Source organism: Rhinichthys klamathensis, unplaced genomic scaffold, assembly GCF_029890125.1.
Source record: "Rhinichthys klamathensis goyatoka isolate OS25496 unplaced genomic scaffold, OSU_Roscu_1.1 h1tg000114l_1, whole genome shotgun sequence".
Taxonomy (NCBI): domain Eukaryota; kingdom Metazoa; phylum Chordata; class Actinopteri; order Cypriniformes; family Leuciscidae; genus Rhinichthys; species Rhinichthys klamathensis.
This window is the reverse complement of record NW_026606651.1, coordinates 535321-607409: the sequence shown is the minus strand read 5'-3', so window position 1 is coordinate 607409 and position 72089 is coordinate 535321. Positions and strand designations below refer to the sequence as shown.

Genomic DNA, 72089 nt, shown 5'->3' with positions numbered 1-72089 from the left:
GTGCGACCAACTTTCCTGGGCTGAGTACGCTCACAATTCGCTACCGTCGTCCGCCACGGGATTATCCCCATTCCACGCTTGCCTCGGTTACCAGCCCCCGTTATTCACTTCCCAGGAGACCGACTCCTCCGTGCCTTCAGTGCAAGCGTTCATTCAGAGGTGTAGACGCACCTGGAGGAGGGTGAGATCTGCTTTGTGTCGTACCAGACCGCGTACACGACGGGCCGCTAATCGACGCCGGGTTAGGGCTCCCAGATACGTTTGTGGTCAGAAAGTGTGGCTTTCCACTCGGAACTTGCCACTTAAGGTTAGTTCCCGCAAACTCATGCCCCGTTTCATTGGGCCTTTTTGTATTGTTAAAGTTCTCAGCCCGGTAGCTGTTAAGCTCAGATTGTCTCGCCAGTTGCGTCGGGTACATCCCGTATTTCATGTATCTTGTATCAAGCCAGTCATTCGCACTCCCACCCGTCCCACCCTTCCCCCTCCTCCCCTTGAAGAGGGGTCTTCCATTTACAGGGTACGAAGGTTGCTTGATGTTCGTCCTCGGGGGCGGGGCCACCAGTTTTTGGTAGATTGGGAGGGGTACGGTCCTGAGGAGAGGCGGTGGATCCCGGCCCGGGACGTCCTGGACCACTCGCTCATCGACGATTTCTACCGTTCTCGTCAGTCTCCTTCCTCGGGAGCGCCTGGAGGCGCTCGTTGAGGGAGGGGTACTGTCATGAGCTGGGTTTGTTCTCTCTCTCCTTCTCTCTCGCTTTGGCCCTGCCTGTCTTTTCCCACCTGTTCATTATTGTAATTAGCACTCGCGCTGCTTCTCTGTTACACCTGTTATCACTTTGTTCTCATTACCTTCTCTCTACTTCTAGCGTTTGTTCCCCTTGTTCTTTGTCGGATTATTTCGTGTGTACGTGAGTCTTGCCTGTGTGATATGTTGTCTCGATGAAGAATTACCTTTCATTGTCTTGTCTAGTCTAGAGGAGTTGTGCTCGTCTTGTGTGCTTTCTCTGCCTGTCATCCTGCTACTGGAGGTCTTCTCTCTGCGTCTTTGAGGCCACTTCAAGGACTGTGTTACTGCCACGTGAATCTCCAGCTCTACTCTCTTCTACTAAGACAGGAATCTTCTGTGTCTTGCTGACCATCTTTATTCTATTCAATTTGAGTTCATTCCAGTTCTGCGACATTGCTCGATAGACTGCCCATGTTATTTCTTCATTAAAGACTATTGCAAGAACTTGCCTTTGCACTTGGATCCTCTGTTTCTTCTAACAGACACAACGAACCGGCAGTGTTGTGCCTGAACGCGTTCATTGTACGATAGTTCATGAACTCGTTCATATTTTGGGCGAACGTGAACTGAACATACTGTATTACTGCCTGATGAATGTTACTGTGAACGCGTTCATTCTGGTGTCTGTGAACGCACGCTCTCTAAGTTTAACTTCGTTCAAAAGGGTGCCAGATTTCTATAGAGCCTTCCAGGCGAAAACCCGGCTAAAACACACGTAAACAGGCCTTAATATGTAGCGAAAAAAACAGTGTCGCACCGCGGCCGACGCATGCGTCATCAAGACAAGAAGCAGCATGTAGTCGACAAAGCATCGAGGAGGCGTCGCATCGTATGATCGGTTTTAAGACAAGGTCGGTGAGGATGGGCAAAATCTTACATTTCTGTGCAAACTTTGCCCGCCGATAATCTTACATTTCTGTGCAAACTTTGCCCCCCGATAAAATAATTGCTGTAGTGGTTGTATATGGGTTGTGGCAATAATAATAAAAAAAAAATTGCTCGCAGCAACATATGGAAAAAAAGAACTATGAACTAGTTCATTTTTTGGAACCGTGAACTTAGTTCAAAATTGTGAAGTATGAACTATGAACTGAACTAGTTCATTTTAAAATTTGTGAACTGAACTTTGAACTAGTTCATGTAGAAAGTGAACTTTCCCAACACTGCGAACCGGGCTTACAGTGAAACTGGCTTCATGTGAAGGGAGCCCACGGGAAGCAGCTGTTCTACTAAGGTGTCGCCCAGCCCTCAACTCTAGAATATCTGTCAGCGAAGGACTCTGTGTCAACGCCTATGCGGGAGCACACACTCATTTAAGAGGAGCTCACCACCTATGTGGACATGCCCCATGGAGCCTCTGAAATTTTCAGTGGGACCCTTTCTCACTTCTAGCACTAGCCTAACACACTCTTCTTGAAGAGAAGTGTTGGACCGAGTCCTTCTCCTGAACTGAAAAAGAGATACTCAGCCCGTGGGCGAGATTACTCTCTCCCAGTTGACCTGAAGACCCAACTGGCTATGGAGCACTCGAAGGGTAGGACTATGGCCAGGGAGAGTGGAGACTCCAATCCCCTGGCGGTCCAGCTGGGCAGGGACCACTTCGGGGCCGCACAGTTACATCTGTTGCCCCTCCGGACTCGTCCCTCTGCCAGTTGTGTTTCTGTCTGAGCGGACATCCCTTGGATAGACACTGGCTCTTAGCTGACCCCGGGCAGTGATAAATATCACTAATCTTAGGAGCATCTAAGCTCAACACCTAGGTATGATGAATATCACTGAGCCAGGGCGAAGCCAAGCAAAATGAATCGCAAGCCGAGTCTGCTGGTAGTTTCGGGGCCAGCTGGAGCGGTAGTCAAGTCAAGTCATCTTCATTTATATAGCGCTTTTAACAATGGATTGTTTCAAAGCAGCTTTACAGAGATAAACATATAATTTAAGGTAACAGATTGTTTTGGCGTTATAGCGGTTCTTGAATAATGTTACTTCCAGCTAAAGTTAACTTTGATTGATTCACCTCCGTCGAAATGATCAGACTTTAAACGCGAACCTGTGATTAACGCTGACGGCGTTCACATGCTCATTCAGAATTCTATAGTTATGTGCTTTTTAAAATATGTGCGCAGGTTTGTAATTCATACAACCCAGCCTAAACAAACTACTTTTCTTGCCTATAAATTTTGATACAGAATTTTGTTTTATTTTATCACTTCGGGGTACGCGAGCCGGAATTCACAACGCTTTATCTGTAGAGTGGGAAAGGGATCCTCCATAGGGAGAGGATAGTGGATACTTCAGCACTGCATTGTCATCGGGTCCAGGCAAAGCTCCCTCGTCAGATCTGGACATGGCCTGGATCCGGCAGGCTGCGGGAAAACCTCGGGATAAACAAAGACACTAATATTAGCGTAGATGCCATTCTTCTTATGATGTAGCGAGTACATCAAGATTTAAGGGAAGTGTTCCCAGTTCCGGCTCACCTAATCTATGCAGCCTAACATTGAATTTATAGAAGTCTATAATGTATTATGTGTATGCTAGGTCAAAGAGATGTGTTTTTAGTCTAGCTTTGAACTGACAGAGTGTGTCTGCTTCCCGGACAATGGTGGGAAGACTATTCCAAAGTTTTGGTGCTAAATAGGAAAAGGATCTCCCGCCTGCAGTCGATTTAGATATTCTAGGTATTATCAACTGGCCGGAATTTTCAGATCGCAATAGACGTGAAGGACTATAATGCGTTAAGAGCTCGCTCAAGTACTGCGGAGCTAAACCATTTAGTGCTTTGTAGGTAATCAACAATATTTTAAAATTTATACGATGTTTAATAGGGAGCCAATGCAGACCATATTAGCCCGGTTGACAGAACCGGGCTAATATGGTCATATTTCCTGGTTCTGGTAAGAACTCGAGCTGCGGCGTTTTGAACTAGCTGTAGTTTGTTTATTAAGCGTGCAGGGCAACCACCCAGTAGAGCATTACAATAATCTAGCCTTGAGGTCATGAACGCATGGACTAATTGTTCCGCATTTCCCAATGAGAGCATTTGGCGTATTTTAGATATATTTTTAAGATGGAAAAATGCAGTTTTACAGATACTAGACACGTGGCTTTCAAAAGAAAGGTTGGTATCAAATAGCACACCCAGGTTCCTAACCGACGACGAAGACTTGACAGAGCAGCCATTAAGTGTTAGACAGTATTCTAGGTTATTACGTGTGGAAGTTTTTTGTCCAATAATTAGAATCTCTGTCTTTTAAGAATTTAGTAGTAGGAAATTACTAGTCATCCAATTTTTTATATCAGCTATGCATTCCGTTAATTTTGTGAATTGGTAAGTTTCGTTGGGTTTTGAAGAAATATACAGCTGAGTATCATCGGCATAACAGTGAAAGCTAACTCCATGTTTCCTAATGATATCTCCTAATGGTAGCATGTACAGAGTGAACAGCAGCGGTCCTAGTACTGAGCCTTGTGGTACGCCATACTGAACTTGTGATCGATAAGACATCTCTTCATTTACTGCTACAAACTGATAACGGTCAGTTAAGTATGATTTAAACCATGCTAATGCAATTCCACTAATGCCAACATAGTTTTCTAGTCTATTTAAAAGAATGTTGTGGTCAATGGTGTCAAATGCAGCACTAAGATCGAGTAACACTAATAGAGAGATACAACCACGATCGGATGATAAGAGCAAATCATTTGTGACTAATGAGAGCGGTCTCAGTGCTATGGTACGGTCTAAATCCGGACTAAAAATCCTCGCAGATATCATTTCTTTCTAGAAAGGAACACAGTTGTGAAGATACTGCTTTTTCTAATATCTTTGACAGAAAAGGCAGATTCGAGATCGGCCTGTAATTGACTAATTCTGTAGGATCAAGTTGTGTTTTTTTAACAAGCGGTTTTATCATAGCCAGTTTAAAGGTTTTTGGTACGTATCCTAGAGACAAAGATGAATTAATGATATTAAGAAGAGGATCTATGACCTCTGGAAGCATCTCTTTCAGTAGTTTAGTCGGTATAGGATCTAACATACAAGTTGTCGATTTAGATGAATTAACGAGTTTGCAGAATTCTTCCTCTCCTATAGCAACAAATAAATCAAATTTTTCCTCAGGGAGACTACAATGCACTTCCTGATGCGATACTGTGGTAGACGGTTGCATAGTTATAATTTTGTCCCTGATATTATCGATCTTATAAGTGAAGAAGTTCATAAAGTCATCACTGCCGTGTTGCTTTGACACTTCTGAGCTTGAAGCTTTCTTTTTCGTTAGTTTAGCCACTGTTTCAAATAAATACCTAGGATTATGTTTATTTTCTTCTAATAGGTTTGAAAAATAAGCAGATCTAGCAGCTTTTAAAGCCTCTCTGTAAGCAATCAAGCTCTCTTTCCACGAAATCCGAAATACCTCTAGTTTAGTTTTCTTCCAGTTGCGCTCCATTTTTCTGGCTGCTCTCTTAAGGGCCTGAGTGTGCTCGCTGTACCACGGCGTAGGACTATTTTCTTTAATCTTCTTTAAGCGCAACGGAGCAACTGCGTCTAAAGTGCTGGAAAAGAGAGAGTTAAATGTTTCTGTTGCAATATCAAGTTCTTCTAAGCTATCCGGGATGCTGAGATGATGAAACTGATTAGGAAGATTATTGATAAAGCAATCTTTAGTGGCAGAAGTTATAGGTCTAACGTATTTATAACACGGAGTCGGCTTTGCAGCCTTGGCTAAATGTAATTTACATGAGACTAGATAATGATCTGAGATGTCATCACTCTGCTGCAGAATTTCAACAGCATCAACATCTATTCCATGTGATAATATTAGATCTAGAGTATGATTACGACAATGAGTAGGTCCTGACACGTGTTGTCTAACTCCAATTGAGTTTACAATGTCTTTAAATGCCAATCCCAAAGCATCTTTTTCATTATCTACATGTATATTAAAATCACCAACAATTAGTACTTTATCTGCAGCCAATACTAAATCTGATAGAAAGTCCGCAAATTCTTTGATAAAATCTTTATGGTGCCCTGGTGGCCGTATACAGTAGCCAGCATAATTCTCAAATGTGATTTATCGTTTACACTATATATTTTTACATTAAGCACCAATACTTCAAAAGAAGTATATTTAAAGCTACATTTAGTGGTTTTGAAAATATTACTATAAATTACAGCAACACCTCCCCCTTTGCCTTTCAGACGAGGTTCATTTTTATAACTGTAATCTTGTGGGGTTGACTCATTTAAAATAATGTAATCGTTTGGTTTTAGCCAGGTTTCTGTCAAACACAGCATATCAAGATTATAATCTGAAATCATATCATTAACTATGAGAGATTTTGAAGTAAGGGATCGAATATTCAGCAACCCAAGCTTTATCATTTGCTCATCTGTATTATATCTGTTTTTTATTTGTTGATCATCAATTAAATTTTTAACCTGACGTTTTTTGGATTTCCAAATTCGGGGAACAGACACAGTCTCTATATGATGATATCTAGGTGAAAGAGGCTCTATGTGATGGGATTTATCTGACCTTGGTGACGTGAGGCCGCTAGCAGACGGTCGGTTTAGCCAGTCTGTCTGCTTCCTGACCTGAGCCCCAGATTGTCATGTTTTATCTCTAAGGCTATGAGCCAAATTACTAGAGAGAAGAGTAGCACCAGCCCAGGAGGGATGGATACCATCTCTTTTCAACAGATCAGGCTTGCCCCAAAAACTTTTCCAATTGTCTATGAATTTTATATTATTCTGCGGACACCACTTCGACAGCCAACCATTCAGTGAGGCCAATCGGCTAACTATCTCATCACTCCTGCGTACAGGAAGGGGGCCAGAGCAAATTACAGTGCCTGACATCGTACTTGCGAGTTCACACACCTCTTTAATATTAATTTTGGTGATCTCCGACTGGCAGAGTCGAACATCATTAGTGCCGACATGAATAATGATCTTAGAGAATTTACGATTAGCATTAGCCAGCACTTTTAAATTTGCTTTGATGTCAGGCGCTCTGGCTCCCGGCAAACATGTGACTATGGTGGCTGGTGTCTTTATTTTCACGTTCCGTGTGATCGAATCACCAATTACCAGGGCACAATCAACAGAATTCTCAGTGGGTGTTTCACTGAGTGGGGCAAATCGATTTGTTATGGGAATCGGAATGGAAGAGTGGTTCTTTGATCCGCGACTAGAGCGGTGATCTCTCACAGTCACCCATCTGCCCTGCTGCACGGGCTCTACTTCAGCCGGAACCGAATCATGTAAAGAGTTCACTATGCTAGGCGCATCCAAAACACTATCTAAAGATCTAGCATTCTTACCATCCTCAATTAAAGTTTGGATGCGTGTCTCTAGTTCTGAAATCTTCTCCGTCAGCCTGACTGTCTCCTTGCATTTATCACATAAAAATCCTATATTGCCATCGGAGAAGGCTATACTAAACATATGACATGTGACACAGGTGACAATAACAGGACAAGAAGACATTACTCACCGTGTTTGTTGACTGATTTCTTACTTACCTGGACTTTATGAACTCAAAGGCGCGGGCGCGCGAGAGAAAATAAATATATAAATGAGCGCACGGGTGGCGCGTTAGCAGGCTAACGTTAGCGAGTTACTAGCGTGCTGTGTTAACAATAACGGAAGCTAGAGATGTAAGGTTAATCTGAGATGTTGGGTAAGCTGTATTTAGTAGTATAAACAACTAGATAGTAAATGATGGCTCAAAACATAAAGAAATACGAGGCTCAGGCGGAGCTTACAGCCTCGAAGCAAACAAACACACAGCAGGCAGCGAGGCAGACAGGAGCAATCGATCAGCGATCCAAGCTTGTGTCAGCTGTAACGTCGTCCAAAACGTCGCCGGTAGGAAGCATCTTCAGGCCTACACACACCGTGCCAGGGGCCAGGGAACCACAGACGTACCCGAGGTGGGGCAGCAAGGTGGAGGACAGGGACCCGGCTCGGAAGGCCCAGAGACGGCCCGAAGCAGGGTCTGAGTGTGGTGTACGACACTTACCTGTCTCCACGAGACGGCCAGGGATGCGTGAGAAGGCGGATGACCGGGCCCTCGAACTGCACCCAGCTGCCGTGCTGGCGAACAAGAGGGGGCTGAAGGGTGCAAGGCTTCAACTACTCTGTAATGCCGTGATATTTCACGTAGTGAAACTACGCTAAGCTTCTAGGTTGTACGTCACGCATCACACACATGACCAGCGTCGGCCAATAGTGAGCCTACGTGTGACGTGCAACCTAGAAGCTTTGCGTAGTTTCACTACGTGAAATATCACGGCCTTACAGAGTAGTTGAATAAAGTCGTTCTTTTTGTTTGTTTTTTTGCGCACAAAAAGTATTCTCGTCGCTTGATAAACTTAAGATTGAGCCACTGTAGTCACTCGGACTATTTTAACGATGTCTTTCATAACTTTTGGGCCGGCCAGTTTCGATCCCTTAAGAAGCCTATGGAGGAGTGATCCAGCTCTCAGATTTCATCAAAAATATCTTAATTTGTGTTCCGAAGATGAACGAAAGTCTTACGGGGTTGGAACAACATGAGGGTGAGTAATTACTGACAGGATTTTCATTTTTTGGTGAACTAACCCTTTAAACTCTATTGACTTTCATTGTATGGAGAGAAAAAAAAAATACTGAGACGCTCTTCAAAATATATTATGTTCCACAGAAGAAAGAAAGTAATATAGGTTGGGTGAGTAGGCTAAATGATGACAGCATTTCCATTTTTAGGTGAACTCTCCCTTTTTTACTGGTCTATGTTTGTGATCAAAGCAGGGATAATGCCTCAAATCAAGTGGCTTATTAAGAAGAAATGTGGCGTTACTTTTCTAATCTAGTTTTACCGGAGAGTATAGCGTCAGGAATGTGGGAGTAGAGGCAATGGTATAAGGACACGCTGTACCAAAACCTTTATTTCTGTGAGCTCTTGTGTCTCAAGCACATGCACTATTCATCATGTCACGCTTCTGACACATTAACGGTGACATCTGAGTGCTCTCGTAAATATGTTTTTCATTATCAATTTGTGCTGAACAGATGAATATGCAACATATAATGTGAAACATGCTTTCTGAATCCTGATGCTAATTATTGATCGTAACACAATGTTCCATATGAATAAAAGACTTGGCAAAGATGAAATGCTTTTCATCCTTTTCATTTCAGTTACTCTGAATACTAACAATAATGACACGTAGCATCTAGGTGTTTGTTATTTTATACATTGATTATGCTTTTTCTTGCTACTGTATACTGATAACAGAGCCTTCTTTGAAGGTAAAGTATCATTTGTCATCATTTGCTCAGCCAGTAGTTACACCCTTCATATTATTTTCATTCTTCTTTGAAATGCAAAAGGAGATTTTAGACAGAACGAGCTTCTGTTTTCCATATAAAAAGACAAATTATGGTGATTTATACGTTATACAAAAAAGCTGTAAACTTGTGCTATAGGCTGCTCCAAGCTTTCTGAAGTCATTTGATATATCGTAGATTTGTGTGAGGAACAGCCCGAAATTTAAGACATTGTTCGCAGATAATTTTCTGCGTAGCTCTACGTAATCTCATTTGTGGTGTGTTTTTCAAACTTTTGACTGATTTGTCAAGTGACACATGAAAACCCTCTGGCGTTTGACATCAAAGTTGTCAAACTTTGTCTGATGCATCTAAAGACACTTTTTTACTTTGGCCACAAGCAGGGACGTGCACAGGGGGGTTGCTCAGGTTGCCCGGGCAACTGCCCATATGCCCTTCTCACTCAAGTTGCCCTTCTCACTCAAGTTGCCCTTCCGAGAAAAAAATTAAATCGTACAATGGATGCAGAATTTCACGTAGGCCTAGATTAAAAAAAAAAAAAAAATCGCAAAGCCTCATTCACTTCCATTCGGGCACCGAAAGTGAAAGTCAGTATGAAGGGCAAACGCTGCACGCGACCATAGACTGCACGCGACCGGCGTAGGGCCACGCAAATTACTTAAGGCCACGCCTCCATCTCGTGTCATAGTCATAGCGCGCCGTCAAATGTGTAGCTACAACATCTACGACAAAATGAAGCGAAACTATCCTTCTGGTCACGAAAAGAGGAAGAAGAAAAAAACCATGAGAGTGAATTGCGGGAACAACAATCAGGTAAACTTGTGTTCTCTCCTCTCTAAGTTTGATGTTAGCAAAGTTTGATGTTTTTCGGTCTTGCTAACCTAGCTGGGCAGGCAGTGCATCTCTTGCATCACTTTTGTGGCTGACAAAAGTGAGAGTAAAATACAATTATTTATTACGTTTGATTTTGATAAACGACAAAGTGCAACGGTGTTTGTTTACTGCAGCTCGGAAAACATAACCGCGTCGCGTGTGTTATCGTGCGTTCATATGCGCGTTGCCTAAATGAAACTCGCATTTTTCAAGCAGAAATATGTGGAGACCAGACATACTGTACAATACATGCACGTGAATGATGCCACTCCCAATCAAAGTACACATTATACTTTCAAAACAAGACACTGATTATCTAGTCTCAGTGTAGTTAAAAACTCTAAACAACTGCACTAATAATGCAAGATAGAAAGCAATGTATTGACAATTTGACATTGATTGACTATTGATTTATAGGCTATATTGAATTAAAAATGTTGATTAGCTGGACATACTGGTCAAAATGGATGCACATCCCTCAGTAAATAATAACCATAAATCAAGAATTGCTTCAACATGCATAAAAAAAAAAAAAAAATCATACTGATGCTGAAAATGCCCAGGCTGTAGAAAGAACCAAAGTTAATCCCAAAAGCCAAAGCTCAGGGTTATTATTTATTATTTTCTTCTTATTTATGTTTACGTTAATATTCACTTACTTAATAATATTCACTTATTATCTTAACATTCTATAGAAAATACTCTATTCAATAAATATTGTGTGTTTGAACCTCATTCTGTTCTATATTGTTGTACTTATTATTTGACTGTTTTGTTTAATGGGAGGATGGGAGTGCTGAAGTGTCAGGTGTGACTGTGGCAATGGCAAATGGTTTACATAGCTCACGACATCAGAGGGCCCCTTAGCAGAATTTTGCTTAGGGCCCCAGGGAGGTCAGGATCGGCACTGGGTGTAGCAGTCGATTCTGTTCCTTACCGGAATTCCTGTTCCCTTTACGCAATCATACTACAAATCATGCGTAGTTGCCCAGATGAGCAAAAAGCACAATTGAATGTACGGGAAGCCAAAAGGTTAAAAAAGGATTGTATTTTTTCCGAAATCTAAGCGTTTTATTTTATTTTATTAGAAGCGAGTTTTTCCCCATCTGTCAATTCAATCCAGATTATTTATTTTAAAAAAAATAAATAATAATAATAATAATTAAAAAACAATAAACAATAATATGAGGAACTCTTTTTCTCATGTGTATTTTGGTGACATTTAACATATTGTTAATACATTTTGTATACTGTTTACAAAGTTGTATATCATAAACCTGTCATCTTTGACGTTTGCAATCTTTATAAATAATAATAAGACCATAATATGAGGCATTGCGTTTGGAAATAAACACGATCAGATAAGGCAATTTGTATGGGCAAAATTCAACTGAATATATTCCTTCATATAGCCCGTGAGTTTTGGGGGTAGTGCCCTTTTTTCAGGTCAGAGCAACTGCCCCACAAAATTCCTGTGCACGTCCCTGGCCACAAGCATGAATGAGATTTGGGAGTTTTGGCTCACACAAAGCTCTCTTCAAAAGACTTGCATGAGATTTATGGACTACTTTTATGATACTTTCATAGTGCCTGTTTTTGAAGCTTAGAAGGATTAATCATTCACTTTTGCTGTATGTCACGCTAGTCCCGAGGTAAATAGTGTTCGTCAGCTCCAGATTGTATCCAGCCTCTCATGGAGACTTCAGATGCCCCAACACCTGCGATGAGATGACTAAACGCCTGCACTCTAAAAAATGTTGGGTTGTTTCAACCCAAATTTGGGTCAAATATGGAAAAACCCAAATGTTGGGTTAAAAATGTAATTTAAAAAAAGTACAGTTGAAAGTGAAACTTGAAGTTGGGTTAAAATTTTAAATTACATTTTTAACCCAACATTTGGGTTTGTCCATATTTGACCCAAATTTGGGTTAAAACAACCCAGCGTTGTTTAGAGTGTGTGAAGAGACGACTCGACGCCGGCGATATGTTATGCCCTAAATTAATACATGATTAACTAACTGTATTTTTTCTATGTACATTTCTGAAATGCACTTTCTGTAAAGCTGCTTTGAAACAAGATGTATTGTGAAAAGCGCTATTCAAATAAATTTGAATTGAATTGAATTGAACTGTATGGAAAAGAGAAGCTTGGATATTCTGTCTAACGTCTAATTTTGTGACGACACGAATATGAGTGTAACGCTTAGATCCACAGAAGATGAAGACGATGGTTCAATAACATAAGATTTAATATAATACTTATAATAAACAGCCAACATACGAAACAGTGTGCTAACATAAAAAATACCAGACAACAACTGAATGAAAAGGAGGAACTTAAATACACAGTGGTGATGAGACAATGACAAACAGCTGTGGTAACTATGAAGGTGTCCATGATGACCGATCAGTGGTGGCAAATAGAACTAGGCACACATGTGACTAACGAAAACAAATATTTTGTCGATGAAAACTAAAACAAACAGAACATAATGGTACGTAATGTAACGCAGTAACAGAAGAAGTGAGGGAGGGATGGGGCTTTGGAGGTGGTCGAGGCAATGCCGCAGGAAAGGAGGCAGGAGATGGCGAAGCTTGGGAGGTTCAGGCAGAGGATGGCTGACCGGGAGGGGATGGAACTGAAAGGACCCTGATGGTGCAGATGGTGATGAGAGCCTGGGAGTAGCCTTGAGCAGGGGCGAGGTGGTAGATGCCCAGGCCACAGGCAGAACAGTGCTCCATGGTGGCGTCGATGTAAGCAGGAGCCATCGTGGTAAACGTCCTGACGTCACCATGGCGACGGCCGAAGGTGATGCCGCTGGAGCGAGAGCCCACCGCATTGCCGAAGGTCGGAGGTGAAGGAGTGACGACGGAGACCCTGGCGAAGACCTCACGCGAGGCTCGTGTGGGTCCAGAGGACGGAGGGCGAGCTGTGGTGACCGAGGGCGGTGGCAGAGCCTGATGAATGGCTGAGCGGGCCGCAGATGAAGGAGTGGAGGGCCGAAGCACAGCAGACGGCCCGTAAGTCCGCAGCGCAGGTGTGGCGAGGTCTGACCCAGGAGGAGCAGACTTGACCGATGGAGCGCGGTGAGGCCGAATGGGCGATGGTCCTCCCTGGAATCGTGGGCGGGAGGAGTGTGTGCGAAGAAGTCTGGGAGCCGGATCGAGAAGGAGTGATGTCCGCCGAGGCTGCAAGCGAAGTTGTGGGTTCCTCTTTCCCAGGCGGAGACGGCTCCCCTCTGGCCCGAGTAATCCACACCACTGAGAGGAGTGGTGGATTCAGAGGGACTGGTGGGAGACGGTGACGAGTAGGTAAGGGGAATGGCTGAGGACTGATGGGCTGATGGAAGATGGCTAAAATTAGTCCAATGCAAAGGGTCCACTCGTCTAATAGTGGTAGGGAGAGGGAGTTTGGATGGGTTTGATGTGGCTGAAGATGAATGATCATTAGCTTGAAGGGTTGAAAGTAGTGCTGCCAGTCTTACGCTCTCAGTGGCGGGAAGGTGGGCAGGACTCTCCTCCTTGCCCTCCAATTTCACAGAGGCTCCCTCGCTAGTGGGTGATGCACCCGGCACACAGTCTCGCGCATCTCAGGCTCCTCGGCGATGTCTTCGCGGTGAATGCGGATACTCAGGAAACCAGCACCCACTCCACATAATCGGCGAAGCTCCATCGAGGAGGTTCCCCGGACAACTGCTCTCAGGTGGTGATGTTAAGTCGTGCACGTAGAAATGTGCAGAGGCAGTCATCTGGGAAAGTTGTCTGAGGCACAAGATCCAGAAATTCGATTAAATGTTCCTCGAGGGAGCTATTTCCATGCTCAAGGCAGAGCAGCTTGACTGCAGGGAAGTCCATGATGACAAAAAAAAATAAAAAAAAATACCGAAACAAAACACAGATCGAAGGCGATTATAAATTCTTAGCTTCACTTTGGTCTGGTATTCGCGTCATAGCTCATTATCATAAAGTTGACCTGACTTTATGATAATGAGCTATGACGCGGTTCGGCGGCAACCAATAGGAATTTAGAAGTGTTCCGTTTGAGAGGATTCCAGGGAACGCAGTCCTGTAAACGTTGGTTCCGACCACATTAGTTCCCAAGCAAAATTGAGGAGAGTATGATCATTTGAATTTGATAAGAAGCCGCGCAACACTATTTATAGGCAAGATTTTCACGCTAGAACGCTTGTTTTTCAGTGGGAATGCAAATTAGATTAACACTTAACCATGAACACAAAAGCCACACCACACAAATGGTTTTTAATTGGTTTATTTCGTTAGCAAACGATGTCACTATAATTTTTAAGTTCTTTCCATCGATCAATTTCTTACTTTCACATTTAAAAGATTCCACGAGGTTAACTTATACCCCACTTGGTCAGTCTGAAAAAATAACGATTGACATGCTTGTTTGCTTTGTGGCCCCTTTAAATACAGTTTTAAAAAAGACCAAGCATTCGATCTACGTCAGAGTGTCCACGAATCTTTCCACGGCGTCGTTGGCAGGGCGGCGAGAGCGAATTTTGCCACTTTCGCCGGCGGCAGTGTGAACGCACGGTAAGCGTGACAATAAGTAAATGATGACAGGATTCTCTTCTTTTTTTTGGTGAAGTAATCCTTTAACTTCCTCTTTCCAGGCACTGCACATTCTGCTAGAGCATAAGAAAAATCAAACTCACTGACATTATTTTCCCTGTTACCACAGTGTCATACATAAAGGAAAAATGCTCAAGTGATGACAGAGAGCTGCGGTGAAAGACAAACAACCTCAGACGAATCAAAAAAAACTCGAGAGATTTTCTGAGTATATGATTCAATGGAAGAGCCTCCTTCCGTTATTAGGCAATCAGTCTGCGCTTGATTTGAGCAATCATTTTAATGGGCATATTTGTGTTGTTTCTGTAGGAGACTCTTTTGCTATCAAGTCCATTGTGATTGGAGCTGCTGTACTCTATAATCTAAAGGGGTCAGGGTGCTGTACAGGTATCAACAAAGGTGATGAGCTGAGGGTCTAACAGATGAGTCACTGCTGTGAGTGAGTGTCACAGCTATTGTCCTGGGGCGCACATGGGTTCACTTCTGTCCTTTCACTTTTCTTTAACCTTTAATAGGCTCACACGTTTCTCTCTCTCTCTCTCTCTCTCTCTCTCTCTCTCTCTCTCTCTCTCTCTCTCTCTCTCTCTCTCTCTCTCTCTCTCTCTCTCTCTCTCTCTCTCGTTTCCGGTGTGACTGTTGAGCGAGGGTGTGTGAGCGTGGTGCAGAGCGGTGTGAGTTTTCTGCTTATCTGTTTTCTTGTTTTTTGTTGTCTGTTTGTTATTTGTTTAGTTATTTGGAGGGTCGGGTGCTGTCCGTCAGTCGGAGGCATGGCGGCCCTACAAACACAGGGGTTGAATAAACTCACGAGACGCCACGCAATTAAGGTAGCATCAGCTGTGAGCATTGAGGCATGTTGTTTGGCCGTTGGAGGTTTAGTTGGACATTCTAGCGTCTTATCCGCGTCTAGAATGAACAATGCGACAGTAGTTTTTCTAGATTGTGTAGACAAGGCAAATGAGTTGGTTTAGCAGGGAATTGTCATCGATGGGGAATTTATTTCAGTTCTAACACTTTCTATGCCAACGAAAAAGGTAATCATTTCTAATGTTCCACCTTTTGTTAGTGATGTAATTCTAACTCAAGCACTGTCGCACTATGGTAAATTGGTGTCACCGATAAAAAAGATCCCAATCAGTAGCGAATCTCCGTTATTGAAGCATATCGTTTCTTTTAGGCACTTCGTATACATGATAATTCCGGATGACGCCGATTTAGATTTAACTTAGAATTTTTCGTATTGAGGATTTTAGTTATCCAATTTTTGTCACGACTGATAAAGTCAAATGCTTCGGATGTGGCAATAAAGGGCATTTAATTCGGAATTTTCCAACCAAAAATGTTGAGGGTGAAAAAAGTAATGAAGTAGTTGTACAGGGTAAGGAAAATGATGGAAAAGAAGTTAATGTGGATGTTCAAGAAGAAGGTGCGGTAGTGGTGGAGAATGTGGTAGATCGTTCGGTAGAAATTGAGGCTGAAGTAGCTTCATCTCAGATTGAACAAGCAGATCCAATTCCTATAGGAATTTACCTACAAGTAGTGGTTTAAGGGTTTCTGATAGGGTGGTTAATCCTTCAGAAAGCAAAAAAGGTGCAAATGGTGAAGAGTTTCAAATCAGTGTAATGGCTGAAGAAGCACAGTTGACACCAGAACAAGAGCAGTTTTCTTTTAAGACACTGCAAAAAAGAAAGACGAAAAATAAAGTGCTAGATGCAAAAATCAGTAAGACAACTGAACTACGAGATGAGGATATTCAAGAGACGGAAAGTGACAGTGATTCGTCTGAATGTATGAATGAGTTTTTCGCAAGGTGAATTTAATGTATGTAGTTATGATCTTGAGGACATTAAATTGTTTCTCAGGTCAACAAAGAATAAAAGAGGTGTAAAAGTACAAGAATATTTTCCTGATTTGAAACAATTTGTGGATCGGGCAAAGAGTTTGATGGCTAGTGATTCATTTACCAATAAAGAAGCGTATAGGTTGAAGAAAATAGTGAGGAACATAAATATCGCTCACAACAATGATGTTGTATAAGTGGAAGAAAAGGAAAAAAAATTCCTGTTGGTATGGCGTATTGTGTTCTTTCTCTTTCTTTGCTTTACTATGAATGTTAATGTGACGAATAATTAAAAAAAAAGAGCACATATTTTTGAGGAAATTGAGCAGAAAAATATAGACATAACTTTTTTACTGGAAACTCATAGTAGTGTGGAGAATGAGGTTGACTGGATGAAGGAATTTAGTGGATTATCCGTGCTGAGTCATTACTCAAATATAAGTGGTGGGGTGGCTGTTTTATTTTAATGAAAAGTTTATACCAATTTCGTATGATGTAGTTGAAGTTGTGAAAGGCAGACTGTTAAAAGTTAGAGCTTCTTATGAAAATGTTGTGTGTGTTTTGTGTTTTTATGTGTGTTTATATTCAAACGGCACCTATAGAAAGGTTAATTTTTTTGGATACTCTTTGTGCAACACTAAAAGATTGCGGTTCTGAAGATTTTCTTTTTTTGGGCGGTGATTTTAATTGTACTGAGTTGGATATGGACAGGAATCATGTTGAACCTCATATGGCTTCACGTAAGAGGTTAATTCATGTGATTGAGAAATATGATTTATGTGACATTTGGAGAATGATAAATGGTAATGAAAAACAATACACATGAGCCCACATGCGTGATAATTATATATCACTGGCGAGATAGATTTTATGTATTTAAACATCATTTAAATTTATTTAACAAATGTTTTATCACGCCTTTGTCTTTTACTGATCATAGTATGATAAGTTGTAAGTTTATTTTAAATTCAGTGAAATCCAAAAGCGCTTATTGGAATTTTAATACGAGTCTTTTAAATGATAAATTATTTATTGAATCGTTTAAATTCTTTTGGAAATCTTTTAAAGAAACGAAAACGTCTTTTAAATCCTTACAGCAATGGTGGGATTGTGGAAAGGTACAAATAAAGCAATTCACACAACAATATACTCGAAATGTTACAAAAGAATTTAATCGTTCTGTAGAATTTCTTGAAAAACAATTAATAGATTTACAAAAGTTGTATCAATCCTCGGGTGATAGTAATATTTTGGAAACTTGTTTTAGGAAAAAAGCTGAACTTAAAGAGCTGTTAGAGTTTAAGGAACAAGGTGCTTTAGTTCGTGCTCATTTTTTAAATATTGATCAAATTGATGCACCTTCCAGGTATTTCTTTGGTCATGAGAAGAAAAATGGGCAGAAACGTTTAATTCATTCCCTACGTTCTGAGGATGGCAATTTGTTATATAATCCCAGACAGATTCGTGATGTAGCAATGAGTTTTTATCAATCCACAAAAGTGAACTCAATCCGGAAAATAAAGGAAAATCTCCTTTTCTAGAGGATTTACCAAATATCTCAGAGGAGTGCAGTAAAGAACTGGAATGTAGCCTAACCCTGCGAGAGCTGTATAAGGCACTCCATGATATGGAGTCTGGGAAAGAGTGCTTATTATAAAAAATAATTAGGTTGCCTCTTTTTTATGGCACAGACTGGTTTGTATTGATCCTCATGTGAAACTAATAGCCGAAATTCAAGCGGCGTTTGTTGATTTTTTGGGAGACAAACTTCACTGGATTCCACAGAGTATTTTATTTCTACCTAAGGAAGAAGGAGGCCAGGGTTTGATTCACTTACAGAGCAGGATTGCAGCTTTCCGACTGCATTTTTTACAAAGATTTCTTGATGGACCGATGAATGTGAGTTGGAGGGCAATCAGTTGTGCCCTACTTAAGACTGTTGGAAACTTCGGAATGGACAAATCTCTTTTCCTAATGGACCTTCAGTGTTTGGATCTCTCGAAATTGCCATTTTTTTATCAACACCTTTTTAAGATCTGGAACCTTTTTCACATTCAAAGGACTGAAAATTTTCACTCAATTTTTTGGTTACTGAATGAACCCTTGATACTTAATGCAAGACTAGATGTATCTGCACCCAATTTCCTACCAGGATTTAGTAGGAGTTTAAAAGACTCAGGAATTTATGTTTTAAATAATTTATTGTGTTTAACTGGGCCTGATTTTCAGAATGTAGAAACATTTACTGAAAAGATTGGAATTCGATCTGTTCGTTCAGTTTCTCGTTATCTGAATAAATTAAAAGAAGTGTTTACGGATGAAGAAAAATTGGAGGAATGTTGGAGGAATTCTCTTTAGGGACTAATATCCTTGACAGTGAAGATTTGTTTCCTTGTTTGTTAATTCAACCAAAAATTGAAGAGTGTTCCGGATGGTTTATTCGGAAGTTATCATCTGTTGATTTTTTTTCATGTGTTGGAAAAGAACTGTATAAAATGTGTGTGCTCGTTTTAAACAAAAAAAAAAAGTTAAATAATAGAGTTGATACCCCTTGGCATGCTGTGTTAAAGTTGGGTGATGAGGTAAGACCTGAATGGAGAGTGTTGTACAAGCAACCATTATCAAAAAGAACAGGAGATTTACAGTGGAGAATCTTGCATGGAGCTGTTGCAGTGAATTGTTTTATTTCAGTTTTAGATTCGAAGAATAACTCAGGTTGTCCTTTTTGCTTAAAAAAAAGAAACTGTGTTTCATGCTTTCATGCAATGTATCAGACTTGAACCTTTGTTTGAAATGGTAGAAAGACTGTGTAATAAGTTTAAAGAGTGTTTTTTTTCCTGAGACTTTTATTTTTGGTTTTAAATATGCAAATACTGGGATGTGTAGGCTCACTGGCTTTAGGTGGTGGAGGTGGAAAAGACAGTTACCAGAGCTTAATTTGTTCAAAAAATAGAATAAAGTTTATTTATATTTTAACTCAGAAGTCAAGAAAACAAAATAATCAAAACAGCACAATGCTTCTGGCTTTCAACGATAGTACAGCAAACACTTTGTACATAGCCTCACAGCAAACTACTCACCTTCCCTTGTCCTAATGCAGAGTGAGGCCCTCTTAAATAGGCCAAAGCATTAAGCCAAATTGGCCCATTCAGGGCCAATTGGACTATACCAACAATCAGGGTATTACCTTTAGCCTAAGGCCATAAATAAGCTATAAGCAAAGTAGAAAATCAACATTACATGAAAATAAAATAGTATCATCATATCACTATCATTTTCTACCACATTTACACCACCTATTCACACCACCCATATACATACAAAACATTATTACAAACAAACACCCCTCTGAACAATGCTCTGCACCCTCTGCCCTATGACAAGGATAAATACTGCCCCTACAGTGGTGCGCACATCCACATAGGAGCAGTCAAACCGGACCTGCATGCAAGAAATGCGTGAGTCGTAATATGTATGAATTCACTAGGATTTTAGCCAGAAACAGGGAGTAAATGGGACATGAACTAGTGGGTACCGCACTACATGTCATGGAGGTGGTAAAGTAGGAAGTTATAAGCAGTGACAAATTAGTTTTGAGTGTTGTGAATGAAATCGCGGACTAACTGCGCTACAAACAAATCAACACGAATGAGTTAATGGCGCCTATAGACTCGCGCCAGCCTTCTCTTTAAACACATTGGCTCTCTGGGCACACCATTGTGACTACTGTCACTGATCCTGCTGTTCTCTGGGGAAAAGAGCATAAGGAGATGATACTTCTAAAGAAAAAAACTCTAGACTGTTTTTTCTAGATATACCAAGTAAGGGGAGCTTCAAGCATGGAAGAAGAGCATCTGGCAAGGTCACTTAAAACTACCCCAATTCCTTGAAGCCAGTTTGTTTGTTGGAGAAGATGGGGTGCAAGAGGAACCATAAATCACAATCCTAAACTTTGCATTCAACTTTTTAAGTTGTTTGCAATATATAATAGGGCACTGGGTCTCAGTTGACCCCAAAGTGTGTGAACAACAGGGAACAACTATGCAGAGCAAATAATCATGCACACACAAAAAAAAAAAAAAAAGAAAGAAAGAAAAAAAGATTTTTGCTGGTTGATCTGTTTGGTTAATTAAAATGAGCTAAAGAAACCCTTTTTTTCTTAATTGTCATTTGCACTCAATTGTATTACATCAAATTAAATAAAATTTGTAAAATGTCAAGTTACCTTAATTCATTTGTATTGGTACAGCATAAATATTTTTTGCTGCTTTAACTGAAACCGAGCAGTGAATTTCTAGTTCCCAGCATGCTTTGCATAGGGCTGGATTAGGGGAGTAAGGAGAGTAAATTTAGAAATTAAGTGCTATTTACATTTGCATTTAATCGTTTAGCAGATGCTTTTATCCAAAGCAACTTGCAAATGAGGAGCGCAATAAAAGCAATCAAGCCAACAATAGGGCAACAATATGCAAGTGTTGTGACAAGTCCCAGTTAGTGCAGCACAGTACATGTAGCAAGTGTTTTAAAAAAATGGCACAAAGTTAAAAAGGGAAAATAAAAAGAAAGCTTTTCACTTTACACAGGGAATTTCACTTTACAACGTCACAGTAACTCTCACAATAACCTTTACAATAACAATAATCTCTCTCAGTAACTCAATATGCCAACAACATCCCCCGCTTTCAAATCAGCATTCACAACATTTCAAAGGACCCTCCAGTCTCTTCCGCCAATCCCCGGGCATGACAGGTGCGGTCAATTAAGGCGGAGCCTCCCGAGAAAGAGAGAGAGAGAGATAAACACACAAATACTTCTCCCGAATCCCCGATGTAACAATATCCCTATCCTTAAACCTAACCATACCCATAAGTTATCCCTAAAATCAGAGGGAAATGATAGGTGAATAACACTGATGTAGAAGCACCTAACCCTGGTTGTAAGCCTAAACTTGACTTGTCTTTGACATTTGACTTGTCCCTCAAATCTGATTGGTTGATTGGAATATTGTTCCAGGATCAACAAAGATGTGTATCCTGGAACAGGTTGCACTTGGGGAAATCAGGTTCTGCCAACTCTGCACCAGTTTGACCAGTGACAGCACTGGTTGGATCAACTGAATGATGTTCTGGGAACGCTCACAGAATACATCAACTGAAATTGGTGTGATCTCATTGAATTAAGATGAATTTTACACATCAGTACACCTAGTTTAAGTTCAAATCGATCTATTTAGCTGTGAGGAAATGTTTCATCATTTTGATTTTTTTTGTTGTTGATTGCATTGTTACGGGATAGCAAAATAAATGGACATATCAAATATTAAAAAGGAGGAGAGAATTTAACATAGTTTAATTAAATGTTTTACTTTTGTTGGCGATGCCAAAGTTTGTACATCCATTCAAACTCTTAGTCTTTGTGCAAATTCATCACTTCGTAAAAACAAACCAAATAAGTAGACCATTTCTGTGAATTTTTCTCAGGCTCATCCTTAGACACCAAATCAAGACGAGATTAGATTGGTTAATTTAGGACCTGGGGCCGTATTAAATAAATGCTTTATCTTAAGCCTTAATTTCAGATCTGACAAGTTAAACAGGACATTTAAAGATCCTAACTAAAATTGTTATGTGACAAAAAGATAAGATAGTCTGTAATGCGTCCCTAAGGTTATTTTCTGAGATAGAGATTAGATTAGATTAGATTAGATTAGAGCAGGGGTGGTTAACCTTTTCCAGCACAGAGACCCCTTAATATAAAAATTATATATATATATATATTTTTTTTCAACAATGTGTAATAACTCTAATTTATTTAATTTAAAAATTCAATTTATAAAACATTTTTCTTTGAGTGTCCAGTCTGTCCACAGACTCCTTGACTCTCTGGTTGAAATCCCTGCGATTAGATGGTTTCGAGGGGAAAAGAGCATTGTTGCATTGTTCTGCATGGCTGTTGTCAAAAAGCCCACATGGTGCTGGAGTGAAAGCTGTGAAGATCAGAGGTCTAGTCTTTGAATGTGAGTATTCTGAGCTGCATTTCATGCACTACGGACTGCATAGATGTCCATTGGACAATCCTTTTAAAGCTAATGCTAAGTAATGTGCACTTATAGAATATTAAAAGGTATTTATTTATGTTTGATTATGAATCAAAGAAAAAAATTGACAATCAATCTAGATATATTTGAATATCTTATTGAGTACTACATTTTACTTTCAAACCATTGTTTAAAAAAACCGCCTCCACAAATAGCTACAGTCTTCTGGGTGTCCATGGTGATTAAACTAAGTCATTTCAGATCTTTAATCACCATTCTTGCTCACAGCTTCAGTTCCTGAAACAGTTTGACTAATAATAGTTCATTTAGAATGATTGGAGTAATGAATAGATTAGCTAGACTGAAAGGAAAGTCAGGTAGAAGTGCTTGTTTTAACAGCATGTGGTGTTTTTACACCTCTGAGTAAGAATCCTTGAAAACTGGACTCTGTAATAATGGGACCCCGCTGTGTGTACACTACATTACGCACGGTATACGTTTAAACAGAAAGAGTAAATCAATTCTGTCATCTTTTTCAACACATTTGCTATTGTGAGTGCAGGCTAAAAAACAAGCCATGTTTAATTAGTATTGTTCAATAACAAATGAGCTGCAAACGTTTATGAGACATTTTCTCCTTTATTTTCAAAGTAAGCCGGGGGCAAAGCAACAAGAAACAATGTAGATCTACAAATTACTATTTAAAATATAAATTAGTTTAATGACAGATTGTACAGTGTAACAATTGGCAGATTAACAACAGAAAATAAATGAAAAGAAACACTTTATGTAATAGGTTGTGGATTACAAAACTTTTCAGTCACCGAATTGAATCCATCAACTGAAAGATTTGGAACAGCAGCATTTATGGCATTCATTGACCAATTCTCTAACAGTCTCAATCGAACTCAATTTTACACTGCTGTAAAAGCTGTTTACTGACCTTGCTGCTTTACACATATTCAGACATTTTTAGACGAAGAGCATTTCTTCCACCAAAATGAAATGCTATAAACACTAAACTAATCATATCACACATTCTCAGTGAAACCTCACAAAGAAAACTGATTGCATTTAGCCACTAGACAATTTTTATAAGCCTTACAGCACAACAACATCAGACAAATTAGCCGCAAGCTAATAGTAATTAACATCAACAACATTTGCTGAGTTTTTACATTTCCATGGACTATTTCCATTTAATGGTGAGCACTTGTGATACTTCCTCAGTCATGTAAACATGGGGGAAAGGGCTTGAAACAGAATGCTATAGCTTACTTCTTACTGAATACTGAGCAGTGTGCACTGTATGTTGCCTGTTATTGTTTTTTTATTAACAAAAGGAAGTGGAACATAAGGCATTATTGCACAATAAACATTTCAAGCAGTAGTATGCTACATTGGTGATGACCTAATCACTATAACATGTTAGTACATCCAGCAGGTTTGAGCAAAATTCAGAATTGAATTCAAGCCAACATTCAATCCATGAAAAAGTTCAATGCCTTGCTTTACTTAGTCATTTCAATTCTACTTCTTTATATTCAAATTGCAATTACTATGCATCCTGTTTACAACTTTCAAATTCAGAAAGTAAAATGGAATTGAAAAGGCATTCTCAATTCTTAATGGTGAACAAACCTGGCATTCATTTATCAGCTTAGAAATAAAGACTGTATTTTGCTTTTTCTGTGCTTTGTTAACTCGTCACATAATGTGCACAGTAAACGGTACATTCACGGTAAGCCTATGTTGTATGCTATCCCAAAAATAACCCATGACCCAAGTTACATGACAGGGCTTTGGTCACTGCACCCAATTCAGTTTTGTTTTTCCAATCCAATTTTATCTTTAGGACTAATGGTCTGCACTATAATTTGCTAAAATTGGAAATTGGATCCATTTGTTCAGATTACCGTAGAAATAACTACATGTATTTAGTTCGGATGAGCCATAAAAGATAGATTTTTGATCTGGTTTATACAGTACGTAATATTTGTGAATTCTCAAACACAATCACAAAACAAAACTTTCCCCCCCTGGCCAAAGACTCATCCAAAGTGTAACCAGATTTTAAAGGACTCAACCAGTCAAAGTGAAACAATAATTATGCATATTAAATCTATTTACACAAAGAGAAAGACACTCAACAGAAGAAATTGACAAATCTTAAATTTTAACGGACCATAATTAGCCATAGACATACAGTTTTTCACTTTTACAGTTCTGCTCATAAATTCTTGCAGAATATGCAAGATTAAAATAAATTAGAGGAATATTTTTTTTTATTATTGTATCTAAATCTAAAAAGTAATTCGAATGCAAAATTTTTAGTTGTGATATAGCTAATTGCGACAATATATGTTGTTGTAGTAGTAGGGAGCTCTATTTTATAATTATACCAGACACTGATGCAAATTCTCTTTCAGTTTATCAGTTTATCTTTTTACTTAGTTTTTATTCTCTGTGCACTGTCAGAGAGGGTAGACCTTATTTCTTCTTTTTTTTCTGATTGACTTTGTCATGGGAAATCTGTCTTTAGTAGTTCAAACTATAAGGAGTTATTACGTTTTTTTATATTCTGGAGTAGTCAAGAGATGATGTGCAATTATTATTAAATTGAGCGGTATAATCTGTGTAGTTCTCCAAATCCATATGAAGGCAGCAGACAGATGACAAGAGAGGTCAAAACTCACTGAGCAAATTGAACGGACCCCCATTAAGAGAAACCTGATTTGAAGTGAATGATGGGCTTCATTAGCATCGCAAATGTTTTTAATAAGCATTCTTACTCTACAAACACTTGAAATTTCTTTTTAGAGTTGTTGAGAAAATATTTGTATAAAAATAAGCTTTATTTTTTGTCATTAATGTGCTGACACCTGAAAGCAACGAATTGAGCAAAGCTGGACACTTTCTAACAAATAAAAAAAAGACATTTCTGCATTTCTGATGTATAGCTACCAGTTTCCCAATGTCATGAAATCAATAAAAGTCATTAAAAGATCTTTAAGGCCCAAGGTGAGCCCAACTGGTTAAAAAAAAGGATGATGATTATGTCACAATCGATCATTTAGACATAACTGTCACCATAGCATACGACTTGCACTTTGCAGGTAAAGAACGGTTAGATGTTATTTGATGTCATAGTTACAAAATATGTCCTTCCTTTCAAGTGTTAATGAGCTCTTTTTTACTCTGTTCTTTGGGGTCATTTAAAGATGTTTTTTTAATGAAAGAAGTCGCTGGGCCTGTGTTTGACTTGTCTTCCGTGGTGTGATAAACTATGATACAATATAAACTAGGTCTATATGTGACCATTCTCAAAGGACCAGGTGCAAATTATGACACATAGTCTCAGCCCAAGAAAACGGTTAGAATTAATTTACACTTTTAAGGTAACACTTGTAGAATGGAGGAAAAACACCTCCTTATAGAGATAATGGAATGAATTTATCATATTCATTCACTTTACAGTCCATTTACATTCATCTTGCTATTACAGCATTAAGTATATAATTAGACACCAGGTACCAAGCCAGACTTTACATAAGCCTCTTAAAGCCACAGTCAGACCTATTAGGACGCATGAAAAACACAGTGAACACTAAAATATAAACATTTGAGTCATAGTCACGGATTGTGCTTATTCCTCGCATCTTTGCCACCCTGCTGTTCTGTTTTCTCTCATAGTGAACTACAGTAGCTATATCAAATATGACATATGGCATCTTTCCCCTTTGGTAGTAACCATATGTGTTCACTCCAATGGTTTTCACAACAGTGATAAAATCACTGATTTACATAATAAAGGACATACACAAATACAATATATAAAATACAATGTTGATTTCAGGAAACATTTGTGCAACTGTGCAATACCGTCTTGAGAAAAGATAAACACGGCCAATTTAGTGATCGCAGCTTGTTGCCTGATCTGAGAAAAACTGTCAGGCTTACACGTCATTTCACAGACTCCAATTCAAATATCAGAAATGTTTTGTACAAGATTAAAATGTTTGAAATTGATTTGTTACCAAGTATCCCACAGATTTCCCTGTTGTTTAGACTAGATGCTTATTTTAAATATATAACTTTTTTTTGTTGTTGCATGAATTTGGTGAATTAAAATCTTTTAATTGCAAATTAAATTCTGTTGAAAAGCTAAAGTTTGTAAACAAATGCTTTACAAAGCAATATGTGACTTCATATGACTTCAACCTCCTTTAACATTGCTCTCGTTTGCACTTTCCAGGAAACAAAATAGAGCTTGAGAATTTTGAGTCCAAAAATAAGTTCATTCAGCCTTTGAGTGTTTCAAGTGTTTTCACATACATTTTCTGATGAGATTAGTACTGACTTGATCTAATGATCTCACTTTTCATATCTCACTTTAAAGATCACAGATTAAAGATCTGTGGAGTCTCAACTGCCCACAACCAGAGTCCATTAATCGCATAAATAATCCATCTATTCATCCCAGGCTTGGTTTTTACCCCCTCTGATGGGACTCTCTGGCTCCTCCATCTGAAAGACTTTTTGGTTTGTGACCACTTTTATCCCAGATCCCGCACTGGATCCTGTGTCATTGGAGCAGGCCGAGTTATTACAAAGCCGGCCAGTTCTCCTGTGCTCCAACTCCAGACACGTCCCCGAGTTCTTCAGATCGCCGTCATTGTAGACCCGGTTCCTTGCACCGAAATTCAGGGGATTGGAGTTGACCGCAGGATCCCTTACGTCTCCTCCTGCTTTCCGTTGCATTCCTCTCTTCACAGACATTCCCTCGCAGCAGCACGAATGCGTACTGCACACCGCCTGAAAGCTCCTCTTGAAGTTCTCATTGTAGTATCCGTAGATGATGGGATTGACGCTAGAGTTTGAGAAGGCCAACCAGTGAGCGAATGGGAACACGTAGCCGCTAAGCATCTCCAAGTCGTCTTCGTTCAGACCTCCGTAGTCCGTGAGGAGCATCAGGGTCCACAGAGGCAGCCAGGAGAGTGTGAATAACAGAGCCACGACGCTCAGCATCTTGATCACTTTGATCTTCTTTTGGGAAATGAGGGGCCGGCCTTTCTGCTGCGCTCCAGGAGCCGGAGGGGAGGTGTGAGACTGTCCGCTTTCGTGCTGATCGTTCCCAGAGATCACAGAGGTGGTGTAGAGTTTGATCCCGATACGTCCATACATAAGCGTGATCAAGGTGAGGGGGATAAGGTAAATGTGTGCAAACAGGACGGTGGTGTAGACTTTTCTCATCTGTGGGTTGGCCCAGTTCTCAAAGCATGAGAAAAGTTTGTATGTGTGGTTGTAGTCTTCATTGTGGACCATGTAATGATGCTCCACTCTCTCCACAGTCAACATCACAGCTGATGGACACATAATCACCACCGCAAGCACCCAGATCATCACTATGGTCACCTTAGCAACCAGTAGGGTGAGTTTAGGTTGGAAAGGGTACACAATGCAACGGAACCTGGAGGAGATTGGAACAGAGCTCTTTACAGCTGGAATAAATCCATCAGGCATAAACTGTACACCAATGTCAGTTAATCCTCTGCCTTTTTCTATAATTATTTTCTCCCGCTTACTTCCCCCTTTGTCGTATTTTATCATTATGAAATGGAAAATCAAAATGTCCTTGATATTTACACATATAAGAGGTTGCTCTACAACAAAAGCATAGTTGTTCTATACCTCAAAACAAACTCCCCAGTTTAAAATTATTTGCTTGCACCCTTCTGAAATGCCAGGATTTAAAAATTGCCCCAGTCATGACGTTACGATTTTTCTTTATTTTTATTGCCAATATATATATATAATATGTGTGCGTGTGTGTGTGTATCACACTATGGCAATTCAAAGTTTAAGTTTGCTTAGAAAATAAGCACAAAGGAATGTTTGGAAATGTAAACCGATATTTCCTACTGACGCACTACAAGAAATAAATGGCTTAAAACCATTTGTGTGTGTGAAAATACTAATGAGTCTAAGACTTTTGCACAGTACTGTATTAATTTCAAACATTTTAATAAAAATATTTTGTTTAATCTCTTTATTTCATTTCAAATATATATAATTTAGAATTGGATTTTAAAATATTATTGACAAGTTTCATCAGATTCAAGTAATGACACCACTGACCTGTCCACTGCAATGGCCACCAGTGTAAACACAGAGGCAGACACAGACATACCCTGTACCAGACCACTCATCTTACAGACTGTGTTTGTGAAAGGCCAACCTTGGAGGAAAAAAAGAGAGAGAAAAAGTAATGATTGACAAGGTAAATTGGGCTTCACACAACCCCCTCAAAACACACACACACACTTTCAGGAGAGCGAGATATAGAAAAATAGCTGAAAGTAGAGTGAGAGTAAATGATTCTTCTCGATTTATCAGCAGGCTGTCTAAGCTGAACTTGGGAACTGTAATATAAGAGGAGTTTAAAAAAAGTATCCTCAAACTTTTCAAGATGCCACAGTAATATTATTGTGCGTTTAAGAGTTTATAAATATGCTGAAATGAATGAGTGTCTCCCTGGGCATGACTCAAGGCCTTCAGCATTTTATACACCGTTAAACATACTGCGGACTAGAAGAAATATATAGTGTTGCAATGCTATCACCTGTGGACATGATCAGGTTGCATCGTGAAAGATCTGGATCTGTTTCCTATACCTTTGCTTTTTCATTCAGGGCATAAAACATGAAACGAGTTTCTTGGTCAAAATGATAGAGTGCTCATATTATTGATAACAAAAATTACGTGTCATCACATGTTCTGCAAAAAAATGCAGTCGAATGTGCAGTTTATTTAAAAGATGTTTTTTTTTTTTGTGCACACAAGTAAATACATCTTAAGTGCAAATATGAGTGAAAGAAACCTAATGCTTTAATCTGGGAGCACCTTTACAGCCTGAGGCAGTAGTAATGTAGTTTCACAATATCCAGGTCACTATTTGTGTACTGTGCGAATGATTATGTGATCATCTCTAAAGCAACTAGAGATGCTGCATGCGGGCTTATCACAATGGACACTTTGGTGAGCCACGAATAAAAAGATAGAGCTCTTAGTTCTCTAAAAGCACACAGGAGTAGTGTTATGCTTATAGAGGGTTGATGAAGTAGATGTGAAGTCATTATTGCAATCAACCCAGACTCATTAATCAGGATCTTGTATCATACTGAAATAATTTTCTATAAAGACTGTCTGGCTAAACATGATCCTGTTTATAGAGATGTGCAGGGAGGACATAAACCTGGAAGACAGTGGTTCCCTCGATATTTTCCTATGGTTTTTTATAAGGTAGTTTTTCAGTTTACGAGTAAAATAAGGTCTATAAACACAAGTTGACGATGCATGGACGTTTTGTTCTACAAAGTAAATTACACACACTCAAACATTTTTATCCAATTAATTATTAAAAAACACGTTTTTTTTTAAAATAAACATAATTCTAAACATATTCAGATATTGTAACAGCATGAGGGAGAATATACCAGTTACCTCCAAAAAACTCACCTGTTGGTACACATAATGGTACAACAGGCAAACATACAGCTCAAAGACGGATGACACAGAACATGGAGACATGTTGCTTCAGCTAAATAAGAAAATGTTATGTAAACCAAATGTTAAGATAAACTTGAAATTGCAATATATATATATACACTCACCGGCCACTTTATTAGGTACCCCATGCTAGTAACGGGTTGGACCCCCTTTTGCCTTCAGAACTGCCTCAATTCTTCGTGGCATAGATTCAACAAGGTGCTGGAAGCATTCCTCAGGGAGTTTGGTCCATATTGACATGATGGCATCACACAGTTGCCGCAGATTTGTCGGCTGCACATCCATGATGCGAATCTCCCGTTCCACCACATCCCAAAGATGCTCTATTGGGTTGAGATCTGGTGACTGTGGAGGCCATTTTAGTACAGTGAACTCATTGTCATGTTCAAGAAACCAATTTGAAATGATTAGAGCTTTGTGACATGGTGGAAGTAGCCATCAGAGGATGGGTACATGGTGGCCATAAAGGGATGGACATGGTCAGAAACAATGCTCAGGTAGGCCGTGGCATTTAAACGATGCCCAATTGGCACTAAGGGGCCTAAAGTGTGCCAGGAAAACATCCCCCACACCATTACACCACCACCACCAGCCTGCACAGTGGTAACAAGGCATGATGGTTCCATGTTCTCATTCTGTTTACGCCAAATTCTGACTCTAACATCTGAATGTCTCAACAGAAATCGAGACTCATCAGACCAGGCAACATTTTTCCAGTCTTCAACTGTTCAATTTTGGTGAGCTCTTGCAAATTGTAGCCACTTTTTCCTATTTGTAGTGGAGATGACTGGTACCCGGTGGGGTCTTCTGCTGTTGTAGCCCATCCGCCTCAAGGTTGTGCGTGTTGTGGCTTCACAAATGCTTTGCTGCATACCTCGGTTGTAACAAGTGGTTATTTCAGTCACTGTTGCCCTTCTATCAGCTCGAACCAGTCTGGCCATTCTCCTCTGACCTCTGGCATCAACAAGGCATTTCCGCCCACAGAACTGCCGCTCACTGGATGTTTTTTCTTTTTCGGACCATTCTCTGTAAACCCTAGAGATGGTTGTGCGTGAAAATCCCAGTAGATTAGCAGTTTCTGAAATACTCAGACCAGCCCTTCTGGCACCAACAATCATGCCACGTTCAAAGTCACTCAAATCAACTTTCTTCCCCATACTGATGCTCGGTTTGAATTGCAGGAGATTGTCTTGACCATGTCTACATGCCTAAATGCACTGAGTTGCCGCCATGTGATTGGCTGCTTAGAAATTAAGTGTTAACGAGCAGTTGGACAGGTGTACCTAATAAAGTGGCCGGTGAGTGTATATATGCATATTAATCATTGTTAAATATAGAAACAATGTATAAGATAAAATTAGTTTAGATTTGAGATTAAAATGAATAGAGATTATTGGTTGTGAACCCATACTGTAGTGCAACCTGGAAGAAAGCTGAAGAATCAGATGTTCTGAGTTATTCCATGCGCCCTCTGAAGTTGATTGAAGCCTTTGTCAAGTTGGAGCAGACATTAAGGCTGAGAATCCCAGTATAACTTGACACCATATGGGTTGTATATACAAAGACAGAAAGAGGTGGATTAACTTTACTCCACACTAAGCAATGTATTTTCTTTCAGCACTTTGAGTCACTGCAGAGCTTAAAAGGCTGTAACTGTTAAAGTGAAAAGACCAGCTCACAACAGAAATGCTCAGAACACACTCTCTCCCCCTTCTCTTTGTCAGAATGCATTATAATAGCTTATAAATAACATCTATTTACCAAGCAGGTGATGGTATGTTCTGAGAATCCCAGTATAACTTGACACCAAATGGGTTGTATATAAAAAGACAGAAAGAGCCGGATTAACTTTACTCCACACTAAGCAATGTATTTTCTTTCAGCACGTTGAGTCACTGCAGAGCTTAAAAGGCTGTAACTGTTAAAGTGAAAAGACCAGCTCACAACAGAAATGCTCAGAACATACCATCACCTGCTTGGTAAATAGATGTTATTTATAAGCTATTATAATGCATTCTGACAAAGAGAAGGGGAACCATGGAGAGAGTGTGGGGGAAAGGCTTGTTGAAGTGACCTTCCATACTATCCATCAGTCTATTTCCTGGCTGCTGCATTTCATTGATCAATCAGAGGTGATTTTATTCACAATCAATCCAACTGCATTTAGAGTTATTCATTTTGCAGGTACTTTTATCCAAAGAAACTTACAAATGAGCCCTTTTGGGCTCGTTGAACAAGTTGACAAGACTTGCTGCAGCGTTCTGAATCATTTGTAGAGGTTTGATTGCACATGATGGAAGTCCAGCCAGAAGAGCATTGCAGTAATCAAGCCTAGAAATGACCAGGGCCTGGACGAGAAGTTGTGCTGCATGCTCAGTTAGGAAGGGCCTGATCTTCATGATGTTGTGTAGTGCAAACCTGATTGACCGAGCTGTCTTTGCACTGTGGTCTTTGAAGGTCAGCTGGTCTTCAAAGATTACTCCAAGATTTATGGCCGACCTTGATGGGGTGATTGATGATAAACCTAGCTGGATGGTAAAATCGTGCTGTAGAGTCGGATTAGCAGGCAATATGAGAAGCTCAGTCTTTGCCAGGTTGAGCTGCAGGTGATGTTCTTTCATCCATTTCATCAAAGCTTGAGATTAGTGCAGCTACTGTGGGATCATCTGGTTAAATTAAAGGTAGAGCTGTGTGTGATCAGCATAGCAATGGTAGGAGAAACCATGTGCCTGTATGATGGTCCCCAGTGATGTAGTGTATATGGAGAAGAGGAGGGGCCCAAAAACTGAACCCTGAGGAACCCCTGTTGATGTGCTTTGGATACCTCCCCTATAAAGATGCTACCTGGTTGAATTTGTTCAAGTGTTTTCGCTATTATGGTATGGGAGAGATAGGTCTGTAACTATCTACAAATGTTTAATGTGGGTTTTTGAAGCTGCAGGGTTACCCAAGCCTGCTTGAATGCGGTAGGGAAAATCCCAGCGCATTGGTGATATCTATTGTGTTTTAAACAGTCAATCAAATGACCTTCATCAATTTAAACAGAAAACAAAGTCAACAAAAACAAATATGAACCAAAAGTTATATAACAACCTATTGATTAATGAAATAAGCTTCTTGACAAGTCTTTTCTCTTAAATGTATTTGAAAACGAAACAAAGCAATGCCAACTTACCCATTATAGAGTACTTTGTCTGTAAACACGCCGTACGCGTCAAACGCTGCCAGTATGAAAGCAAAACGCGCGTGTCCTGCTTCCGCTCACCGTACGCACTGCTCCTGCGCTGCTTACGCTCTGCTAACGTGTGCAGTGTGAAACCGGCGTAAGAGAGATGGTTTGTAGAAGGTGTGAGGGGATGGGATAGGGGGCAGGTGACTGGAGAGAAAATAAGCATTTAACACTCATGTGATTAAAGAAAAAACATTGAGGATATACTACTCATTGTTGCCGATTTGCCTGAGTTTTATTTATTGTTAACCAATTAGCAAGAAATTTCATTGGATTAAATGTGTTAGTTTTATTAATAGTAATCGCCTAAAATGGGCTTATTTAAAATGTGCTAATGCAACATGATTTTCAATCTGTTTTCATTGCATTCAATCCACTTGAATTAAATACATTAATTTAAATTAATTTTCTCAACAAAGTGTTTCCAACTTAGTTTTTCGTGATATTTGAAGTATCAACCTAAAAATTATGCGCTGAAGTTAAATGGAAAAATATTGTGTTGACATTTGCAAAAAATAATCGATAATTGCCATTTTAATCAGTTATATCGTCAAACATTTTGATGCGCTTAACCTTTTTTCACTCCAAACTCTGCCAAACAGACCAATCTGAGGAAGGAGGAGAGAGAGAGAGGGAGGGAGGGAGGGAGGGAGGGAGGGAGGGTGGGGACTCTGGAGGAGGACGAGGAGCAGGCAGAATAAGACACCATTGAGACGATGACCTGGGAGGAGCCAGGATAGAGACAGGAGGGACCAGAGCATAGATGGGAGGAGCAGGAGGATGACCCAGAGCCATAACATGAAGGACCACGATGGAGTGTTGGTAGAGGAGCCAGGTGGAACCAAGGGAGACTGCTGACTGGGGTAGATATGGTGGAGTTTGAGACCAAGAGTTTGAGCGGAGCTGAGGGTGATGCCAAAAGCCTGGAGGGCCACGGTGGAGTGGCAGGCAAGTGTAACTGAGGTGGAGGCATTGGCTTGACAGACCGTGGCGGAGACTGTGGAATGAGGACAATGGAGGAAGGTGTAGATCCAGAAGCAGATACAGATGGGTCCGTGCAGCAGAGTGGAACAACTGGAGGAGCTGAATGGTGACAGCGGAGACGAGGCAGATGAACTGGATGGCGTTGGCAGTGGAGGAGGGAGAGGGAGGCTGAGCATCTGCGACGAAGGAGACTTGGTACTGGGCATAACCAGTGACAACTTGGAAATATCCAGTGATGACTGAAACAATGAGGAACTGTCTGGGAGTGGAGGTAACTGAAGTACAACAAAAGTATGTAAAGCATGTAATACATTAATCCAGCTCTGATTAAATACCTCATCCTCAGCCGCAGGAGGGTGGGCAGGGCTCGTATTCAAGCCGACAAACTCCACTAAAATGCCATCGATGATGACTGACGCTGTTGCCAGCAAACACACCTGGATTGACTCTGCATTGGACTAGGGCTCCGGGATGAAGACTGCCTCTGGTGATCGCTCGATCTTTGTGGCAGGCTCAGGCTCCGAGTCAATAAAACAAGACAGAGAAAGCTCGTACAAACACAATCCACGTAAAGTTAACACGAGACTATGAACTAAGGGAGAAATTTAGACTTTAATACACAGAGGAAGGACTTCAACGGAACAGGAAACGGGTGTGAAACTAATACATTGCCACGTGTACTATGCTAGACTAACTGGGACTTGTCACAACAGGTGCATATTGTTGGTTTGATTGCTTCTATTGTTCTCCTCATTTGTAAGTTGCTTTGGATAAAAGCATCTACTAAGTGATTAAATATAAATTTAATTAGAGATCATGACTACGAATGAATGAATTAGAACTCAGGCAAAACAGACAATGATGACCATGACTAAAACTAAAGACAAAAATTAAACCTGACTGTGATAGAAACACTGTTCAATATATCTTCTTTTATATTCTGATGATGAAAAAAAGACAACCTCAAATAAGAGGACAGCGCTTGTATAAAAAAGATGATGAGAACACAGAAGTTGAAAGAAAATATTCAGTGGTTGAAAACTTTTAGTATGCACAGATTCAGATTTGCATTTGTATGCATTGTAGTTAACACTCATTCACTTAACACAGGTTTATGTATAATCTCATGCTATCCCCTGCATGGCTCACCTGTTGTCCAGCAAACAGGCTGTGTCTTCCAAATATTTTTCCTATTATACATTAGAATCCATTATTCATTTTTAAGCCATTATCCATGCCTTTCCAAATAAAGTATTCAACTTCGGGCACTGATGCTGTGTCCTTGCAGTGAGCAAGGACTGCATGCCAACTAGCAAAAAAAGCTAAAGAGCGTTTGCAGTTCTGACCGAAATCCAGCATTTGATGAGCTTTTTGTTCTACTGAGCCAAATAGCAAGAACTGACATACACTCACCGGCCACTTTATTAGGTACCCCATGCTAGTAACGGGTTGGACCCCCTTTTGCCTTCAGAACTGCCTCAATTCTTCGTGGCATAGATTCAACAAGGTGCTGGAAGCATTCCTCAGGGAGTTTGGTCCATATTGACATGATGGCATCACACAGTTGCCGCAGATTTGTCGGCTGCACATCCATGATGCGAATCTCCCGTTCCACCACATCCCAAAGATGCTCTATTGGGTTGAGATCTGGTGACTGTGGAGGCCATTTTAGTACAGTGAACTCATTGTCATGTTCAAGAAACCAATTTGAAATGATTAGAGCTTTGTGACATGGTGGAAGTAGCCATCAGAGGATGGGTACATGGTGGCCATAAAGGGATGGACATGGTCAGAAACAATGCTCAGGTAGGCCGTGGCATTTAAACGATGCCCAATTGGCACTAAGGGGCCTAAAGTGTGCCAGGAAAACATCCCCCACACCATTACACCACCACCACCAGCCTGCACAGTGGTAACAAGGCATGATGGTTCCATGTTCTCATTCTGTTTACGCCAAATTCTGACTCTAACATCTGAATGTCTCAACAGAAATCGAGACTCATCAGACCAGGCAACATTTTTCCAGTCTTCAACTGTTCAATTTTGGTGAGCTCTTGCAAATTGTAGCCTCTTTTTCCTATTTGTAGTGGAGATGAGTGGTGCCCGGTGGAGTCTTCTGCTGTTGTAGCCCATCCGCCTCAAGGTTGTGCGTGTTGTGGCTTCACAAATGCTTTGCTGCATACCTCGGTTGTAACGAGTGGTTATTTCAGTCACTGTTGCCCTTCTATCAGCTCGAACCAGTCTGGCCATTCTCCTCTGACCTCTGGCATCAACAAGGCATTTCCGCCCACAGAACTGCCGCTCACTGGATGTTTTTTCTTTTTCGGACCATTCTCTGTAAACCCTAGAGATGGTTGTGCGTGAAAATCCCAGTAGATTAGCAGTTTCTGAAATACTCAGACCAGCCCTTCTGGCACCAACAATCATGCCACGTTCAAAGTCACTCAAATCAACTTTCTTCCCCATACTGATGCTCGGTTTGAACTGCAGGAGATTGTCTTGACCATGTCTACATGCCTAAATGCACTGAGTTGCCGCCATGTGATTGGCTGCTTAGAAATTAAGTGTTAACGAGCAGTTGGACAGGTGTACCTAATAAAGTGGCCGGTGAGTGTATATGCAGCAGCTAGTAAATGTCAGAATAGGTCAATGCTGTAGGAGTATTAGCTCTAGACTTAGAACTGTGGGATTGAGATACAACCCAGCATAATGCATGAACGCGCTAACTGGGGAAACAACTCAGGGTTCACTGCAGTAATAAGAGACTTGCTCTGTGGAGAAATGCTCAAAAGATGTGCTACATAGCCATGAGCGGTGGAAAAATGTTTTTAGTGGTCAAGGCAAAAGACAGGATTGTTTTTTTTCTCTCTCCTTCACATGTTTGTGTCAGTGTAGTGATGTGTTTTACCTGTAATGAGGTTATCCACCAGGGTTGTTGGGATACAGAAGACGCCCACCAGAAGGTCACTAACGGCCAGGTTGAGGATGAAGAGGTTCGTGACCGTTCTCATCTGCCGGTTCTTCAGCACAATCAGACATACCAAGCCATTTCCCACCATGCACAACAGGAAGATGAAGAGGTAGGCCGTTGTCAGGGTGGCAGCGACAGACAGAGAGTGCTGGTAATATGGGTAGTAGGTGATACTAGTGTGGTTGGTGACATTACTGTGGTTTGCGTAAGCATTCAGGAGACTGCTGTTCAAATTGAGTGTGGAAAGCTCCTGCAACATCTCCACTTCTGCTAGCTCATCCTCCATGCTGTCACAGAGTTCTTCTTGCAATGCTGGTTGCAGAAAGCACCTGAGGGTGAACAAATTGCACACACACCACAGTAGAGCCAATTCAAAACAGTAATGTCAAAACAGAGACAATAATGACTTTTCATTGTAAAATGCGTCAGGCTTTATGTGAAGTCAGTTTCAACAGGAAAGCTTGTGCATCTGATGCATGGCGTATGAATGCTTTCCAGCACCTTCAGATTCATCAGCAGCCTTAGCTCTTATAGACTGTCGTTGTACATTTTTCTGTGATTTTATACATAGTGAGTTTAGAACAATGCATGCTATTGTGAAAACACATGAAGACTACATTTGCATTTCTAGAAAATAAATTGCCAGAGCTTGCAAGGCAGTAAAAAATATGCATGAAAGAAAGTTTATATTGCTTTGGATTGCGTTCTGAAGGGAGGGTGGGATCTTATGCTTTCAAAGCTATAGCTTCCCTGCTGAAAAATCCAGTATAAACCAGCATGGATTCAATGCTGGTTTATGCTGGTTAGTGATGGTATAGCTGGTGGACCAGCATATCCATACTGTTCTCAAGCAGAGATGGGGACTCGAGTCTGAGACTCGGACTTGAGTCGCACTTAAGTCGCACAAACAGCTGACTTCAGACTTGACCTTGAGACTCGACCCAAAAGACTTCAGACTTGACTTGCGACTCGACACAAATTACTTCAGACTTGAGCTTAAAGACTCGTCAACAACCTGTTTTCATGCAATTATTGCTTTTTAAATCTAAAATCATTAACGTATTTCTATTTTCTTTTATTGGCGCATATACGTTGGGAAATCGTATGATGAGCTGCATGCCGTGTCCCCTGCCCTTTGCCATACTCTGCAACGTGCATGCGCTATGCCTATGTGCACGCCGCGCACACTCACATATCATAAAATGCATTGACGAGACTTGACTTGGACTTCCAAAAAATGACTTGTGAACATCTCTGTTCTCAAGCAAACAGGAGCTGGTGGAGCTAGTTCACCAGCATGGTCTTGCGGGTGTGAGTAGGCTAGCTGTCTGAATCCTTTTTTTGTCTCCTTTTTATCTTCTGTGATTCTGTTTGTTAACTGCATGTTCAATCATCAATTGTAGAGTGAATCTACACTTTATTTCACTAACTGCAACATTGATTTCATGTTACTTTTACTCTCTATAGATTGGGACCATATGAAAGTGTTTGTTTAACACTTTGAATTGTACTGTATACCAGTAACCAGCAACATGCGTTCTTCTTTATTAAATGATTTATAAAAATGTATTTGGAAATTTGTCTAAAATAACTACGAACACACACTAAGAAACATATGTAACGCATACACAAGTTTTGTTGTGGCCTTTTTTGGATCATATGAGCACCCCAAAGACAACATATGCTGGTTAACCCTACCTTTAAATATTGTCTGTATGTTCAGCAGTTTGGGCTGAAATAATTTCAGAAGTTGAATAGGATAAAGGGTTAAGAACAAACCTCTGGCTAGAATGCTTAAGGAATATCAAAAGAGTGCAGTCTTAAGCCTCACTCACACTACAGGAGTTTTAGGCCGATTTATGCCCGATTTACCCCTCCCGAGAATCGGAGAAAAAATTTTGTCGAGGACCTCGATCGGTTCCGATGTTCGGCACAGATTATCTGGTAATGTGAAGCGTTCACAGATCGAATCTTGCACCTCCCGATCTGCTCTCACACAAATCGGGCTCGCCCCGATCATATCAAACATGTTTGATATTTATTGGGATGAGCAAGATTGTGATTACCGGTACGTCACTGTCTAGCCAATAAGAAACAAGTAGGGCTGTCGTGGTGAAGGAATTTCCATTGTTGTAATTTCGAGTAACTCAACAGCGTGATATGCGGAATTATCTTCATTTATTTATTGCTAAATAAATAAGTGTTACGCTGTGGTCAGCAGGCACGAAGACGAGTACATGTTCAGTAATGAAACCGAAATTAAAAAGCCCATTGAAACGAAGTATAGTAAACCGAAGATAATGTCAAATAAGGTCCCACATAATATAATAACAGAACATAAACCTTACAATAAGCTTTTTAGGCCATTGTTATATAACAGTTAGTTTCGATCCTCGAATCTCTCTTTACTAAAGGCTTTCTGCTTATATTTTACCATTTACTCGGCACTCGCTCAGTCCAGTTACATTGTTACGCCATAGGTGAAGACAAGGGACTGTCTTTGAGTGAGTCATTAAACTGTTCATTCAACGGAAATGTAAAAAAATGCGGATTCATTCAAATATAGATGTAATGAAACAAGCTGTTAATTATTTTAATATTTAATTTTAACTTTGAGCTCCACTTTACAAGGCTCAGCTGAGCAGCAATGCGGCGCATGGGCAACGCGAAGCTGATGCTTCACTTCATAGAGATTAATGGCATTGATTCATTGTATTGACCAGAGCTGACGCCATTCATTAGAAATAGCCTAGAAAAAGGATAAATTTTTTTTTTTATTATTCTCTTTCCTTGGTCACGGCAACCTTTTCACGAATATGACTTGATATGAAGGACAGATATTTTGTTTACATCCACTTTTCTGCTTCCGATCTGCTGCGTGAGATCACGTGAGCGCGTCCTCTGGCACGATAATCTTAATAACATTGTGTAGTGTGTGATGCGCCGCGATTTTCAAATCTTGTGTGATTTCAAAAGTGTGAGCATGTTTAAGATTTGAGGAAAGAAAATCTGCAAAGATTCTCCTTAAGTGTGAGCTGCAACCAGATTTCACAATCGGTTAGGATTTTAAAACTCCTGTAGTGTGAGCCAGGCATTAAAGGGACAATTCTTCCAAAAATGAAAATTCTGTCATTTATTCGCCCTCAAGTCTTTTCAAACCTGTGTTTATTTCTTTTTTCTGTGAAAGACAAAAGAAGATATTGTTTGGGAACCCAAACTGTTTAGTTACAAACATTCTTCAAAATATCTTCTTTAGTGTTCCACAGATGAAAGAAAGCCATAAAGGTTTGGAAAGACATGAGGGCGATTTGATTTTATTGGTCGGATTTTTTGGTCGGACTTTCCCTTTAAATATGAACGTCTACAATATTGATCAGAGTGAAATAGTTTGTGTATTAATTATGGACAAAAATGTGTTGTTCTTTGTACTTGTGCAGGTCTTTCTTTTCTTTTCTTGTCTTTTTTTTTTTTTTTTACAGGAATAGACGCATACAGACAGTAATATATATGTAACGCAAAGGAAAACATTCTGAGGGAAAGTTAACTGGAAAGATGAAATTTAAATCCATGAACTTACAGCACTAATTGTTCTGTCTGTTGCCATTGGTTTTAAACTGATGTTTTAATGGGAATGCTAATCAATGTTTCACACAAGCTTGGGGCATAGATCAAAACAATTAAACATTACAATACAACATAATTATCTAACCACAGAACTGTTATTAATACTGACCAACATAAAAAAAAATATTTCAAAGACTTTGAGCATACTGTATGTTGAGCATACATCTATGTTCTTGTAATTAAACTCTTGTTCAACTGTGAATAAAATGGGAATGATACCACCCACATGGTCTCAATTTCTCCAACCATTAAGGACCTCACAACAGTCTGATGGAGCTGGAGTTACATCCTGTGGTGCAAAGCTGTTGAGTTTGTTGCAAGTAATAAAACAATCGAGAGAGACATGCTGTGAAGCGAGGAAGTAAATATCCTCAGTATTCTGTATCAATCTATGTCTCAGCAAGAACCGAGGAGTTGTCTTTGTGATTAAGGACACATGGTCCACAAGGGCACTGTAAATTACTAGGTAACCATACTCATTACTTACAGTTTAAATGACAGCAGTATTCTGTCCTATCTCAGAACAAAGAAATGAAAGATCCTCACAGCATGCACTGAATATGCTCTACTAATTAGAGAAAATGATGACTGAATAGCTTAATTGAATTGATCTGTCTTTTTTAACAGAATCTGACATGCCTTGCAAATGATATTGCAATACAGATTCTATTTAAGATTCAGTTGACTCTCCCCATCTGGTCTTGTCCGAAGAGTTTTGATAGATTTTATATTTGCATGTTACATGTAATTATGCATAATTTATGGTTACTACAGTAACTACATGTAACAGGTGTAGCAAGGACACTGTAAAATAAAGTGTCACCGTGATTTGTAATACAACTTCAACACAATAAGTAACACAATAAGTACATTGTACTTGTTTTTTGATGAAAGTTCATAGTTAAAGATGCAGTCCGTAACTTTTTGGGGTTAAAAATTATCCAAAATAAATCTTTGAGAAAGTACATCACCAGCCAGTGTTCAAAACTATCTGCTTGCCTTGGCTCGATTCAAAACGGTAAGCTTGTAATAATGTTTTTAATTCCAGTGGTACTGAAAGTATAATTTGTACGATTTGACGTGATATGATAAGCGATCGTTAGATTTAATCAGCGCGATTTACGGCAATGTTTTTTTTTTTCCCTTAGTTGGTCAGAACAAAGTATCCACACCGGCACGGTGACTGACAGCCGCACATTCAAAACATTGGATTCATCCACGCTGTGCCGTGCCGAGGCACAACCCACGTAAAGTTGATAATTCCACGAATAACTGCAATTGCAGATTTCAAACAGAGATGGCGACAAAGAGGAAAAACTACGGACTGCAGCTTAAGACACCTATAGTGCAGTCATTTTATGAAAAAAGGTAGAACAAATTGCAACAGAAGCAAACTCAACTGATTTTGTATCCTCAATGTCCTGAGTAAGGGAAAAAAAAGCCCCGAAGAATCCCATTAGGGGGAAGTTTAGAAAAAGACCCAAAGCCTATTCATTCTTTCTCTCACGTGAATAGGGTAAAAATTTTAACCTTTAGATATCACCATGAAAATGACTGAGTTGATTACTTGCGTCAAGACAAACAAAAAATGTATTACAAGTTTTTAAACTTGTCGTCTTGATATTCTTCAACACCATTTCGATTATATTTATGAGCCCCTAATTTGCACGGAGAGGAATTGGGCCATAATGTCTGATGTATTATCATTATGAACAGCATGTGAGGTCACTGAATTATTTAGCAAAAGTTCACTAGAAAGGCCAAAACTGATTGTTTACAAATAAATATTATGATGAAGCACACTCTTTGACCTTTTCTTCAACAATAATGTTTTTATTTTCTTTATCTGGATGCAGTGTTTCTACAGAGCTTCAGAAGCATTCATATAATTTTAAGTTCCAATTGATTAACAAAGACTCAAAACAAAATGCGCACATCCAAAGGGCAAAAAGGGTAACACTTTACAATAACAGTACATGAATAATCATGTACTAATGCCTGAATTAATAGTTACTTCAACATGAACTCATGATTAGTGAAGACATGAACTAATCATGAACCAATGAAGAGCAATCCTTAACTACGACAGGAGTCATAAGGATTCATGCATGAATAACAGCAGCCTTAACTACATGTTACATGTTTGATAGTTAATGCATTTATTAGCATTTAGAGGGACAACTAAATCAATCAGGCTCTGTAAGAATAAATGTGACCCTGGACCACAAAACTAGTCTTATGGGTCATTTTATTTAAATTGAGATTTATACATCATCTGAACGCTGAATAAATAAGCTTTCCATTGATGTATGGTTTGTTAGGATAGGACAGTATTTGGCCGAGATACAACCTTTTGAAAATCTGGAATCTGATGGCGCAAAAAAATCTAAAGATTGAGAAAATCGCCTTTAAAGTTGTCCAAATGAAGTCCTTAGCTACGCATATTACTAATGAAGGAAAATAAATTAAATTTACACCATTGATTTACCACAACTAAACCTTTATACACACAAAATTTCATTAAAATATTTGTGATGCGATCTGGGAAAACTCGTCGGATGTCGCGCTTGTACGTTTTCAGTAAGGTCTAAAAATAGATCGAATGTCAGTTTTTTGTCAAAATTGGGTTTTCATTCAATTATTATTCTATAACATCTTGTCTAACCTCTCTGAATATATCTTGGGAAAATGTACAAGTTTAGTGCAGAAAAATTGCGATTTATAGTGGCAAGCTGAAAAGACTCTTTCTCTTTAATTAATTTAATTTAATTAGTTACATTTTATATAGCGCTTTTTCTGGGACCTCAAAGCGCTTCACATATGGAATCTCCTCAACCACCACCAATGTGCAGCATCCACCTGGATGATGCGACGGCAGCCATATTGCGCCAGAAAGCCCACCACACACCAGCTTATTGGTGGAGAGGAGACAGAGTGATTAGCCAATCAGTATAGGGATGATTAGGAGGCCATGATGGACAGAGGCCAAGGGGCAAATTTGGCCAGGATGCCAGGGTTATACCCCTACTCATATTGGAATTATTAATGACCACAGAGAGTCAAGACCTCGGTTTAACGTCTCATCCGTAGGACGGTGCTCTTTGACAGTATAGTGTCCCCGCCACTACACTGGGGCGTTAGGACCCACACAGACTACAGGGTGAGCGCCCCCTGCTGGCCTCACTAACACCTCTTCCAGCAGCAACCTGGTTTTTCTCAGGAGGTCTCCCATCCAGGTACTAACCAGGCTCAACCCTGCTTAGCTACAGTGGGCAACCCGTCTTGGGCTACAGGGTGATATGGCTGCTGGGTCTTTAAGAACACCCACGGAGAAAAAAACCCCTCATTTTAATCAATGAAAGAAATAAAAAAAGATTTGGAAAACAGATCATCAAAACCTGTAATAGGCTATGTCAAATTTCACCATGTGGTGGGTTTTCCCAGATCGCATCACATTTCACCAGGAACATATACAATTTTACACTTGACTTATTGCCATTTTTCGCAATTTTTTTTCACATGCTCTCTGGACATTCTGTATCATCTTCCCAATTTTTTGCGAAAAAATCATTTACTTTGTTTGTTAAATTATTGCTGTCATTAAAGTTTAAATTGAGCAAACGCGCTATCTCAGAATCCATGGCTTGCACTGTAACCATTGCAGATTGTGTACACTGTGCATGTGAAGAAGTCCCTAGCCAATGAGAGGCGCTGTAGCAGGCCGTTGCTAAGAAAAAAACAGGGTTTTTTTTTACACAAGAAGGGTTTGTTTTAACGCTCTCTATTGGCTTACTGCTCTAATGGCGTTGTGGAGAGTTATGAACCCGAAAGCGGGAAATCCAAGCTTGACATAGATACCAAACTTGAGTGGGTAATTCCCAAAGAGCGGGCAGCAGCGAGCGAAGTTTGTAGGCGTGTTGTCTGACTTTTTTTTTTGCGCGATTTTGCTGTATCCACTCACAAAAATATTTTATATATATATTTACGGTAGGAAATTTACTAAATATCTTCATGGAACATGATCTTTACTGAATATACTAATGATTTTGGCATAAAAGAAAAATCGATAATTTTGACCCATACAATGTATTGTTGGCTATTGCTAAAAATATACCCGTGCGACTTACAACTGGTTTTGTGGTCCAGGGTCACAAATAAAAAAGAACTTGAATTAAACGTGATTTAATACCGTCATAAAATTAAGCCCTCCGGTACCCCGCTTCCACCTCGGTCGTTCTGGTCCATCGGCTCTCTGTCTGCCGAGGGCTCCACCTCCATCAGCTCACGTCGCCTTCGCTCGTCCAACACCATGACTCCTTCCTCCAGCAACGCGACCTGGGTCGCTCCCTGGCTCCTCCCACCATCTATACCACCCTAGTTTCCTCAATAGTCACATCTCCCGGATTTGTCTTCCACCAAAACCTCCTTTCTTCGAACTGCTGGCACTCTTGCACATACACAGAATAGCTTACTCCTGCGTTAAAAAATAAGGACTTTAAACCTATAGGCTGATATACTGAAAATAATTAGGTTGAATATTTTAAGTGGGATACCGATGGTTATGTTTAGGGTTAGGGGTTTAACACCTTAACACCTCGGTTTTAACACCTTAAAACCGAGGTGTTGTGCAGCTGTTGCGAGGAAAATGGTGTGCTCTGAGCCATCATCAAGTACAGCAAATGTGTTCAAAGCTTTGTGCTAGTGATGGATGGTAACCTTAACAACTTTTAGGAATATTTTCCCACCGCAGAGAGGCTGGTCTAAGTAAAGAGTTTTTGTGGTGGAGTTGTATAGGCTATTGCTCTCACTGATAACCTCACCTTTCCTTTGGTTGATGTCGTGGAGTATGGAGAGATATTTGGTTTGGCAAAGGTGGCAAGGCCTCTTTAGGTCACAGTCTTTAGCCATGTGGGAGCGTGCACATTTCCAGCACCGTTCATTGTCTTTGATCCAGCCAACCATTTGCTCTTTAGTTAATGCTGTAAATGTGGTACACTGGCTGAGGTAAAGTTCGGCACAGATTGCTTTCGGCTTGGTAGGTACTTTGGGATGAACTGCTTTGGGTTTGGTTAGTGGTTCTATGACATGTCTTTGTTTGCTTTGGTTTGTTTGCTTGGTCCCCGAATTGCTACCCTTTAATCTTTGCCACATCTTTGACCCTTGCTTTGTGGCTCTTGTCTCGTCAATTGGGTCAAATTCCATAGAGTTGGCTTCTAGCTGCAGCCAATCTGCAAAACTCGAAGAGGGAGAACTTAGTATTATCTGGGTTTCCCCTGAGGTGATGCCTGCTGAATTGGGTTTGTTGTGAACAAGGAATGTCCATCAAGTTTACTGGTTACATTGGTATGGGTTGTCATTAGCATATGCACGTTGTGTGTGTGGTTTTTAATCATTTACATACACAGCTCTGGCAGGAATTAGGAGGAAACAACACACAAACCATCTCTCTATGCTCGAGCAAAAACGAAACTAAAAGTTATATTTGCATAGTCACCCTACAATGCTGTGGTTTGATTGGCTGTCTGTTCGTGTGATCAGGGCATGAAATTGTTGAATGGATAATAATGGTGTCCAGCAGAGGACGCAGCTGACCTCCTCTTCAACATGATGGATAGTTATTTTAGTTTTATTTATAACTTATCACTAGAGTTTGGAAGGTTACTTTTAAAATGTATTTTACCACATTTTACAAAATACATACTTCAAAAAGTAATTTGTAACGTATTTCGTTAGATTACTCAAGTTAGGTAACTTAATCTAAGATATGTCTAACCTAAGGTATGTAACCCAAAGGAGTATATTAACTTGATGTCTTATTTTTATGTTTACCACTTCTAAATATCTACCAATCATCGGATTTGGTCTTTCTCTGCATTTTATTTTTAACAACATCAGTTTTCCACAGCATTTCTAGAGAAAAAAAAATCAATTAAAATGCACCAATCAAAATAAATTCAATATTAATTAACTGCAATAAAGACCAATGTAATTTTAATGCAACATAAGAATATACTCAAAGTGCTTATTCATTATATTAACTTTTACTCTTAAACGTTTTAATATTTACGAGAGTCTGCTCAAAGTGCTCATCTGTCATGCAGGAATGCTGTGGAGTAGAAAGTAGCCCTCCCTGACTAAATATAGTCATTCTACAGGAGCACTTGAAGGTGTTGTATTTCAAGAAGAGGGATTTAATGATTGGATAGAGCTTCAATTAATCCAAAGTCTTGCATGGATCTTGGAGATAGTTCCGTATTTCATCTTCTGCTTGGTGCTTGTCATCTCTGTATTCTCAAAAGAGAATATGTTGTCATCCATGTCACCTGAAATCTGTCCATTTTTAAAAAGTGGTCAGTTCAGCAGAAGGCACAATGTCCAGAAGAGCAGCCTCTTAGACCTTTATCCTTCTCATATTTTCCCTCTCATGAGCAGGAAGCCACCACAGCTGAAAAGTTGGTATGGTAGATGCTGCCATTCTTGCATCATGGGAGGCCAGTACCCCTCTGAACCGAGTATCGATGGACTTGGAGATCTTTTCCGTCAGCTTGGCTTTCAGGCCAAGAATGGTCGGAATTATAAAGAAAACAGTTCTTTCCCCCTGGAGGAGATCAATTGCATAGGCGAGAGGTTTCAGAACTGCTGTGTACTCCTTGAGAAAAGCAGTTTATTGAGGGTGCATTTTGGCCACACTTAGACGGTCACACACTTCAATTAGTTGGGCTTCAGTGAGACTCACTATCTTTTCAATGGCAGGATCTTTGAGCTCCATTGGGTCACAGATGGGACAATGCACCTCATATTGGCAATGTCCTCTAATACCTCAGCTGCTATTGGGCCTTTCCAAATGGCAGCACATTTTGACAAGGCACTTCTCTGTGACGTCCTCTGACTCTTGTGGATGCCAAGGCAGCTGATTTCCTCTCCAGTGTTTCCTGTTCTATCCAATGACAGGTCATACCAAGATAACTTCTATGATGAGAAGTCCATGTATCTGCTGTGGTACACTGTTTCGATGCCCTGAAGCTTTTCAACCAGTGATTCCTTCATGCTTTTAAATGATTTCACAAAATACTGCAACAAAGTTTTTCTGCACATATAGGGGGTTTCCCTCCACTAATTTCCCGTATAAGCTTGCGGAAGGAAGCATTGGTACTTTCCTGTTATCCGGACCCCACCATATACCATGGGCGGGGTTAGGGGTAGGCCATCGTCCCTGATTGGTCTTAACCCCAGTGACGGGTAGGTTTAGGGGCGGGGTTAGGGGTAGGCGATCGTCCCTGATTGGTCTACCCCAGTGACGGGTAGGTTTAGGGGCGGGGTTAGGGGTAGGCCATCGTGGGGTCCGGATAACAGGAAAGTACCGAAGCATTTTTCACTAATGAGAAGGGTTGCACATTTTCAATTATGAAGTCAAAAATCCGTGCATTCACTTTCTTTGGAGTGGTGATGGTTCCTACATAATTTTTTGCTTGTTTTACAGGAAGACCACAGGTGTTCGCGGTGGCACTGCATTCAGCACCACCAACATCATATTATGCTGACATCCCTTTCCTTGATGTAATCTGCTAGGCACTTGGGTCATATATATATATATATATATATATATATATGTAAGGGATAAATCAACAGCTAGCTGTGCATTAAACAATTTAAATGCATGACGTTGAGTTAAAGAACCGCCCGACACGAAGCAGAGAGGTGCGTACATGTGTCTGTTCAGCGCCTCTCTCTCCATTATCAAAGAGCTGTGAGTTTAATTACTTTTTAAAAAAAGTTGTGTCACACTGTGGTTATCTCAGGAACAGACTGAAGACTCAGATTAAAGATACAAATTCCAACTTTAATAATAACTCTCTGGAACAAGCTGACAGAAAACACACATTAACGCAACAGAGACCCAACAAAGATTGAAAGCAAGGGTGCATCTTAAATAGCAAACAGAAACGAGATAATTAATCAGACACAGCTGGGACAAATGAACTCATAATAACAGTAACCATAGAAACAAAGGAGTGGCGGGAAACAGAACAAATGAACACAAGATCTGATCAAAAGATACAAACAGAAAGTCCACACACAAACTGAAAACGTGACACGTTGCTGAGAAATATAATGTAGCGATTCAGTAATGAAGCTATTTTACAACTAAAAGTCTGAGAAGACTTAAGATAAATCATTCCTGAATAATATTTATTGAGATGTGCATCAGAGGGATAACAAAATATAAAATAACAAAATATTGTTAATAATATAGGTTGTTAGAGTCAAAAGTAATCGACACTGGTTTAATTGTAAAGGGATCTAAATGGTAGACTGGTATAATATGAACCACACTGCAGTAGGCTATAGATTCATTCACTACCTAAAAAACAAATCCATCAAAGACGACAGTCCTGCCATCAGGATCTTAGAGAACATCAGCTTCTTTCTCCAACACTGCATACAATTTCACACAATGAAAGTGAATGATATTTGAGGCCGAAAGTCCATAAGATTCAAAAAATCGCTTTTTGTGTTTCACATAAGAATGTCATACAGGTTTGGAACAATATGACAAATGTCATTTTGGGTGAACTATCCCTAGAATATATATTTTTTTCTATTGCAGAAAGCATCCAGTCAGTACGTGTGGTCTTTACACATAAATGAGAGGAAGAAAAACGTTTCATCCCGACATTAAATGTAGTTTTGTTTGTAGCTTTTTCTGTGCAGCCTTTAGTTCAGTGTACTTCAGCTAGTGTATGTCATAAAATTTCTTGTTATATTTTTGTACTGTTGATTATTTTCTCATTCAAACTAGACAGAGGACACTTTGAATCCATTGCTTTCAGTCGCAATAGGATGTAAAGGAAAAACACACGAGTTTGTGAAAGTAATCTCTGTTATCAGAAATTGATACATTTTGCTGCAACAACATGTTCTTAGTAGAAAAATCCCAAGTTCACTGACAGGTTTTAATGTGGATGTCTTTGTGCATAAATTTCAGGTTCCTCTTTGATCTCAACTAGCCAAATGGAAGTTATTTATTTCTTAGGCTGGAATTTATTAGATATAGGGCCTATGACTTTACACTAAGTCATTTGAGATCAGAGTTTCATTCTGCACAAACAGAAGCTTCAGGTGTTCTTTTGTTATGATGCCCCATATATTGCTTTTAGAGGGTAAGGATAAGACACTCAAAGCAATCTCCATGTGCACATCCATTACAAGATCAGTAAACATGCTTGAAAGAATAATATTACTCAATCCAACTTAATCAAAGGCTGAAATTGAAGGCTTTTTTTAAATCAAACACTGAAGCTCGTCTTCTTTTCATGTTTTAATTGTGCAAATTTCAACATGTTTTGAAATCTGTCTGACCCCTGCTTTTTATGTTTCTAAAAGCTCCAGTCCCCAATTCAATGAAACTGCATGACAAAGAGTGAACAGAATATTTTTCAAAACATCTCCTTTTGTGTTTAAAGAATGACGATGAGTAAATATTCAGTTTCGGAACATATCCTTTAAAAGTGAACACACTTTTCACCAATGGTCATGCGCAGCTTGACATTAGTTCAAGGAAAAACTAAAACTATAATGGAATAAAAATTGGATTCATGGGTTGACTAACGCCGCCTCATATGTTGGACAGAGCCATTCGCATACCACCAATTACTTCCACATTAATGGAAGGAAAGAGTTGTGTCTTACGTAATTCATTTTTTGCATTTTGTAAGTATTTTGTTTCATTCACCAGTTGCCATGGAGTCACAAATATGGCAACACCAGTGCTTTTGCATGGTCAAACGTTTGTGTGGTGGTAAATTAATATAATGTCTAATATCTAAAACGTATTAATACATCTGTTGTTTTATGAATTCCAACTAATTAGCAGAGTACACGCTTTTCAAGTTTAAAGTTAACAATAATAAAAACCAACTCTCATATGTTTGTTGATAATACACTAGGCCTACATTTTATTTGTTCCATTTCGGCAATTAAAGTAGGCTAATTAAAATCAACTAACTTTTTTTTTTTACCCCACCAGTAGTGATCGACCGATATATCGGCCGGCCGATATTTGCGTTTTTTACGTGTATTGGCATTGGCCGATACGCGGCTGGTGCGTTCGCCGATAGTTTTTCCCCGGCATTATTTACAGACAGGCGTCCACAGGCAGCTCTGTGTTGCTGGAGACCTGCAGTTCACGTGCAGACCATGCACTGCCCCTCCCCCACTAGCAGAGTGCTGGAAGCCTGCTCTTCAAGACAACTGTAAATTTTAAACTTCCAAACCAGAAGAGCTTTAATGATGAGCGATGTTTTATACGTAGTTGAATATTAATTTGTGTTAACGTTTATCATGTACCAGACATAAGTGTACCGTGTATGCCTTACTTGTGTTTAGAGCCGTTTGCTGACGTTATTATTATCAATGCAGTTAAATGGTGGTTGAGTTTTTCAGTCAGCGTCAGCTACCAAACCAAGTTTGTGTGTGTGCGTCTGTTAACCATATGCAATGCGACAAAACACACATTAACGCAACAGAGACCCAACAAAGATTGAAAGCAAGGGTGCATCTTAAATAGCAAACAGAAACGAGATAATTAATCAGACACAGCTGGGACAAATGAACTCATAATAACAGTAACCATAGAAACAAAGGAGTGGCGGGAAACAGAACAAATGAACACAAGATCTGATCAAAAGATACAAACAGAAAGTCCACACACAAACTGAAAACGTGACACGTTGCTGAGAAATATAATGTAGCGATTCAGTAATGAAGCTATTTTACAACTAAAAGTCTGAGAAGACTTAAGATAAATCATTCCTGAATAATATTTATTGAGATGTGCATCAGAGGGATAACAAAATATAAAATAACAAAATATTGTTAATAATATAGGTTGTTAGAGTCAAAAGTAATCGACACTGGTTTAATTGTAAAGGGATCTAAATGGTAGACTGGTATAATATGAACCACACTGCAGTAGGCTATAGATTCATTCACTACCTAAAAAACAAATCCATCAAAGACGACAGTCCTGCCATCAGGATCTTAGAGAACATCAGCTTCTTTCTCCAACACTGCATACAATTTCACACAATGAAAGTGAATGATATTTGAGGCCGAAAGTCCATAAGATTCAAAAAATCGCTTTTTGTGTTTCACATAAGAATGTCATACAGGTTTGGAACAATATGACAAATGTCATTTTGGGTGAACTATCCCTAGAATATATATTTTTTTCTATTGCAGAAAGCATCCAGTCAGTACGTGTGGTCTTTACACATAAATGAGAGGAAGAAAAACGTTTCATCCCGACATTAAATGTAGTTTTGTTTGTAGCTTTTTCTGTGCAGCCTTTAGTTCAGTGTACTTCAGCTAGTGTATGTCATAAAATTTCTTGTTATATTTTTGTACTGTTGATTATTTTCTCATTCAAACTAGACAGAGGACACTTTGAATCCATTGCTTTCAGTCGCAATAGGATGTAAAGGAAAAACACACGAGTTTGTGAAAGTAATCTCTGTTATCAGAAATTGATACATTTTGCTGCAACAACATGTTCTTAGTAGAAAAATCGTCTCGGTTACGGATGTAACCCTCGTTCCCTGAGTAGGGAACGGAGACGTTCCGTCGGATGACGACGAATGGGGGGTTTCGCTTAGAAGCCAATCAACTTCAAGTACTTCAAAACGAGCCAATGGCAAAGAAATGCCATGGGTCTGCGGAATTTGCATAGCGTAACTCCGCCTCACCTCGTGAGTATATAAGGAGAACGCTGGCAGCAAACCGGCATGTTTCTTCGCTGAGGAGCCAACCTGAGTTCAGGCGATCCCCGCGGTACAGCGGAAAGTGGCAGGAAGACGGAACGTCTCCGTTCCCTACTCAGGGAACGAGGGTTACATCCGTAACCGAGACGTTCCCTTTCGTTGTCACTCCGAGTTCCGTCGGATGACGACGAATGGGGATACCAGTCTAATCACGCCACCTTCTCAGCTGTCTTCCAGTGCCCTGCGTAAATCTGAGATCCCTGTCGTGAGACTAGCACGGACGAAGGACTCCTATTTAACACAGGAATACCAAGGTACACTGGGGAGCATATCCCAGATCTTTTAGGGAAGTATGCAATTACTGCCAACCCAGAGGGGGGGACTTAAAAATACACATATGACCCGAGGGATGCATATGGGGAATCACTGGGGTGTCCAGCCGCAGGTGGAATATTTCAACCCCAGGGGTGGCAAGGTGGCTTGCCAAGGGAAAGACACATGCTCAGAGAGGCTTACAGTGGGAATACACATGTGGGGGTAGCTCAGGGAGGTACCATGCACACGGGAGGCACCTAGCCGACGCGCAGGCAAGAGACACTGGCGCCGACGTCAGGAGTGCTGGAGGAACTCAGGGCTTTCGGAGAAGCTCACCTGAGGAGAATAATCGCACGTATCCAGTCCGTGGAGTGGAATGGCGAGCAAGCGAAGACACCTGAGCGGGTCCGGTACTAGCTGGTTGAAGCGAGTACATGAGAGGACACAGGCTCCACTCGGAGATTGTAGAATCTGGCGAATGTGTTGGGTGTCGCCCAGCCTGCAGCTCTGCAGATGTCTGTTAGCGAGGCGCCATGCGCTAGAGCCCAAGAGGACGCCACACTCCGGGTGGAGTGGGCAGTCACACCAGGGGGGCACGGTCGACCTTGCTGCTGGTATGCCAAAGCAATGGCGTCCACTAACCAGTGAGACAACCTTTGCTTGGAGAGAGCCTTTCCCTTCAGCTTCCCACCATAACAGACAAAGAGCTGGTCTGAGGTCCTGAAACACTGCGTTCTGTCTACATAGATGCGAAGAGCACGTACTGGACAGAGCAGTGCCAAGGCTGGGTCTGCCTCCTCCGGGGGCAGCGCTTGCAGGTTCACCACCTGGTCCCGGAAGGGAGTGGTAGGAACCTTGGGCACATATCCAGGCCGGGGTCTCAGGATCACGTGAGAGTACGCCGGCCCGAATTCCAGGCACGCTTCGTCAACGGAGAATGCGTGCAGGTCCCCTACCCTCTTGATGGAGGCCAATGCAGTCAGAAGCGCCGTCTTCATAGATAGGAAGTTAGCTCGACCGACTGCAAAGGCTCAAGGGGAGCACAACGCAGGGCAGTTAGGACCACTGCGAGGTCCCAAGAGGGTACGAGAGGAGGGCGAGGAGGATTCAGTCTCCTCGCTCCTCTCAGGAACCTGACGATCAGGTCGTGCTTCCCCACCGACTTACCTTCTATAAGATCATGCTGTGCGGCAATAGCGGCGACATAGACCTTGAGGGTGGAGGGAGACAGCCTTCGCTCCAACCCCTCTTGAAGGAAGGAAAGCACGACGTTGATCGAACATCTCCGGGGGTCTTCTCGGTGAGAAGAGCACCAGCTGACGAAGAGGTTCCACTTCAACGCATAGAGGTGTCTCGTGGACGACGCTCTAGCGGAAGTGATGGTAGCCGCCACCGCTGGTGGCAGGGTACTCAAACCTGCCTCGTCCCGTCCAGGAGCCACACGTGGAGGTTCCACAGATCGGGACGAGGGTGCCATAGGGTGCCCCGTCCCTGAGAAAGGAGGTCCTTCCTCAGAGGAATCGGCCAAGGAGGTGCTGTCGCGAGGAGTACAAGTTCGGAGAACCAGGTCCGGGTGGGCCAGTACGGCGCGACCAGAGTGACCTGCTCCTCGTCCTCCCTGACCTTGCGCAGGAGTTGCGCAAGAAGGCTCACTGGGGGAAACGCATATTTGCGGCCCCGCGGCCAGCTGTGCGCCAGAGCATCCGTGCCGAGCGTGCCCTCGGTCAGGGAATAATACTGGGCGCAATGGGTCGAGTCGTGAGAGGCAAACAGATCTATCTGTGCGTCCCCGAACTGGTCCCAAATCAGCTGAACCGACTGGGGATGGAGTCGCCAATCTCCCGGGAGGGGCTGAAACCGTGAGAGCTCGTCGGCTGCACAGTTCAGAGCTCCTGGAATATAGATGGCACGAAGCGACCTCAGATGCTTCTGACTCCAAAATAGGAGGTGGCGGGCGAGTTGCGACATACGGCGAGAGCGCAGACCACCTTGACGGTTGATGTACGCTACAGTCGCGGTATTGTCTGATCGGACTAGTACATGCTGGCCCGAGAGCACGGCTCGGAAGCGGCGCAGGGCGAGCTGTACAGCCAGCAACTCGAGGCAATTGATGTGCCATAGGCGGTGGGGTCCTGTCCAGGAGCCCGCGGCAGCACGTCCATTGCACATGGCACCCCAGCCCGTGGTGGAGGCATCTGTCGTTACAACAACATGCCGGGAAGCTCGTTCCAGAGGCACTCCTGCCCGTAGAAAGCTGAGGTTCCCCCACGGGGTGAAGGTCTGACGGCAGGTCGGAGTAACTGGTACTCGGAGCGTGCCCTGTTGCCATGCCCACCTCGGGACTCGGTCGCGAAGCCAAAGCTGAAGCGGTCTCATATGGAGTAATCCGAGCGGCGTTGCCACGGCTGCGGATGCCATATGCCCCAGGAGCCTCTGAAAAAGTTTCAGTGGAACCGCACTCTTGCCCTCGAACTGCCTCAGGCAAGTCAGCAGTGACTGCGCGCGCTCGCTCGTAAGCTGCGCGGACATGGCGACCGAGTCGATCTCCATACCGAGAAAAGAGATCCTCTGCACGGGGCAAAGTTTGCTCTTCTCCCAGTTGACCCGAAGGCCCAGACGGGCTACATGGCGGAGCACCAAATCCCTGTGTTCGCAAAGCTGATCTCGAGAGTGAGCTAGGATTAGCCAGTCGTCGAGGTAGTTCAGAATGCGAACCCCGTGTTCCCGGAGGGGAACAAGGGCTGCCTCGACGACCTTCGTGAAGACGCGAGGAGACAGGGCTAGCCCGAATGGGAGAACTGCGTACTGATATGCCTGCCCCTCGAAAGCAAACCGCAGGAACGGTCTGTGTCGAGGGAGGATGGAGACATGAAAGTAGGCGTCCTTCAGGTCGATCGCTGCAAACCAATCCTGGTGCCGCACACATTCGAAAACGCGTTTGGCGGTGAGCATCTTGAACGGCAGCCTGTGAAGGGAGCGGTTCAGAACGCGCAGGTCCAGGATTGGCCGTAACCCACCGGTTTTCTTCGGGACAATGAAATACGGGCTGTAGAAGCCGGTCTTCATTTCGGCTGGAGGGACAGTCTCGATCGCACCCTTCGCCAGCAGGGTAGCAACCTCCGCTCTCATGATAGGGGCATTGCCACCGACCAAAGTGGAGCGGACTCCCCTGAAGCGGGGAGGAGACCGCGCGAACTGAATCGCGTAGCCGAGCCTGATCGTTCGTGCGACCCAGCGGGACAGGTTGGGAAGCTCTAGCCAGGCTCCCAAGGACTGTACCAGCGGGGTCATCCGAACCACAGACTTCCCGTCGGTGGAGCAGCGAGGCGGTATGGCTGACCCAGACGTGGACGGCATAGCGGCCCGGTGTGGGGGTACAGTCATAGACCGCGTCCTGATAGAGCAGACCAGGGAAGGACGAACGTTCCACGGGGGTCTGCTCTGCCAGGGGTCTGGCGACAGAGGAGGATGAGAGTGGTACGGTCCGTGGACGGCGCGCACTGTCATCCGGCTCTGGGACAGAGGAGGACGAGGGGTGCACGGCCCGGGGGCGGCGCACCGTGTCGTCCGAGAACTCTGTGTGCTCAGAGATGAATGTGTCACTTCTCTCAAGATTCTCCCCCGGCCCTCCACCGGGGGAAGGAGTGGTCCTGCTACCACCTCCTGAGAAGTGTACATCATCCCTGAGCAGCCCGTCTCAGGAGCGCCGCTTGACCCGGCATTTAGCGGGGGGCGGGACTGGAGAGGGCTGGGGCGCCTTCCTACGGCCTCCTTTCGCGACCGGGCCCGGGTGAAGGCTGCTGCTTGGGCCGGGCGGGAGGGGTGGGAGCCGTAGGAGGGCGCCCTCGGCGGGAAACAGACTGAGTATTCTGCCCGGTCGGCTGAGTGGAGGCAGCAGCGGGCCGTCGGGGCAGAATGTGCTTAATAGCCTCAGTCTGTTTCTGGGCAGTCGAGAACTGTTGGGCAAAATCCTCGACTGCACCGCCGAAAAGGCCATCTTGCGATATGGGGGTGTCGAGCAGCCGGGACCGCTCGGCATCCTCCACATCAGCAAGATTAAGCCAGAGGTGTCTCTCCTGGACCACGGCTGTGGACATCACCAGACCCAGGGAGCGTGCGGTCACCTTCGTCGCTCGGAGAGCAAGGTCGGTGGCGGCGCGCAGCTCATTGAAGAGCCCCGGGCCTGTCCTGCCCTCGTGCATGTCCCTGAGCATCCGGGCCTGGTAGACCTGCAGAATGGCCATGGCATGCAAAGAGGCGGCTGCCTGCCCCGCAGCTCTGTAGGACTTCGCCACTAACGCAGACGAGTACATACAGGCTTTGGATGGGTGCTTAGGCTCACCACGAGAAGAAGCGCTCTGAGGACACAGTTGCATCGCAACAGAGCGTTCAACCGGGGGGAGCCCAGTGTACCCACGGGCAGCGGCCTCATCGAGGGGAGGAAAGGCGGATGAAATCAGCGAGCGGTCACGGGAAGACATGGGAGTCTTCCAGGACTTCGAGATCTCATCATGCACGTCCGGGAAGAAAGGTATCGGGGCCTGACGCGGACGGGGGTCCGCAGCCTGACCCAAATACCAGTCATCCAGCCGCGAGCGCTCGGGGCAGGGCGGAGGGTTCCACTCTAACCCGATGCTCGCGGCGGCTCGAGACAGCATGGCCGTCATCTCTGGATCAGACTCTAGCACAACTGTATTCACACCCGAAGGTGGCAGCTGTGATGAGTCTTCACTTCCAGAAGACTCAGACCCACCTTGTGATGCTGCGATAGACATCGCGTCATCCTCTGGAGCGTCAAAGGAAACCTGCGGGACACCCGAAGATGATCCCGCCGGAATCCCCCGAACACTCACGGGTTGCAGCACTGGAGAGGATGCGGCTGGGCACGGACTGATAGTCGGCGCTTTGTTCCAAACCGTCATCCTCAGATCACCCTGGCCACCAGCCGAAGTACTAGCTCTATTTCTAGAGTCAGTAGATCGGGGTGTGGATGAGGGGACCCTCACTCTTGCGAGATCACCGAGTCTTGATCGTAATGCTGCGATGGTCATGTTCCCACAGAGAGAACATGAGTCATCCACGAGTGCTGCTCTAGCGTGATTAATGCCCAAACACACTACGCACCACTCGTGCCCATCAGAGTCATCAACGAGTCTACCGCAACCAGAAGTGCACGGGCGAGGCATCTTTAAAAAGACGTGCCGCGTGCAAGCTCTTTTGTGAGAAAAGAAACTCTGACTGTGTTGAAGCGCCCGGGGAGAAACACACTCGCTGTCGAATCACGGACAGAAAAGCAGGAAGCGCGTCCTCGCCGGAGATCGCCGTCACACCAACACCAGAGAATCTCGCTCGTCTGAAGAACTGACAGTACAGAGATGGCTGTGGAACGAAGGATTAACTTGGCTCCAAAGCGAAAACATGCCGGTTTGCTGCCAGCGTTCTCCTTATATACTCACGAGGTGAGGCGGAGTTACGCTATGCAAATTCCGCAGACCCATGGCATTTCTTTGCCATTGGCTCGTTTTGAAGTACTTGAAGTTGATTGGCTTCTAAGCGAAACCCCCCATTCGTCGTCATCCGACGGAACTCGGAGTGACAACGAAAGGGAACCCAAGTTCACTGACAGGTTTTAATGTGGATGTCTTTGTGCATAAATTTCAGGTTCCTCTTTGATCTCAACTAGCCAAATGGAAGTTATTTATTTCTTAGGCTGGAATTTATTAGATATAGGGCCTATGACTTTACACTAAGTCATTTGAGATCAGAGTTTCATTCTGCACAAACAGAAGCTTCAGGTGTTCTTTTGTTATGATGCCCCATATATTGCTTTTAGAGGGTAAGGATAAGACACTCAAAGCAATCTCCATGTGCACATCCATTACAAGATCAGTAAACATGCTTGAAAGAATAATATTACTCAATCCAACTTAATCAAAGGCTGAAATTGAAGGCTTTTTTTAAATCAAACACTGAAGCTCGTCTTCTTTTCATGTTTTAATTGTGCAAATTTCAACATGTTTTGAAATCTGTCTGACCCCTGCTTTTTATGTTTCTAAAAGCTCCAGTCCCCAATTCAATGAAACTGCATGACAAAGAGTGAACAGAATATTTTTCAAAACATCTCCTTTTGTGTTTAAAGAATGACGATGAGTAAATATTCAGTTTCGGAACATATCCTTTAAAAGTGAACACACTTTTCACCAATGGTCATGCGCAGCTTGACATTAGTTCAAGGAAAAACTAAAACTATAATGGAATAAAAATTGGATTCATGGGTTGACTAACGCCGCCTCATATGTTGGACAGAGCCATTCGCATACCACCAATTACTTCCACATTAATGGAAGGAAAGAGTTGTGTCTTACGTAATTCATTTTTTGCATTTTGTAAGTATTTTGTTTCATTCACCAGTTGCCATGGAGTCACAAATATGGCAACACCAGTGCTTTTGCATGGTCAAACGTTTGTGTGGTGGTAAATTAATATAATGTCTAATATCTAAAACGTATTAATACATCTGTTGTTTTATGAATTCCAACTAATTAGCAGAGTACACGCTTTTCAAGTTTAAAGTTAACAATAATAAAAACCAACTCTCATATGTTTGTTGATAATACACTAGGCCTACATTTTATTTGTTCCATTTCGGCAATTAAAGTAGGCTAATTAAAATCAACTAACTTTTTTTTTTTACCCCACCAGTAGTGATCGACCGATATATCGGCCGGCCGATATTTGCGTTTTTTACGTGTATTGGCATTGGCCGATACGCGGCTGGTGCGTTCGCCGATAGTTTTTCCCCGGCATTATTTACAGACAGGCGTCCACAGGCAGCTCTGTGTTGCTGGAGACCTGCAGTTCACGTGCAGACCATGCACTGCCCCTCCCCCACTAGCAGAGTGCTGGAAGCCTGCTCTTCAAGACAACTGTAAATTTTAAACTTCCAAACCAGAAGAGCTTTAATGATGAGCGATGTTTTATACGTAGTTGAATATTAATTTGTGTTAACGTTTATCATGTACCAGACATAAGTGTACCGTGTATGCCTTACTTGTGTTTAGAGCCGTTTGCTGACGTTATTATTATCAATCCAGTTCAATGGTGGTTGAGTTTTTCAGTCAGCGTCAGCTACCAAACCAAGTTTGTGTGTGTGTGTGTGCGTCTGTTAACCATATGCAGTGCACCCATTCATTTGATGCACATTGCACACATAATTTGGGTGATATGAATGTAAGATGATTGCAGAAGTGACACTGATCTGTGTTTTTGTTTATTCTTTTTAAAGAAATGGCAGAGCAGATTCCGAAAACAAATCCAGTGTGGCAGCATTTTAAGCAGCCTACTCCAGGTAAGGCTCACTGCAATATCTACAATATATTGGTGAGCATTGGAAGCTGAAAAGGCAAAGACGAAAAATACTTCAAATATGTGGAGCCACTTGAAACACCACCACCTTGAGGCCTATAATGAAGCACAAAAAAAAAAAAAAAAAAGGATGATCGAGCAGCAGCTTCTATTTCTGCAGCAAGTTTAACACAGCCTAATCTTGTGCAGATGTCCAATGCTCAAAGGAAATAGGGTAATTCTGACACCAGGTCCAAAAAAGTTGATCTTACCATAGTTGAGATGATTGCCACAGACAATCATCCATTTACAGTTGTCTCTGGTGTTGGTTTTGAAAGGTTGGTGGCATTGCTGGAGCCCAGATACTCCCTCAAAAAAGAAAAGTACTATCGCACTGACCTCTTTGAAGATGTTCACACAAAACTAGAAAACAAAATCAAGGAGCTGGTCAGGTTAGAAAATTCAGGCCCCTATTTGGCATTTACAATGGAATGTTGGTCTGGTGACAGAATCCCTAATGAGTCTGACCTGTCATTTCATTGACAGTGACTGGGAAAGGAAACAAATGGTCCTCAATGTCAAAGCCATGCATGGCTCTCACACAGGTGAATATATCAGCGAGGTGTTCCTCAGTCTGCTGAGGCATTGGGACATCGACACAGAGAGATTTGTGCTTATGCTTCGAGATAGCGGCTCCAATATGATTAAAGGGATGAGGCTCACCGAAGTACCCGATCTCAGCTGCAGTGCTCACACACTTCAACTGGTGGTAAATGACGGGATCAACAGTCAGCGAGCAGTGATGGACATTGTTGCAAAATTAAAGTCTTCTGCTACCCATTTTAACCATTCGATACTGGCCAAACAGTGTTTGAAGGACATTCAAAAAGAACTTGACCTCCCCCAGCACAGAATAATCCAGTCGGTGCCAACACGCTGGAACTCCACTCTTCACATGTTGGAGAGCATGCTGGGGCACTTACTGTATATGCAGGGGAACATGGAAAGATATCAATCTTAACAGCAGATCAGTGGACTCTTGTGGGCAATTTGGTTGACACACTAAGCCCGCTTGAACAGGTAACACTGGAAATGAGCAGATCAGACTCATCAATATCGTGCATAATTCCCAGCATCACCGTCCTAAAAATGCTACATTAGTTGCAAAAGCAAGGGGCATAGTGCTTAATTTGTAAAGTGGGATGTCCTGGAGCGCAGAGGGGGGGTGGATCCGGCGACTCAAAAAAAAGTGGTTGGAGGTAACGAAAAAAATAATAATGTACACTGCCTAAGTAGCTTCTCTGACTAAAAAAACCTTAACAACGCTGTGTGTGTATCAGGGAAATGTTTATTTTAATTTCAGAAAATGCAGTGCATGGGTGCAAAAAAAAAAAAAAAAAAAAAACTGCAACAATCGTTTTCACAAGCGGCAAATATCCATCGGACTATTAAATTAACCCATAAAAAAATAATTTTTTTCTTAAATCCATTAGATCTTAGATCCATTCTTTTGCCAGTTTCACACCTGCAGTTTTTTCCGGATCCAGTGTTCCCACTTTTTTACAAATGACACAGCCCAGTCAAGTTTTGTCCATTGTAAGCCAGGGATAACTTTTTTTTTCCTCTGTAATCTGAGCGTCCGTCCAGATTTGCCCAGTTTGAGTTTCCCCGGCAAATGTACCTGCTTTGTCGCCATCACAATCTCTCGCAGATTCAAAGTGCCCATCAGCCGTCATCTTCATCTCCATCCCTGTGTGGGTCATCATCATCCCCGCTAACGATGGGTGCACTAGCTGCTGTGTCCACCGTGGTCTCATTCTTGATCGGCGGAAACGATTTTTGCTTGTTTGGGATCCGACTGACCAGCGTATTTGAAAAAGTTAAGGAAAGTTTGTTGTCTTTTTGACATTTTTCCCCTCAGTGAAACGAGGCTAACAGCAATCTCAACCAGCACTACAAGCGCATGGCATGTGTCACTTGAAGTGCCTCCCCTCCCTCTCCCCCCTCTGTCTTACCCTGAAAATTCACCTCATTGAAAATGGAAACACAAGATTTTTGTGGAACTTCAATGGGGAATAAAGACTAACAAGACAGATAACAACATTGAACACTGCACAAACAGTATACTTTTTTTTTTCATTTAGGTGATTAATTTTCCATAGTGACACAGGAGGTACCGGCTCCAATGTGGGAGGTGCCGGAACATGTTCTGGCGTGTTCCGGCTCAAATTAAGCCCTGAAGGGGCATCAAAACACTCTGTGACACTATGCTGGACAGTTTAAAGGCAAGGTTTGAAAAAGCAGACGAGACCAAATGCTTAGTCCTCGCAACAGTGCTAGATCCTCGTTACAGGGGTCATGCCTTGGCACCAGGCACACTGAGCAATGGAAAAGACTGGATAAAGGATGAGCATGCCACTCTGTCTAAAGCTATGAAACGGAAAAGGGCTTCCTCAGAAGATCAAGGCCCGGATCCAAAACGGATAAGGGTGGAGGAGGAAGACGCTAGTCCGTCTGACATGTTTGAACAGATGTATGCCAACCTTCTGGGGGCACACGGACCAACCTCTGAGGAGACTGATGATGAGGAGGAGCAGCTTTTCACTCAGCAGCTGGATCAATACCAATGGGAGCCGTTGATCGACAGACAGATGGGCCAACCACTTGCATGGTGGAAACAAAATGCATCCCACTTGCACCTTCTGGCACCACTCGCCAGAAAATTTCTCAGTCCACCCCCCTCCTCTGTTCCCAGTGAGAGGGTATTCAGCGAGGTCAGACAGATATATGAGAAAAAGAGGAATAGGCTGACGGGAGAAATGCAGAGCGACTCTATTTCCTCCATTATAACCTCCAGCTTCTAAACTGGGAGTGTTAAGAACTTTCAGTGATGGGTGTGTGGGGTAAAGAAGTGGGGCAATGCGCATATTATGCACAATTCTTTTTAAGTTGTTTTTTGTTCAGTATTGCTGTTTACATTTTCCTTATCTTCTTAAGAAAGCCATTTGCTCTACAAGAGATTAAGTTAAGTGCACTAAAACTTAGGCCTAAGTATTAAATGACTAGGTTGTAAATAGTTGGTTACTTTTAAAATTAAATATAGTACAGTGTGCACTTTATTATGCTGCTTGCTTGTTGCTACTGTGTGCAATAGTGTAATTATCTTATGTATGCTTAAATATTTATTTTCAGAATTTATTTTCAGAATTTTAATTATGCTTAAATATTTATTTTCAGTATTTTCAGCACTGAACTCTTTTTTTTACTTGTTCTACCTCACATGTTTTTAATATTTGTTAAATATTGTTAATCCACTTGTTCTTACTTGTTCTACCTCACCAGTTTTTACTATTTGTTAAATATTTAAATATAAGTTCAATAAATGTTCCTTTTTTAAATTGAGACTTGTAACATTTGTTATCATCGTGTCATTTTTATGATGTAAATTGAGGGAGCAAAAGCAGTATCAGCTCCAAATACCGGCTCTTTTTGGTATGAAATAAGGAGTTAGTGCATGAAAAAATTTATTTCATTTAATCAAATTACTTTGCCATGCGGAAAGACAGTAACACGCAGCGATCGAATATTGGATCGATTGAGTCGGGCTTACAAATTGGTGACCCCGACGTGATTTCGTAACAGTTTCCTCTTCCAAATAGAGTTGGTTGGGTCCATGGCCCGTCTTTTTCAAAACGTTTGTAGTAGGCTACCGATAGCTGGGCCGGCCCTACCGTAACTGTACGTGTCAGGGAGGATGGAGGAAGAGGCCAGGAGGGGCTGAAAAAGCCAGGTTGAAAAAAAGAAAGGCATTGGAGGAGGATGCTGCCAAATGTGCCAAGCTTACAGATTTATTTTCAAGAGGACAAACACAAGTGGCAACAGGTAAAGAGAGATAGGCCAAGTAATGATTAGCATTAGCAACGCTGCAACGTAATTATTCGGCAAATACCGTTGTAGCGTTGTCAACCTATTCACAAGCAAAATAAAATGTAATTAAGGCGAGACACGGCAGGCAATTTCAATTTTGGGATATTTGTCTTCTTTAAGACTTGTGGTGATAAAAAGTCCTAAATACACATTTAGGTCTTTCTTACGACACTTTGTCTGTTTGCGTCTTTAGATTTCTTATAAATTCATCAAAAGTTGGCGATCTAAATCATCCCGCTGCTCCGCGATCGCTGTCTGCACCCTGTCATCACACACTAGGCTTGCTACGGTAGTCGGTGTTACCCGTGTTCAGGCGCCACACCGGTTTCATCACTTGTCCACCGCGACACCGCAAAAAAAAAAAATATATATATAGAAATATAGGCATATATTTAACGCAATTACGCAGTAGGCTATCCGTTTTTTTCTGTCACCCGTTGACTACTGTTGTATGATCACGCTCTTATTAATGTGAATGATATTAAGCATGACAAGACTAAAGAGACCGCGCTGTCCTGCCTACACACACACACACGCGCGCGACGCGCGTCAGTATCGAGTTCTCTTTCGGGCTTGAACAAACCATAACACACACAAATTATGCCAAAATGTCAGTTTTGACGAGTGTCCTCATAAGAGCAGTCTTAAATGATTTAAATAAAGGCTTAAATTAACGTAGAGATTAGTGAGAAAATGGGACACGTGTCGATCGCGTCTCTGTCAGCAGCTGGTCTTAAAGTGTCATTAAAGTAAATCAAAGAACAAAGGTAAGAGAGTAAATGACTCACTCAGACCCGGAGCCAGGAGGATTATTACACCGGTAGCCTAATCATGAATGCACTGCTATCTTTAACACATCTCCGGCGAACGGCTTCTTCACGCAAAAGAAAAACTCTTCATGAAGCGCAGTGAAATTCAGCGACCTGGCGTTTCCTGATGGATCGAGGTTGTTCGTTAACTTAATTTTATACGTGCAACTCACGTAGCCTATGGACACTGTACGTGCTGACAGACAGGACCGAGCAGGTAATATTTAATATTATTTATTATGAAAGTCTCAACTTTCAAATTTGGTCAGTCAAAGAAAATTAAACAATAGGCCTACCCTTTTGTGGCTCTGTGTCGTGAGAGATTGCCTCAGTTAAAGACAAGTTCAAATCCACCGACGTTAGTCTACTAATCTAGACTACTAAACTACTACTCTCCTGACTGCTTTGTCGGACAAAAATGGTGGATTTTGATTTGTCAGATCACATCAAACTCCCTGCGAAGGATGAATTGACGCTAATGTATAAGTGACAGTGAAGTGCACACTGCTGCAGTAGCACCGCGATGTAAAAAAAATTAGTTTCGTTTTCAAATGAGCGGCAATTCAGCGCACAATAACAAAACAGTGTTGCTCCGCACGACCACCATTATGCATGCATGCCCGATTGCCCGTGCAAACCCGCGCATTGCATGTGCCTTTAAATTAGAGATTTAAAAGCCCACGCCGGTGATACCGGTATTACCGGTGTTGTAACACGTCGATTAACCGGTGTGAAAAAATCCTCACTGCCACATCCCTATCACACACGCCATTAGAAAGCTCTCTCTCTCCTGTACAATGCTGTCGGATCCAAATATGGTCATTTCCTTTTTATCAGCAACCAATCGTGAAAGTAAAAGGGGGGATTTAACTCTGAATGCGCAATCTCATTGGCTGATGCTAAATCTTTAAACTCCGTTTTCTCAAAATGACCTTTCTCTCATACTCCAAGTCCAAAATCTCCACTTCAGTATCACCGATATACACCAAACTTTCCAGTCTTGTACCTAGTTATATTATGAAGACATTTGCCGAGGGATTTGTAAATATATTATTCGTAGCCTGATTTATATAACATTTTATTCCAAAAAACATGGCAAAAATCATTTTTTAAGGCTATTGACAGTATATTCTGATTTACAGGATAAGAAAAGTAGATATCCATAAATCCCTCTGTAATTTTTAAGAAAGAGCAGTATGATCGTACATGATAAAACAAAATGTATTGTTTGTTCAGAAGTGGGTGTAGTAAAGGAGATACCCATGCAGAAAAGTGATAATGATCATGATATTTTTTGTTAATTTCTCAGCTTAAGTGAATTATTATTTAACCTTTACATTATTGTTGAACCATGGTATTAATAAAAACCTCACAATAGTAAGAGCTGAACTGTTGCTTAATTTATCCAATTTTCACCACAATGGAAAAAGTGGGCCGGTCTTGGGCCTGAAACTCCCAGGCTGAAAACTGGCCCCACTCCGGCCCTGTGAGGCACACTCGCAAGGTCTCTCGCTCTCTCCCTCTCTGCCGTGCACGCGCTGCAATCTAAATCTTGAAATCTAAAAAGAGAAACAGTAAATGTGCATCTCATCAGCCCTAAAACAAATACCTTTTCATATTCAAATGTTGTAATATGAGAACACAATCTGTGACTTAGTAGCTCTTAAAAATTCATTTTGAGCAGGGATTTGACCATGCGCTCAGCATGTGCGTACAGTTCGTTGGATGTTGACAACAACAGAGTTCCTCATTGGCTTTCAGCCTCACCGTTGTTGTACATACAATGCACGTGCCAGTAGCCTACAGCTGCGACTGCAGGGCCAAATCAAAAGAATCTCCCTTTGCAAAATAAACATTTTGACAACTAAGTTGTTCCAGAGACTCCTCAGAGACCAGAAATAATATTACTTAATTTATATTCTTTCAAATATAATATAATTGTATTATAACTCATAAAAATTATAATTATAAATATAATTGTTATATATGCACTGTTATAATCGCCCAGTGTTGAGCATGTTACTTAAAAAAAGTAACTAGTTATAGTTACTAGTTACTTCTCACAAATAGTAACTGAGTTAGTAACTGAGTTACATCATTATAAAAGTAAATAATTACCAGAGAAAGTAACTATTGCGTTACTTTAACAAAAAAAAATTAAAATAGGCCTATGTCAAATAATTTGGATGCCCCCAGTATTAAATATGTTAAATTAATGAAATGGACACTTAATAGTGTAGATTAGTGTTCAATGTTTTATAATAATAATTTATTCTATTTTAATGTTGCTGTGGGACAATGTGAGAGACGCCTATTAAATTCAATACATTATTCTAAATATTAGCATTACTATAGTAGAACAATAAAACATTATAGATGGTTTATACTTAATATCACACAGAGCCCAACTGGCCAACAAATAAGTTTAAAAATAAATTATGCTTCTTAAGAAATGTATCAAAAATGAATAAATAATAATAAAAAATATACATACTCTTTGTCCATATTAAAATGATAAAACTGTTACACAACTAGTAGACATACTGTAGCCTAAGTATTTTCTTCCTAACAAAAGTAAAGTTTAACAAGTGCTCTCTCAATATGATACTGAACAATTTACCAAAAAAATATATATATAATAGTAAAATATAATATTTTGGGGGTTTATTTTTATAACCTATAGCGAACGTCATCATCAGAGGTTATTTAAGCCAAATTCTAGACATGTTTGCCGCACGTGTTTAGGCTACAACCGGTCAAACAAAGACGTTTTCTGTGAATGTTCCCTGCAGGTTATTTTCGGGTTTTATTTTATAACCTTAACAGAACGTTCCCTGTCGGTAATTTTTTAGATTGTATTTGTATAACCATGTAAATTAATTAACGTTGCTCTCTTGCGCAACTGTTGAGCGTTCGCTTCGCTTTTGTCCACTCCGGCGCCTCATAAACACACATAGGCCTACACACACCAGAGAAAAAAACTTTGCAGGTCCTATGGCGGAGAGAGAGCCTATTCGGATGAAAACCGCTTTAGTGAGTTCAATTATATTAACGCCAGGTTTTTTTTTTGTCAGTAACGGTAACTGCGTTGTAACGGGGGAATCAGTAATTCGTTTGATTACTCGTTACTGAAAAAGATAACGCCGTTAGTAACGCCGTTTATTTATAACGCCGTTATTCCCATCACTGTAATCGCCAAGCAGGGCATTAATTGGAGAAGTGACATTTAATCCTTACAATTCGATTTCATTGGTCTGCTACCCAGTGCCAAAAGGGGAGGGGATGTGCTTTTATTTTTTGCCTTTACAAAAACACGGCTAAAAGTGTGGCACAGGTAATAGAAAACTAAATCATCCTTGACTGGGGTGCACCAACACAGGTGAACTAATTTCTGCCCACAGATCTGGCTGTAATGAGAGCAACTTGAGGTGCACCAACACAGGTGAACTAATTTCTGCCCACAGATCTGGCTGTAATTAGAGCAACTTGAAGTAAAGCCATGAGCGGCTTCCGGTATGCGACGGAACGAGGTGGACGTGTGAAACGATAGCTCCGTAAAGTCAGACGATTAAAACCCCTTGAATTCAGCTAATATTATCTAAGTTTAGGTAAAAGACTCGGAATATGAGCGGGGGTACTAAAACAAGAAACCAAAAGATGACTGGAAAAGCGGAACAAGAGGGACGCAAAGGAGGTGAACCGAATACACCTGATGCTAACAATGCTAGCATAAACGCACACAGCAGTGTCTCGACTTCTCAACCAAGTTTGAAAGATATAAGCGATCAAATAAGCAACCTTCGAACTCAGCTAAATGCCGATCTAACATCGTTTAAAGAAGAAGTAAAGAGAGAAGTGAAAGAGGAACTGTCAGAATTCAGACAACAGATTAACCAGTTAGCTTCTACGACGCTATCCTTACAAGAACATGACAATAAACTCGAGGAGGCGGCGGCGCGAATTGAGGAATTGGAAAGTTGGTCGGCAGTGGCAAATGAAGTGCTCCAAGAGTCACTAAAAGAGCAAAGGGCATTGCGGGGAAAAGTTGACGATTTGGAGTCAAGGGGGAGGCGAAACAACCTCAGAATATACGGGGTACGCGAGGAAATGGAAGGTCCCTCTGTGATTCAATTTGTGGAGAAGCTGTTGGTGAGCGAAAAACTTATTGAAGAAGGGACTGATGCCCAAATACAACGCGCACACCGCTCACTTGGCCCGAAACCGACCCCCGACACCCCCCCGAGATCAATAGTTGTTAACTTTCTTCAGTATAGAGTCAAAGAAGCAGTTCTCAGAAACGCCTGGAAAAAGAAGATTCAGCTTGGGGATAAATTTCTCTCTTTTGACCACGACTACACAACAGACGTGATCCAGCAACGCAAAGCTTACAAAAAGATTAAGCTTGTTTTCAAAGAGAACGGCATACGCTTCCAGACGCCATACACCCGATTGCGTATCCATTGGGAGAGTGGCCAACAGACCTACAACAGCGCTGAGGAAGCCGAAAGAGATCTGCATCGCCGAGGTCTTCTAGTTGAGGGCCACCTCGGTGTGGATAATACCAGCGGAACTGGCACACCAGCGACCCGAAGACTGGACCAAACATCGCCATGGCAACGCATGCCCCGGCGCGGAGAGAAGTAGACAGCCAAGAGAGCACGGGAACGGCTACAGGAATTCCAACGGAAGTTCAATACTTGATCCGAGAAGACAAAGACGTGGAGACCTGAGGGAAATAGGTACTAGCTATGTTCCAAAGAGCTGTGTGTTCAGTTGCTTTTTGTCACAGACTGTCAATGATGTAAACACTAATATTGTCACTCTTTTTTATGATTCAAATAGTCTGATTTGAACGAGCTAAAACGCCTAAGGTAGAATTAGTGGAAAAGCTCTTGTTGTTTTATACGCTGGTTCTGGGAGGGGGTCCTCCCTTAGAGGGAGGCTTTCCCCCTTACCTTATTTTGGCGAAATGGGGGAATTGCAAATACCCTGCCTTGGAAGCCTTTTTTCAGTTTAACGTTATTTGTTCTGTTGCTTTAAGTTCAGTTTTGTTTTTATTTTTATTTACAAAGTTCATGTTCAAAGTTCATGGTTATAAGACAAGCAACCAATCTGAACCACCTCGCATTTATGATGCACAGTCAGAAGCTTAAATTAATGTCATTGAATGTCAATGGATTAGGTAACCCAGTAAAGCGGGCAAGGGTGATGAATAAGATAAGGAAAGACGATATGCACATCATCTTGCTACAGGAAACACATTTAGGAGCTTCGGAGCATGAAAAACTTATTAAATTTGGTTACAATATATTTTATAGCTCATATTCACAAAGTCATAGGAGGGGAGTTGCAATACTTGTAACCAAAAAAATAAAGCTTGATATTTTTAAAGAAATAAAGGATAAGGAGGGTCGATATATTCTAGTAAAGGGTAAAATCAATAATAATCTTATGACATTGGTTAACATCTATGCACCACCGGAATGCGAAACAACATTTTATAAAGAATTCTTTGATACACTCACAGCAGAAGCGGAAGGGATCTGTGTATGTGGAGGGGATTGGAATTCAGTCTTAAATTTGAAACTAGATACCAAAAGTAAAAATAGGAGTAAAAGAAATCTTACAAAATTACTAAATATTTTGTTGGAGGAAACTGGCATGGTGGATGTGTGGAGGAAGCTCCACCCAACTATGAGGGACTATACACATTACTCAGTGCCTCACTTGGTTCATTCAAGAATAGACTATTTTATAATGAGACAGGAAGATTTCTACAGGGTAACCGAATGCAAGATCGGAGTCACTAATGTTTCAGACCACAGCGCAATATATTTAACTCTTAACTTGGAGAATAACCCCAAAAATACTGTATGGCGATTAAATGTGGGCCTCCTTAACATCCAATCAGTAGTTGGATCTGTCAAACAGGACATCAAAACATTTATAGAAGAAAATGACAATGGGGAGGTGGATCCATCAATAACATGGGACTCGCTAAAAGCTGTCTTACGAGGAAAACTAATAGCCAAGGTAACAAACATTAAGAAAACTAGGATTGAAGCATATAAAAGATTAATTAAAGATTTAAAAGATAAAGAGGAAAAATTCATTTTGAAAAAAGATCAAGACACTTAAAAAGAAATTCAAAAATTGAAAATGCAACTTGAAAATTATTTAGATGATGAAGTAGAGAAAAAAGCTAGATTTACAAAACAAGCATATTATGAACTAGGCCCAAAATCAACAAAGTTTCTCGCTAGAAAACTACGCAAACAACAAGCGGACTCAACAATTTTGAAAATTAAAGACCCTATCTCGCAAAAGCTTCGAACTGAGCCAAAAGAAATAGAAAACACTTTTTATCAGTACTACAGCAAATTATATTCACTAGAGGGCGCTTCTAACAAAGAGTCGATTAGAGCATTCCTAGACAAATTAGACCTTCCCTGTATAGGAGAAATACAAAATAAAAGAATATTAGCAGAAATTACATCAAAAGAACTGGATAAAGCAATAAATAGACTAAAGGCAAATAAAGCCCCAGGTAGTGATGGTTTCCCCGGCGAGTGGTATAGGACTTTTAAGGTAGAATTGAAGCCGCTTCTTCTTAGAGCTTTAAACTATATCCATAAAGAAGGCAAGACCCCTCCATCATGGAAGGAAGCAATTATTACGCTGATCCCCAAAGAAAATAAAGATAGAGATAATTGTGCCAATTATAGACCAATATCAATTTTAAATGTGGACTATAAGCTATATACATCCATCATTTCTAGACGATTTGAAACCTTTATTTCTGATATAATTGATGAGGATCAGACTGGCTTTATAATTGGTAGGCAAACGCAAGATAATATCAGAAGAAGTCTACATGTGATTCACAATATCTCCAGCAAAAAGCTTAAAGCGGCCTTGATCAGCCTCGATGCAGAAAAGGCCTTCGATCGAGTAAATTGGGATTTCCTATATCTAACGTTGGAGAAATTTGGCCTTACTAATGACTCTGTTCAATGTATTAGAGCAATTTATGATAAGCCAACCGCAAGAATAAAAGTGAATGGATCTCTGACAGACCGGTTTGAACTTA

At 41.3% G+C, this 72089-nt stretch overlaps 1 protein-coding gene and 1 pseudogene across 1 annotated transcript; one reads left to right on the top strand and one right to left on the bottom strand.

Moving 5' to 3' along the window:
* Positions 1–26747: 26747 nt before the first annotated feature.
* Positions 26748–37547, bottom strand: npffr1l2 (neuropeptide FF receptor 1 like 2). Its single transcript, XM_056254694.1, has 3 exons — positions 37159–37547; positions 28607–28706; positions 26748–27938 (listed from the first exon to the last, which is right to left on the bottom strand). The coding sequence occupies exons 1-3, from the start codon at positions 37505–37507 to the stop codon at positions 26939–26941; spliced, it is 1449 nt and encodes a 482-aa protein (XP_056110669.1). The 5' UTR covers positions 37508–37547; the 3' UTR covers positions 26748–26938.
* A 16335-nt stretch (positions 37548–53882) lies between these two features.
* LOC130088062 (zinc finger BED domain-containing protein 4-like) lies at positions 53883–61424 on the top strand (annotated as a pseudogene).
* The last annotated feature ends 10665 nt before the right edge of the window (positions 61425–72089 follow it).

What these genes read in the sequence shown, in the direction of transcription:
- npffr1l2 (XM_056254694.1), bottom strand. Translation starts at nt 37,507, where the DNA reads ATGGAGGATGAGCTAGCAGAAGTGGAGATGTTGCAGGAGCTTTCCACA. An exon ending in GGTGGATAACCTCATTACAG is followed by an intron (nt 28,707 to 37,158) that starts GTAAAACACATC and finishes TTTTCCTCCAAG; the next exon opens with GTTGGCCTTTCACAAACACA. An exon ending in GTGGCCATTGCAGTGGACAG is followed by an intron (nt 27,939 to 28,606) that starts GTCAGTGGTGTC and finishes AATCTCCTCCAG; the next exon opens with GTTCCGTTGCATTGTGTACC.